This window comes from Styela clava, chromosome 5 (genome assembly GCF_964204865.1).
Source record: "Styela clava chromosome 5, kaStyClav1.hap1.2, whole genome shotgun sequence".
In the NCBI taxonomy this organism is placed as follows: Eukaryota; Metazoa; Chordata; class Ascidiacea; order Stolidobranchia; family Styelidae; genus Styela; species Styela clava.
In genome coordinates, this window is record NC_135254.1 from 7,328,197 (window position 1) to 7,386,135 (window position 57,939).

General features: G+C 36.6%; 3 protein-coding genes across 3 annotated transcripts; 2 read left to right on the forward strand and 1 right to left on the reverse strand.

The window, feature by feature from the left end:
* Positions 1-1,113: 1,113 nt before the first annotated feature.
* Positions 1,114-3,628, reverse strand: LOC120344411 (leucine-rich repeat-containing protein 71-like). Its single transcript, XM_039413636.2, has 2 exons — positions 3,395-3,628; positions 1,114-2,562 (listed from the first exon to the last, which is right to left on the reverse strand). The coding sequence occupies exons 1-2, from the start codon at positions 3,594-3,596 to the stop codon at positions 1,202-1,204; spliced, it is 1,563 nt and encodes a 520-aa protein (XP_039269570.2). The 5' UTR covers positions 3,597-3,628; the 3' UTR covers positions 1,114-1,201.
* Positions 3,629-13,189: 9,561 nt separating this feature from the next.
* On the forward strand, positions 13,190-23,113 carry LOC120344404 (uncharacterized). Its single transcript, XM_039413614.2, has 10 exons — positions 13,190-13,314; positions 14,857-15,012; positions 15,958-16,095; positions 16,466-16,592; positions 17,732-18,589; positions 19,279-19,373; positions 19,753-19,995; positions 21,057-21,210; positions 21,514-21,806; positions 22,280-23,113. Exons 1-10 carry the CDS (start codon positions 13,245-13,247, stop codon positions 22,447-22,449), a joined length of 2,304 nt encoding a protein of 767 aa, XP_039269548.2. The 5' UTR covers positions 13,190-13,244; the 3' UTR covers positions 22,450-23,113.
* A 1,418-nt stretch (positions 23,114-24,531) lies between these two features.
* LOC120344400 (uncharacterized) lies at positions 24,532-57,449 on the forward strand. Its single transcript, XM_039413607.2, has 20 exons — positions 24,532-24,763; positions 25,398-25,520; positions 28,074-28,221; positions 29,167-29,288; positions 33,437-33,540; positions 36,196-36,364; positions 37,458-37,777; positions 38,261-38,376; positions 39,356-39,471; positions 40,230-40,367; positions 41,098-41,234; positions 41,979-43,283; positions 43,901-44,198; positions 45,062-45,194; positions 46,873-48,737; positions 50,080-50,220; positions 50,729-50,972; positions 51,213-51,317; positions 51,844-51,923; positions 52,422-57,449. The coding sequence occupies exons 1-20, from the start codon at positions 24,671-24,673 to the stop codon at positions 55,149-55,151; spliced, it is 8,487 nt and encodes a 2,828-aa protein (XP_039269541.2). The 5' UTR covers positions 24,532-24,670; the 3' UTR covers positions 55,152-57,449.
* The last annotated feature ends 490 nt before the right edge of the window (positions 57,450-57,939 follow it).

Consider the following 57,939-nt stretch of genomic DNA (forward strand, 5'->3'; position numbering starts at 1 on the left):
TCAAAATAGTATCATTGAAGAATGTAACAAAAAATTTATGTAATAGGCCCAATTAAAGGCGCTACCGCCGCTACTCTCAGTAGACTGCGTTTAGTAAATCAACATGGAACAACCAACAAACAACTCAATAATATTGCTACCACTACCTGGGTACTAGTATAATAATCATTTTATGAACGTTTTACAAGTCAGTTACTCTTTCTACATCCACATTTTTTGAGAAACCAAATATTTTTTACTGACAATTATACTCTGAACAAGATCATAGGTAATCTCCTAGCTAGAAACTTTCAAATTTATCCCGCTTGAAATTTGCATTCCTCAGATACAGATGCTTTGCATTCCTCAGATCAGGGCATCAGTTTGTAGGAATTTAGGTCGATGCACAACAATGGAGCAGTAACTAAAAATTTATGACCACGTTGTTCCGCCAGATCAAACAAATCCGCAAATATAGATATTACCCATCCATGTGTTCATTTCACCCGGCTAATTTTTGGGGGAAAATGACAGTAGGTTGTAGGTCGCGTTCAATGTGCTTATTTTGACAAGGAAGTCAGGCTTCCATTACGAGATATGGAGATTATAATATAGAGTTGCCCGTATTCCCCGGCCCTACTATATATATATTTTCTATTCGGTTCCTATAATGCTCGTTCTCGCAACGTATTTTTACTTCGAGTGACAACAATCCAGCCCATCCATGATCGGTGGTGTGGCGCATCTTGCTAATCGTTGGGAATACGCTCGCCATCGCACCTCTGATCATCTTGCATGTGTCCGAATCCCATGCGGGAATAGTTATGTGCGAGAAGATTGCTGGACTCCTCGTCTCCACAGGGTGGTCACCTGGTCGTTTTGGGCTTCTTCCATCCTCAAGTACATATCTACAAATCACTGGCTAACAAGTCTTATATCATGGACTGGTACCTTACCGTAACCAGACGAGAGGCTGTGGTTTGTCATATGATTAAGCCGTTTTATCGACTTTCCTCTCCCCCGTGGTAGATATGTAAATCCAGTTCTATTTGGTTCCTGTACTGCTCGCTCTCGCATAAGTTTATTACCTCAAAAGACAACAATCCAGCCATGATACCACCGTCACACTATATGTCCAATTTCATCATTGATTTAATGAGAGAATATATAATTTTTTACCAAAAACGAGACACTACAAAATATAAATCATAAAAAACTAAACCTATCCAGCCACCGATTGTAACTCCTCTTCAGGAGATTTAGTTTCTGATTTGATGGGGTCTCGTTCCAACATATATTGGAAGATTTCTAAGTATGTAACAGTGTCATGTGGGACTCTATTCTTTTGCAGAGAAAGCTTCAAAAGACCCGGTGCAGACGAAGATAAATTTCCACGCTCTTTTTGCTTTGTTTGATGCTTTATGACGTCAAGAAGGGACTTCATACCGTGCTCTCCTATTTGGTTTCGTGATAAATTGAGACAGACGAGTGTAAAACACCCAGGAGCGTAAACTTTCCCATGTTTGTGTGATATTCTGAGGTCCAGGAGTGGGTGAACATGTTCCAGCATATCAGGTGAATCGACATCTAACATGTTTCCACGTTTGCTATCTTTTCCTCCAGATTTTCTGCCTTTCGATTTTGGAGTTTCTACAATTGACATTTTTGATGGTAGCTTTGATGGATCTTTTTTGCCTTTCCCCTCATCTTTTTTTGCTGTTTTGTCACCCCCCTTTCCAGCATCTTTTTTCTTCGATGACCCCCTACTTCCTCGAGTTTTATCAACCTGAGAGCCGCTACGATTGCTCCCAGGACGATCCTTTGAGTCACCACGTCTTGAACCAGGAGCTGAGCCACCTCTGCCGAATATTCCTCGTTCGGACATCATTTTACGTCTATGGACAACTTCTTCATGAGTTAGCGTAAACCACTGGAGAGAGGCAGAAATCGCTTGCGCACCTGAATCCGAAATTCTATTTGACGCAAGAGATAGAGATGTTAAAACTCGATTCATGCGTAATCCCACAGCTATGCCTTTGGCGCCCTCATCGGAAATGTGGTTGAACGATAAATTTAGTGTCAAGAGTTCAGGACTTGGTAAATTCAGCGATCCAAGAGCTTTTCCAATCTTTTCCGCACCTTTGTCAGTTATTTCGTTGTTTCTTAGGGACAGATGTTGAATAGGAATGTCTTTGGTAATAAGCTCGCTAAACGGTTCCGAATCTGGAATAGCATTTCCTTCAATTGCGATGGTTTTAACATTAGAAAGCGCGGGAAGAAAATTCGTCAATATTTTGAAAGTATGGTCAGTGAGTCCAGAATGCCAAAGATTTAAAGTTGTCAGTTTATCTAACAAACACAATTTTAAAACAGTTATTAATTTCTCTTCAATTTTCCATCCTCGAACATACATCTGTTGGGGGTGGTTTATTTGCAATTGCTTGGTTTCTTCGACCTCAAATTCACATTGAATGCTCGGTTTAAAGAAGACGTTTCTTTCTACGGCTGTGTATGTGGAAGGTGGCGGCTCTTCTTCATTATCGGCTTCTTCCTCTTCTTGAGGAGATGTTTTTGCATCCTCACCTGTGGAAATAATGTACAAGATGGCATTACCCAATATTGAATTTTTTTTAAATGTTTAATGCTATCATTTTTGCTGTAAATTCCTTATTTCTGTTAATGAATAAAATTACTTGAGTAAAATCAAAAAATATTACTGTAAATATTAATTGATTCATTCAGATCAGGGGTGTTCAACAGGCGACCCATGGGCGACCCCGGCCCGACAAGCCATTTATTATGGCCTTTGTCAACACTAAGATTTTCCCTATCAAGCATAAAATCCTAATCCGTCAGTTCATGTCAAGGTGCTCACATTGGTAAAAATTCATAATTATTTTTGCTCTCGTAGCTCAGTTGAATTTCTTATATCATTTTCCCGATGCCTTTATTACTGGAAGACTGAGCTGACGCTCCGCATAACCCCGAATGACTAGCTACTTGTGGAATAATTGTTACCCTCATATACAGTATGGTGCAACATTAACCAGGGAAGCACTGGAGCATGACTTGGCAGAATATATTCATTTTTGCCCAGATAGTTCCAATGCTGGAAATCATTTTTTTTTTACTGTTTAAGATAAGATCAAGTACGAGTGTAGCCTATATATAGAGTGTATAGTTAAGAGATGGCTCGTCAGGAACCATTAATAATTCCATATAATTTTAATAGCACTTCGTGTGTGAGTGGTTGACCAGAGCTTCTTTTACTACTGAGTGAGTGCGTGTGATTGTCTCAGGCAACTTAACATAATAAAAAGATCTAACACCTTTAAACTACAATTTAACATGTTAAACAACACACAATAAACAGTTTTGTAGGCAAATGACACAAAAATTGCAAACAATGAATTACCTGGTGGCGAGGGTGGCCTTGGCCTAGCTCTGATAACAGGAGCCATATCTTTCTCTTGGCAAGTTCTCTGCCACAGTTCGGCAAAATCATCAGGAAAATTTCCAGTGCAGTTGTACGGCTCTGGAGTTGATGAGTCTTCTGCTCTGGAATTTGCTGACGCAGGTCCGCCACCTTTGATAGATTTTTCTGTTTTCTTTCCCATTTTGTTTTTTATAAATTTATATAGTTATGTGTTATTCTGCGATAGATAAAAGTATATATATGAGATATATAAAAAAGTAAGACCAGGCTTTGCCTACCTATCCTGGGTAGAGTGACGAAATTCAGTGTAATCAATTAGCAAATAGCGCAGTATCCAACCATAGTGTATGTACTTTGCTCAGAGAACCGTCACATGCAATCTCTCAGCATAAAAGAGATTTCGAGGCAACGTTTTGTTCAGCAACTAAAATTCCTTAAACTATTACTTATGTGGCTGCATTACACATTAATGAGCATTGAATGATTTGACTTGAACCAGTCAACAACAAAAATATAGCACCAAGTTACAGGTGATTAAACTTAATTCAATAGGATAGGATTCACATATTGATTCTGGAGGAGAGAAAAGTATATAAGACAGTGTGTGGCATGTGGCAAACCATGGCATCTCGTCCGATTACCTGTCCATGTTTGGTATGAGTTAATCAGACAGGTTTGGTTTGGTATTTGTTTCCATGAACTGCATTGGATGATGGAGGCAGCTGTAACAGACAAGCGTTTACATGAACCACTTCATTAAGACAAAATTACTATGATTAGTCATGCATCAATAATTCATATGGGTGGCGGAGTCCGTCATGTGTTTAAGCTATACCCAATTCTTGATAGTTCGATACTGAATGTCAGAAAATGGAAGTTTTAAAATCTGTAAATGGAGTTGTTTTTGGTACTAAGTTAACTTTACGTCAAAACTTATGGATCAATATACCAGTTACACCGTACTAATATAAGTTTGACTTAGATATGGGATCTGTTCGTCTGAAGTTAACACTATGCTTACTACAGTATAAATATACAGTAAAATCTCACACTTTTAGCAAAAATTACGACTGTATTTTATACATATGCTAAATTTGAACTTTAAACCGAAAATAGTACCAATAACGTAATTTATTCCTTGGACTGAATGCAGTCAAACAAAATTCAGATTCTTCGCTTAACCTCCTCCTTTCGCAGTAGCGTGACCATAGCAACCGTCACGAGTTGAAGCTTCTGGCTAGAGCTATTTTTAATCAGAACGAGGGAGCTTTTTGAGGTGTAAAGGTTAACAAACTCAAATGGAATGATTCAAGTTACCTAATTCTTAGTCAAAATGACTTGCACTCGCTCTGGACTCATATTTCTTGTAGTGTGATTCATAAATCCACTGATCGGCGTCTTCCACCTTCGTTTCCATGAATAAATCCATCTGAAACCATACCTGACATGAAATGAACCGAACGTAAGCCATATGAAGCCGTCGCCTTTTCTTTCGCCCGGGAACATGGAATACCGGTACCTAATTAAACTTTAGCAAGATTATTGTTTCAAATGCTTAATAGTGTTAGATTCAGATTCGAAATTGGAGATTTTAGACTTACTGTATAATAGACTGAAGTCGGAAAAGAAATTTTCAGCCGAAACTAAAACAGAGATACCGGTAGTCGGTTTTCGGAATAGCTCGGAGCTTATTGAACTTTTCCCTACTCAACTCCACAGTCATGTTTCGACTTTCGTGTAACATGTATTTCTTTGATGAAACTGAATTCTAGAGCTCTCTACAAAAACTTCAATTCTTCTGTCTTCTTAGGTTGTGACCTGTGAGCACTTTTACCGTATGTTATTATGACTTTCAGCATTTGTGCTAAGGCAATTACCATTTTTCGGACACCAAATTAATGCATCTGAGTAACCAGCACATAATATAGCTTGCTACCGCTCTGCGCTAAATTATTTTGGGCTCAAATGTTTTTGTACCTGTAATCATTGTTGTGATAATACCTGCACTACAATTTAATTGAAAGTGGACAAAGGGTTGGTGATTTGCAGGTTTGAGTCCGTGCATATAATTTTGACCAGAGGTTGTTAGTGCTATTACTGGTCGATTTCACATTTTTTCCCGCAAAAGTACTGCAAGCGATTCATTTTGTTGAACCAATATTATCTTTCCAAAATCAACTGAAAAAATACGCCTTCTCGGGCAATTGGCGATAGTTTGCTTCTAGATTTTATAATAAAAATTTTCGTTTATTGAATATAATTATTAGTTAGGACCAAGTCCCAGAAAAGAAGCAAAACATACAATGAAGAAAACAACCAGATTCTATGTCTTGGCATGATATAATATGGAGTGATAGCCTATGTATAATATATATACATGGAGTCATAGGAATTTTTAAAATTGCAAAGGGAATTTATCGATATTATATATTGTTTTGGCCACCACAGATATATTAAATGAAGTAAAAATACTTGAACAATTATTGATTAAAAAACAACAAACTTGGTTAAGACATACTGAGAACTGACATAACAAGATTGAGATGCTAAAGGGACTTATGGTCATCCTGTATATTATTTTTGAAGTGTTATTTTGAGCAAGTGTTTACCATGAACAGAGACTGATTAGTGTTATCTACTCTTTATAAATCGGACATCTTCAAAGAAATATTCTTAGATTGTATGCATGTTGTTCTCAAGCTACAAGCGCCAGACGGCGCCATAAACTAGTATCGCCATAATAAAGTTATATTATAAGTATTTGTTTATATGCGACAGGCGACTGAGAGGGGGTGACGCAATCAATTGTACGATAAATATTTTCTACGTATGCGTTTCGTCCAGCTTACAAATTTATTTTGTCAGGCTTGGGTAGATAAGTAAAGTAGTACTCAACCGGAGATATTTTTTATCAAAATCGTAATATATAAGCCGGCTATTCCATTGACTGGCTATATGTGTTAATAATTGTGTAACACGACTGACTGCGACAATTTTTGAGGAGAGGGGATGTGGAGCTAATTTAAAATAAAAAATTTTGTTAGATTCGATCTTGTCCACCTTATTTTGGATATTTACATTTCTTTACGTTCAATCCACGTATTTTCAACATGTTTTTTGAATGAAACATACTTTCGCTTCACTATCTGTTATTTGTAGCCTATTGTTAGCTAGTTATTTTTGAGGTGGGGCGCGAGACTTGACAAATTCCAAAAGGGGGCATGGGTTAAAAAGTTTGAGAACCACTGCGCTAATCCTAATTCGAAACGTTAGACAAATTGAAGTTCATGTTGCATCGCTTTTGATATAGATTTAACTTTTAAACATTGAAAAAAATATTTTTTACGTATATGTTACAAATTTCGCGTCCATGCATTTTGATAAGTCATGTAAGAAAATGATAACTTTTTGGCTATTAGTTTAAATAATATACCTCTATAAAATCGTTTTTGAATAGCAAATAAAATATCCTGGATTTTTGTAATATGATGTTAGGACTCAAAAGTTATTACCAATTCAAAGTATATTGTTCGACACAACTTAGTAATATCATGTAAAGCTTATATTTGTATGAGTAAACAAACAGCCTTTAAAAACTCGAAGCAGTAGGTTTTACAACATTTTTCTCAGTAATCCCAGTAACATAATTCAAGGGCTCTTTTTACCATTTTTTGCTCACCTATCCTCATTCATTTTTGATCTTAGATGACAGATAATTGTTTGTATATCATTACAAATGAACCAACGCCTTGAATTCATCTGAATTATGCTCTTTGTACTTTGCCCGATTCTCCAGATAATGCGTTTCTTCCTACTTTGTTCATTTGAAGGATTATCTTTCATACTTTAATAGCGTGTTAGTTTGTTTTTATTGTTTATTCATTATGGATTAGGATGGAGTACTTCATAAGTCGAATATTACATATCGGAAAAGTTTATGAAATTTAGGTACTCACGTAGTATGTGTACCAGGTTAGAGTTTTATTCCGATTTTCCTTATTTTAGTTCTATTACGAGTTCGGGGACAGTCTGTGTTAGCCAAGTGAATATACCCCCTGCCCATAGGTTTCAGTTCCTTTACACAACAACATAAAGTAGGCGAACAAAATTAGTTACCTCCGCATTAGTACACACACATCGGGAGCGCCATTTATTGTACGTTGAGCCAACCTGATATTCTCAGAGGTCGCTCGTTTCCCCAACGAGTGCTTGTATATAACAGAGATTGATTGGCGATAATCATTAATTAATCACAAGAAATGTTCTTTGATTGTTTACATGTCTTTTTCGTGTTGATCCACCAGAAGGCGCCATAGATCTTATCGCCATAAACAAGTCCTAATTATTTGTAACAGCGGGTAACTTGCTTATTAAACTTCACGAATTGTCCAGCACTCTGGATCTTAAGGCACGTGTAGAGTGATATCTCTACTTTGCGGTTACGTCTAGCTTGCAAACGTTACACAAATTGAGTACATGTTACATCGCTTTTGACATAGCTTTACTTGGCAATAGCTTTTAACACTATATTTTACGTATATGTCACAAATTTCGCGTTTATGCATTTTGATGAGTCATGATTAAAGATGATTATTTTCACGGATATGAATATCACTACTAAACTAGACTACATCCACTAAAGTCGTTCTTAAATAAAAAATATAAATACCCTGGGTTCTTGTAATACAATCTTGTAACGAAAAACTATCAATACACGAGAGTTAGTCCCCATGTAATACCTGAAAACTGTTAAATTTGAGTGTACTTTATATGCTTCAATTTCACTTTTGATAATTATTGTTAATCAACAAAACAAATGCGGGGCTCCCGAAGTATGCGAACCAAGATTGCGTACATCGGAATGTAATATGTGTACTAGGTTAGGGTTAGGCCATAATTTTAGCTATAAATACTACGGGAGGCTCTTGGCTAGTCTTCGAACTGATAATAGGACTAAAATAAGGAAAATTGGAAAAAAATTATCGCCTAACCCTAAGCTGTTACCCATGTTACGTTCCGATGTCCGCCATCTTGGTTCGCATACTTCGGGAGCACCGCAAATGCATTATTTACGGTAAACATAGTGCAACATCTCGCACGAAACAACCAGTATATATGTAACCTTTCAATTAATTGTAGCCTGAATTCTTCAAAAAAAAACAAAAAAAACAAACAGAAATAACTTAATCCAAAGAAGAATGAGAACACGCAGTTCATTAACCAATATCCATCAGGCATATATGATGTCAATGATTTCCGAAATAAGATAATTTAACAAAAAAAAATTGGGAACTGCTGTCTTTAGTTCAGTATCGTATGTCGACTAGAAAATCTCTTTCGAACGCTTTCTCAGGGGTGTTGCAATACTTTTTGCTCAGTAATCATCATTTACTTTTATTCAAAGATGACAGATAATTCTATTTGATTCAAGAGTCTTGCTGCACACTAACACAAATGTATTTCTGTAACGTTTCACAATCGCTAACCATTATTTATGTGCATGCTATCGCGTTTCGTATCGTAGTTGAATAATGCTTGTCGGAAGAAGTCTGACGAAACGTTACAGAAATTCATTTGTATTAGTGTGTAGCAAGACTCTTGAATCAAATAATATAGTCATTTTTATTTTATTCAGAACATCCATGCGTTACACCCATACGGAACCACTTCCACAAAGGCATAGCGCAACTTAAGGTAGTTGGTCTTGCGTTTCCCAACGTTATGGTAGATGTTTGTTTGTATATTATTAAATGAACCAACGCCTTGAATTTATCTGGATTATGCTCTTTGTACTTTGCGCAATTTTCCAGATAATGCGTTTCTTCCTTCTTTGTTCATTTGAAGGACTATCTTTCATACTCGAGAATAGCGTTTTCGTCTCTTTATGTTATTTATTTATTTATTGTGGAGTAAGGTGGAAAGTACTTCATAAGAAGTAATCCAGAAGTATGTGTACCAATATGGAGGTAACTAATGTTTGCTTACTTTACATCAAGTTGTGTAAAGGAGGGAAAGCCTATGGGCAAGGGTGTACAAACAGTCCCCGTACTCATAATAGAACTAAAATAAAGACAATCAGAATAAAATTATGGCCCAACCCTAACCTGGTACTCATACTACAGGAATACCAAAATGTTGATAAAATTTATTGTACGTTGAGCCAACCTGTTATTCCCAGAAGTCGCTCGTTCCATCAACAAGTGCTTGCATGTGACAGAACTTGATCAATAATCATCAATTAATCAACCCCGGTCAGAAGAAACGTTACAGAAATACATTTGTGTTAGTGTGCAGCAAGACTCTTGGATTTAATAGTATAGTCATCTTTATTCTTGCCAGAGCGTCCTTGCGTTACTTGCATCCACTTCCAAAAAGGCAAGAAAAAGCAGTTAGTCTTGCCTAACCCCAACTGATAGTTATGACAGATAATTGTTTGTATATTAATACAAATGAACCAACGCCTTGAATTCGTCTGGATTATGCTCTTTGTACTTTGCGCAATTTTCCAGATAATGCGTTTCTTCCTACTTTGTTCATACGAAGGATTATCTTTCATAATCGAGAATGGCGTCGTTTGTTTATTTATTTCAATAACAAAATTGAATTAAGATGGAGAGCAATTCATTCTACCCGTCCGATACTTACTACGGTACTTCTGAAGTATGCGTACCAAGATGGCAGACACCGGAACGTAGTAGGTGTACCAGGTTAGGCCATAATTTAAGGTACAAATACTACGGGAGTCACCTGGCTAATCCACGAACTCGTAATAGAACTAAAATAAGTAAAATTTGAATATACTTATGACCTAACCCTAACATACTTCGAGAGTATACAGATTTTGACTTGCAAAGCATCATTCAAATGCAAAGTTCATTGTACACGTATTTTGGGCGTTTCCGATTCACGCCTTCGTATGTTGCACTTGTAAATTTAACTTACGCACGTAACTGTCAAGAACACACGTAGTTCATTACCGTGCATCAAAGTAATTAAATTTAAATTTATTGTACTAATGATAAAAAAGGCGGTGTCAAAATGATTCAACTGTCTGAAGGATCATGATATATTCTTTTTGACAGAGATTGGGAAATCCACTTTACACTTCCGATTAGTAGCACCACCCACTTATCTGAAATTTCAAAAAAGTGGCAAATTTTTTTTTATTGCACTGTTGAAAAAGAAAGAAGACAAATGTCCGTCTGAGTGATCGTCTGTAGCAGAAAGACGAAAAATCGATTATGGACCTGCGTGATATCAGTTATAGGGTTTCCACGAAGTCTTTAAAAATTTTAAAATTGCAAAGGAAATTTATCGATACTATATATTGTTTTGGCCCTCACAGATGTATTAAATTCGTTTTCTTCGGACATTCGAAACTTCGGGTAAACTATGTCAATGGTTCCCAACCTTTCGTTGAGGGCAACGAAAAAAAAATAATATTTTGTTTCTATGGATTTTATACATTGTTCTCATGAAGTGGTGTCCACATGAAGATTTAAAAATTGGCAAATTCGTGTTATTTCTTTTTACTAATTACTAACTACTGATTTTGGTCAGACGAAACGGTACAGAAATATATTTATGCTAGCGGGCAGCAAGACTGTTGAATAACTTAGGATAGTTATCTTTACTCTTGCTACAGCATCCTTGTTTTATATGAATACGGTTCCATCGGCGCACAAGTTTAGGTGAAGGATAAGTAGTTAGTCTCGCAGAAACTAAATCAATAATCGTACGTTTTCCTATGAATAATTCTCGCTTGGTGAGATATGAATAAATATAACGCAGTACAAGGCCATATCTTTGTTTATATTTATTTGTTAAAGTCGCAATTACCTTATTAATTTGTTGATACTGTCGCTTGTTCCGCTAAATTAGTCGCGTGCCAGAGACCTGAGACTGCCCGAGGGAATTTTGAAGCAGCGAAGAGAGAGAAAAATTAGTTCTCACGCCCAGGTGAAGGAGCCTCTTCGTCTGACAGAGCTGTTTTCTTGAAATTACTATTAAAAAATTGGTAAGGTATACTGTTATATTACCGTTATTTAATTTTTACGTAACAGTCATTTGCCATATATGAAAAGCATGGTATATAATAAACAGCTAGTCTTTGTAACATACTTCATGCAGAATAAAATACTTCAAGAACTAATTAAATTCAATGACTCTCAAATGCGATCGATTTTACTAGTTTTTTAACAGCATAATAAAACAACTTGGCTGTCAGGATAACTGGTAAGACGGAGAAGGAAAACTGAATTAGTCAAATTAATCCAATCAAAATTTGTTGCGGTATTTGAGGGCGTGGTCCATGCAATTAACAAACAATTGTATCAGATAAACTCCCCAATGCTTCTTAATGCGGATCGGATGACACCTGGGAATCATTCAGTGAGAGATATCACAGGTGAAGGATAATTATACAATATGAGCGGAAGTATAATATTCAATTGCAGTAATGATAGCATTAGATTTTAGAAAAATTAAATTTTAACTGGTGGGATTGATTATGACTTCAGATAGGCACTATCTGTAAATTTCCGAAAGCCGCTAAAAGGGCGCTTCAGAGGTGTGTGTACCAATATGAAGATATAATTTTGTTCGCCTACTTTACATCAAGTTGTGTAATATGACTGAAAGCTATGGGCAGGAGGTATCTTCACTTGGATGACATAGACAGTCTCCGAACTCGTAATAGAACTAAAATAATGAAATCGGAATGAAATTATGGTCTACCCTGGTACCCATACTACGAGAGTATCGGTAAAAGATCTTTTTCTGCAGTTAGATTCTTTAGTTTTGATTCTTTTTACTATAAAGTTACCTGGTTATAATAGTTGAAATCAAATTGTGTTTCCCAAGAAGATCTCTCATTGAAGAGTATGGGTTTATATTGTTATTTTTTTTTTGCGAAAATGTCGTTGCTCAAAAATGTCGAATTATCGTTTTGAGAGTCAGGTAGACGGCCTTGCCAAAACTATAATGACTAAGTGAATAAAAAAAAGTATTCGGTTTGGTTTTTGAAATGCGTATTAATTAATCAATACGCATATTAGTCTAAGAATTTTTATTATGAGAAGTCTCAAAAGTGAAAAAAAAATCAGAAAAAGGCATATGATATGATGCGCCGTTCCGTGAGGCATTCCGGTAAACGCCGCCAAACGTAGACAGAAATTAAAAATTAGAGCCGACGGGCACTATGCAACCAATCAGACACGACAAAGCAAGGTTGCACCGTGCGCGTCAGCTGCTAAGTGCACTGCGGCGATGCCGAAGCACGATTTTGGTAAATTCTTGGTTAAATAACCCTAAATCTAACCTACCATTTGTGGTAAGTAAATATATGATTCTATATGCTCAATTAATATGAAATCGACAGGATCAATAAGTTTCGAAATTTCCTACCACAATTTTGGTTTTAATTATGACGTCATCAATATACGTCACAATAGTCTTAAAAATAATTCCGAAATAGAGAGAAATCTCAACTGCCTGACGTAAATTTAATCCTTGTGAAAAACACGATGCAGAATAGTAGCAAATGAATTTAATAGAAGGTATTTGCACAGTGCTGTCTTTTATAAAAGATGGAATTATATCATTATAATAGGTCATCATTATAACCAAGTCCATGCTTCCATACAGGACAGGAACTGGTAACAGGACAAAAGACCGTGGTTTGCTATTTGATTAAGCCGTCATATCGACTTTCTTCTACCCCAGGAGAAATATTTAAATCTTATCCTATAAAATATCTTTATTTTTGATTTGCAGATTTTTAATAAAAGTCCACGAAATACTGGGCTGCTATATAGTATAGAAACTGACGATGTTTTGTCTATGGACTCTGTCGCTTGTTCTACTCTCTACAATAAATTGCACTTCCGCTGCAATCGAAGGTAAGACATTTTTAAACAATTTTTTTAAACAGCTTTCAATATTCTGGTAGAGCAGGGGTTCTCAAATAATGGCGCGCTCAAAATTTCTAAGAAGAAACAAACTGAAAATAAAAATATTTGTTAGAATTGATCTTGATTTTGAAGATATTTACATTTTTTTATTCTGGATTTTTACGTTTCATCCACGTATTTGCAACGTGTTTTTTTTAATAAAACATACTTTTACCTATTTGTAGCTTATCGTTAGCTAGCTATTTTTGACGCAGGGCACCAGACTCGAAAAATTCTAGAAATAGGGCACGAGAACCACCGCGATTGAGATTGATCTACAGAGTTACACGGCCTATCAACGTAAAATGGCACCCATGGCCAAGTTTGAAAATGCGCCCCCTTGGTCGTTGGTTGAGAATTTTTGTTGACAGCCTTTGTTGAAATGAGATATTTGTACGTTATTGTTCAAATAGAACAATACAGCTATCAATTATTTCCAATTTTATTTCGTTGAAACGTTTTACAACCTAAACTTTTCGCCGATTTTTTCGCCCTTATTCAAACAGCGAAAATGACACGAACCATAGCCGTTACACCTTAGTTACACCACTGCAGTTCCGCCTGGCGAGTACGGCGTCTACAATTCAAACAATCGGTTAAAGACAACAATGTTCACTCTACCATTTTCTTGCCTGTTAATTTACAGGATGAGTGGTGGCATTGCTGTCATTGCCGACACTGTTGAAAACGTTGACGTGTACATTTAGAGCCGTAATCAATTGTACAAAGCTTCCGCCAACGCTCAAATTAAGAAAATTTGTGATGGACTTATGTGATGGAACCGACTGACAAAAAAATTGAATCCCACCACTGCATAAAGGCATTACCTACAAAGCAAGAATCCGCTTGTTGTACCGGAATCACAAACCATAAAAGATAACTCGGATCTTTTGTACAAAGCTTCCGCCACTAATACAAAAATGTGAGATTTGAGAAAAACATCCCCGCCATGTTTTTAAATAACAAATCAGTAATACTCCAGTCAGGTTTGGGAATGATATAAATTTCCAACGCAATCCGAATCTCCAATTAACTCGATAATCACTTATTACCTATCGATGTTAAGATCGGTATTTATCGATCTTAAGATCGGTAAGTATTGTCTGTATGTCTGTTTGTATGTCTATTAGATGAACGCGATATCTCAAGAAGACGAGGTTGAATCTGCTCCAAATTTTGCATGTACATTCATCATATCTCAGACCTATTGATTTTGGATGAATTATGTCGTATAATTAGCGAGTTATCAATTAATTAGTGATGGGACACGTGGTGTCACTATAGAGTCATGAATCGAAACCGCAGTTTCGATCGATAAGTCTTCGTTCTCCGACCGATATTCTCGTTTTCTTATTTTTAGCGTTTGGCGGTCGACGGGGGCTTTGTACGAAAGATCCTATAAATCAATTTGAAAATATTTAAATCCGAATTTCAAATCTGATTAAAATTTTCGAAATTAATAATTTGAAAATATTCCATCTTTTCGTATAGATTGCAAATGCTGGATTTCAATTCTCAAGCGAACACCTTGCAAAACAGTCGATTGGTTTTCCAGTAAAGAGGATTGTGAGTCTGTAGGTTGTTGCCATGACGATGTGACGTCACTTTTTGCGCTTGGATGGAAAGGAAGGTGTTACGAAAAATCAGGTGAGAAAAGTAAAACGATGAGGGTCAAAATTACTGGCTAGTTTGTGTGAGAATTCGGTACTCCCGAAGTATGTGAACCAAGATGGCGGACACTGGAACGTAGGCCTATAGTATATGTACCAGGTTAGGGTTAGGCCATCATTTTATACCAATTTTCTCTATTTTAGTTCCATTACGAGTTTGAGGACTGTCTGTGTTAGTAAAGTGAATATACTCCCTGCCCATAGGCTTCCGACCTTTTACACAACTTGATGTAAAGTAGGCGAACAAAATTAGGGTGCTGCTGAAGTATGCGCACCAAGGTGTCGCATAAGCTGAACCCTAACCTGGTACACAACCTGAGTTCAGGTTTTTGCGCCATCTTGGTGCGCATTCTTCAGGAGGTTCAAAATTAGTTACTTCCATATTGATACACACACTTCTGGAGCGCCGCAATATTCGTAGCTTGAAACCATTTTAAGATCCTTGAAAACCCATCTTTTCTCAGCTGTTACGGTCTAAGACAGACATGCGCAAAGTAAGGCCCGCGGGCCAAATTCGGCCCGTTGGTTAATTCAATATGGCCCGTCTGATGCTGCCACAACCAAACTAAAACCAAGTTTTGATGTTTTAGTTAAAAAATAGTTCAAGGAATTTGTAAAGATTGCGATTGAATTTAGTTTGGGCGCGAGGCTTATTGTTTTCCACTGTTTCTTTTGTAACACTGTAAACATTGTTCATAAATGTAGTTTTTTACGTCATACTTACATGGCCCGCCAGTCTGAAAGGGCAAAATTTTTGGCCCCTGATCCAAAAACCGTGCCTACCCCCGGTCTAAGACAATGAGAAATTTGTTGTGCACTGTTGGCGTCCCATGAAAATGCTATAGTCGCTAAGATTCATATGATTGACTAATATGTGGCAAATAAACTCTCTTGACGTCTAAAACTTCTAATCATTTTGCAGGGAAATGTCCGAAAAAGGAATGCCAGGTTTCGCCTGCTGAAAGAAAGCAAGTTGGTTATCGCGCAATTGGGAAACGAAGATGCAAACGACTAGGGGGCTGTTTTGATGAAAGCAGACAAGATCCGCAGTGTTATGAAAGTAAGTAAATTTTTGATGTTTAATCAAAATAAGTAAATCTATAATAATAATATACTTGACTTGATTTGCAGTTAAGTTTGCGCAAAATAAAATTCAAAATAGTTGTAGCAGCGATATAATACCAATAAATTCAATTAAGTAAAATGGCGCCAATAACAAAGCTTAGAAATGCGCACACGGGATCGTTGACCGACAATTTTTACCGACTGTTGTTGGATTTAGATAATTGTACGTTATCATTTGAGTAAAAATATGTGTTTCAATTATTTATAATTTGAAATTAATTTATTGAAACATTTTACAACTAAAACCCAGCCAAGGTTGCCACATCCTAGATACTTCACTTTAAAATGTTCTTTGTGTATTCCAGAACGTTTACCCGAAGAAATGAAGTTTAGAACTACAACTGAATTGAGTTTAAGAACAACTGTTCTACCCTCGGTAGGATATCGAACAACGGATATGGAAGGCTTAGCCCTCGAAGAACCTATCGTCAAGTAAGTTTATTAGCTTCTGAGCAAATACCCAAGTTGAAATTTACAAAAATGAGCTGTTGTTGGCATGTTTAAATATATAGGGTGTCCATAAAGTCTTAACATTTTTAAATTGAAATTGCAAAGGTAATTTGTCGATACCATATATTGTTTGGGCCCTCACAGATGTATTGAACGAATAAGAATATATGAACAATTACTGAATAAAAAACAACCAACCTGGTTAATATATACTGAGAACTGACCTCCCTGTGGACACCCTGTATACTCACATTTTGATGTCAATTGACCTATGGAATGTTGCTATTGGGCCCGAAACACGTTGAAAACTTGGTCGATCGATCGAGTGAATGAAAACATGTAAATGTTGACTTATAAAGATCATTACTTTTGTTTGATCTCAAAGTTCACATGCACTTCATTTGGCCGGTTGATTGACTCTAAATTTTGCTCATTTTGAAAGTTTGCGCCACCTGCGAGTATTCACTGGGTGGCATACGTTCATGTTTCCTAACTTTGTCGCCATATACAGTGATGAACTGGAAAAATCGTAACAACCGGAACGCACCTAATTCGCAAAAATGTAATATATTCACAACACGACGCGGACGTTTACAGAACTGCAAAGAAATTATATGAAATGTGTTTGTGTAAAATTATAAGAGTATCCATAGCAATTGAATACAAATCTTATTATTAGAAAGGTATGGAATTTTCATGGGGTCAAAGGTCGGGGAAACATCTATTACACGTTACTGCTGTACTAATAATTAATCGTGTAATCTGACGTATAAAGACTTAATATGATGTAACAAAACATAAATTAATAACTAAGTTTACCAGAGAAACTAGACTTTTTGTACCACAATTTTATTTCAACAACAGGAACGCAAATGCAGTAAAATGTCGAACAACCGGAACGCCGTTCCGGCTGCATACCACCACTGGGCATACACCTTACAACTGCTCTATTATTCGTTTATTTTAAATAAAGGCCTGTCTATTAATACCTAACTGGGTATCGAATGACTTTTTTTTTTTTTTAGATCGAGATCTTCTCTAATTCTCTAATCTTCTAATACCACTGAATAGTAGTAATGAATGACTACAATTTTCTTAATAAATCAATCTCTTCATTTTAGAATTGGCGAATTCATAAAAGCACAAATGTTAGTTGAAGAGAGTTCTATCAATCCAGCAACTATGGTACAAAAGGAAAAAACCGACTCCGCGAAAAGATCGCAAAAAATGAAAACCAACCCAACAAAATCGTCGACACCTGCTATAACGAGATCTACAACGACACCAACCAATTCTCCAACGCTAAAGACTACATTGCTAACGACGTCAACCGAATCGACTACTGTAAATGATAAATCAGAAAAGTTAACCACGACGAATTCTTCGCCATTTATATCATATGAAACGACTCGAATCGTTACCACTAAGGAGCCGTCAAAAGTCAACACAACAGTAGTCTCACAAACATTTTCAACGCACTCTTCGAAATTGTCTGACACGTCGGCTTTCATATCTACAAACGCAATAAATCAAAGTACGATTCCAGAACCCGCAACGAACTTGACAGCTGTGTCATCCACCTCTTCAACTAATGCTATTTATACTAGTTCTTTTGCAACAAAAAATTTGACCACTACTACTTCGTCATCCGTGCCGACTACGCCATCGATAACGTCATCTATGACGTTATCTCTGTCTATCATATCATCGACTAATTCAATTTCCACTCGACCTGTTTCAACACAAAACAACGCATCCAGTACACCGTTAACATCAACTTCAACGTCATCAACATCGACTACGTCACCGATTACGTCATCGTTTGTTTCTACCTCAAACCCAACTTCCGTGAAACCAACTCATGCGCCGGGGTACTACGGTCCTAACGGAATCTACGAAATGGGCGGATTCACTCTTCTTGCTCAATGTCCCAGCGAAGACCAAGAAAAAAGGGATTGCACCAGAAGATCAGTGACAAAGTAAGTTGGTATTCCCGAATCGGTACTCCTGAAGTATGCGCACAAAGATATCGCACAACCTGAACACTGACCTTGTACACTACCTGAGTTCAGGTTGTGCGCCATCTTGGTACGCATACTTCAGGAGGTCCCCCGAATCTCTGAGGGTATTTCGGTAAATTCGATGTCGAAAACTCTATAAAAAAAAACGAAACAGGGTATGGACAAAAAGAAATCGAGCGGAATTGTTTACAAATCAACCAGTTTTAAAGCTACGGCGATGTCAGAGTAAATTTAAAAATAAATAAAATTAACAGCTCGTTAGGAGAACTTCCATATGAAAGTTTAAAGTAATTAATCCCGCTTCCGAAATGAAGAGCAATTTTTTTTCATACGGCAACAATTTTCCATGTAATGCTTAATAAATATAACATAAATCACTGTTTTTTGAATGTTTCTCGTTGATTCGTAAGCCAGTCTAGTTCTGATATACATAGGTTATATCTTCACCCATTTTTTGAAGTATGCGCACCAAGATGTCGCATAACCTGAACCCTAACCTGGTACACAACCTGAGTTCAGGTTGTGCGCCATCCTGGTGTGCATACTTCAGGAGGTTCAAAAAATCTTATGCCTTGTGATCTCTCAAGACCTTTTTAATTTACCTATCAATTTATATTAGGAATATAACTTGACCTTCACTTTTTCAGAGCATCTTGTTATAAACAATTCTGTTGTTGGAAGGAGCCGAACATCTGCCATCTACCCACTGTTAAAACATTGCATTGGAAGAAGTCTAATAAAAGTAAGCAAAATCAGTAACGGGATTTATTTGTAAAGTTATTCCCAAAGCAAGTTCATGATAACTCATTCCAGCACGTATAAACTCGTATTCGTAAAACCAAATAGGTTTAGAAATCGTTATGACATCGTGTAAAGCCTGTGGAAGTCATTTGTGTATTTTTGTCTGAAAGCGACGACACACTAAGAAAAACATACTAAAATATCTAAATTAACTAAACTGGGGCTGAAAGTCCTTTTAAAATAGCCGAGTAATATGATATAAACATTTGGCTTTAAATCGGTATTTTGTGTACTTGCTATATGAGGTTTGAAAATCGTTTTTAAATTATTCTGCTTGCAGTTTTCAATTTTGTAACAGAGTACTTGATACTCTCTTATAGGTTTTGGCTGGACTTCTTGGGGATCGTGGTCACGATGTCCTGACGCCTCGTCTTGTACATTAGCTACCCAGACAAGGTCAAGAAGATGTCAAAGCAATATAAATTGCGTCGGTAAGAACGAGGAAACGCGTAATTGTGCTGTAACATGTCAAGCATCCTGGAGCGAGTGGGGAGAGTGGACAACATGTTCCGATTCTTGCGGCCCCGGAGTGACTGAAAGAGCAAGGCTATGTCTTAGAATGGGTGAGTACTATTATCTCGTTGGTACTCACGTAGTATGTGTACCAGGTTAGGGTTGGGCCATAGTTTTATTCCGATTTTCCTTATTTTAGCTCTATTACGAGTTCGGGGACTGTCTGTGTTAGCCAAGTGAATATACCCCCTGCACATAGCCTTCAGTCCCTTACACAACTTGATGTAAAATAGCTGAACAAAATTAGTTACCGCCATATTAATATACATACTTCTGGAGCGCAATTTTGTTTGACCTGTTTTATAGCTCACTCGTACGTCGTTTAGAATCAAAGTGTCTGGTCAGAACAGTTTTAATCTTATCCCGAGGTGAAATAGCTGCAATTTTGTATCTCATCGTTCCCACCACAAAGTGGGTGGAGTGACGATAAGTCGTCATGAACGAGAATTGGTCTCATATTTCTTTCCTGCGTTTTTTTCTCTTTAAAATACCTATATGTAAAAGAAAATGCAATATCATAATATATATAGTGTGTTTGGGGAATTGGTTTTGAACCATTTGGAGAAACCCTTGTACTATCTAGTTTAATTGTCTTTCATTGACTCAAGTTTAATGATAGATTTGTTTAATAATGATTTGCCAACCAATGAATTTGAATATATTTGAACAATAACATAGCCAGTGGTTCCCAAATTAGATTGGCCGGGGCCAAAATTAGACGCGGAAGAATATCCGTGGCTGGGAGAGGGAAATGCTCGCAAGTGTCCGGTCCCGTTACGTATAATTAGGATACCGGTTTGATTGAATTGTCACAAAAAAAACGTGTTTAAACTGTGATATTCGCGTAACAATTGGCGGTTTAGAACGCAAAATAAGAAAAACATGAAACTTAGTGTTAAACTATTTCAAAGTTCGGAGGGCCATATTAAATCGTTAACCGGGCCGTAGTTTGCCCGCGGGCCGCGATTCGGGAACCACTGATATAGACGAATTGGAATGAAAAATTTTCAAAACCCTTGGAGTGTTCAGGCAGAACCTCGGAAGAAAACCACTGGAGCCATATTTTGTCGCCAATCTGACATTTATCACTTATCCAACTCTTTTATTTCAGGCATCATAGCTTCAACTTCTAGTTGTCTTGGTGGTTATAAAGGTTCCAGTGAAAGCAAACCATGCAATACAGATCTCTGTTCTCAGTGGTCTTCGTGGTCGTCTGGACTCTGCCCTGCGGAGTGTGGATCAAGTGGGATTGGCGTTCAAGAAAGGTATTATGTCATTATTTTCTCCCGGATTCAGGGTGTACGAGAACCAGTTTTTGGAATTCCGTGACACCCGCGAACCCTTTATTTTTTGATTTAGCTAGGCATGGTTTTCTGAAACGAGGGAACCTGTTTTTAGCGACACTGTAAGTTTTTTTTTACCGATAATTAGATAGTTTTCGATCATACGTGTTATACAATATAACTACGTGCACTTGCGTGAGTGTGTGTTACTTTAAGTTGTGAATTCTGCATGACTTTATGGCTTTGCAAATATTCAAATGTGCAATAAATCTTTTTTGTTTTTAGGACTTGTAACGAAAAAGGGAAAAGTACCGGCGAAAAACAGTGTTCAATAAAAGTGAAAATTTGTAAAGGATTACCCTGCACAAACATAAAACAACAGACAGCAGAATGGAGTACGTGGAGCAAATGGAGCTCTTGTTCTAACAGTTGCGGGATTGGAACTAGAAAAAGAAAGAGAGCGTGTAGTACAATGGACGGTTTGATCGCTACACAGAATGTCAGAGTATTTCCAGGACAAATGACACCATGTATTGGTGGTAACTCTGCAACCATGGAAGAGCAAACATGCAATGAAGGTAAGAGACATTATTGCCGAAATTTTGGTTTTTAAAAACTCTAGTTTTCATATTTTTATGACGATGCAAAATGATATTTTTTCATAAACACCGCATTACGTTCACACACAAAATATGAGCAGTGTGGTATGCGACATCGATCATCGGGCAAAAAGTATAAAATGACTAAAATGTAGTTGCCAAGCTTAGAAATGAACGTAAAATGATGGAAATCTACATAATAATTGTCGAAGTTTCGTTTTAAAAAACTTTGGCTTCCGTTTTCTGGCAACGCAGTGCGGTTTCCTCTAGAAAAGTATCACTCAAAATTATTACAAAGTATGGCCCGGGACCAGTGTGATATCATTTGTCATCGGATCAGTATAAAAATATTTCCTCTTTTAAAGTATCGTAGGAAGACTTCCCCCAAACATATGCCAAGATTACGAATAAACGTAAAAAGATGGAAATCTAATATCTCTAACTTTTTTCAGATCTCTGCTTATCGTGGTCAAAATGGTCAGCTCCGAAGCCTTGTAGCGCTTTGTGTGGCGGAGGAACAAAAGACATAATAAGAACTTGCACAAAACCGGGTTTTAGAAGTATTCCCCCGAGTTGCTCAAGGACGAGAGTGAGATGTAGAGGCCATCAATGTCCAAAATAATGTTTTTTATCTGTGAATTTCCTTATTTTTTGTGCAATTCAGCACTGTTTGTTTTGCATGTGCCATATTACGAACTATAAACTATGGTCCTACCGACCGAATACGTCGGATTCATATTTATATATTATTATGAAAACACGATTATATTGGAGTATACTGCTTCTCGAACTTTCATGATCCGTGCCCCCTCCAATTGCCCCGTGACGCCATTGCTGCAATGTACAGTGTGTAATTCAAGAACGCTCAAGAAAAATGGATCACCGAACGGTTATGACGTCATAATGAAAATTATAATTTTAAGTTTACCAAGCGAAAGGCCTATATCATATCGTAACACTCGGGCCAAGGCAAGTTTGGAAAGCCCTCAATTACAGTTACTACTCAAGTTATAATGCGGTGGCCTCCTGAAACCATTCACTAACTCAATATATAATTGATTGAAGCTTATGTTGATGTATTTATTCAATACAATCATTTTTTGGTGCTTCTGAAGTATGCGCACCAAGATGTCGCATAACCTGAACCCTAATCTGCTACACAACCTGAGCTCAGGTTGTGCGTCATCCTGGTGCGCATACTTCGGGAGGTCCCCTTTTTTTATTATACATTACTATTTATGATTTCTGCTATTATTTATTTCAAAATACAAGACTTGAAACGAAAAGCTGTGGAATGCTTTAAGGGTTGGGATGCCAGAAGGAGAGTTTCGAATATTTCCCTATATTTTGTAGCCTGTATTTTTTTTCAGCTGATGATTAACAAGCTTGCCTGAATCAAACGTAAAGTCAAATGTTTTTTGTACGATTCTCATTTTACATCGAGTTTAGTGGGTTAGGTCAATGCCTCACAATCCACAAACTTTGACAGTGGATGAACCCGGAAAATCACTCTACGCTGGCGCGGTGTCCAACAATGTTTGGAAGTGTTTGAAGCTTCGAATATTGATATATCGTCTTTTTTAGAGGTGAAAATTATGCGGCGGCTTGATGTGTCGGAATTATTATGTGGTGCTCCTGAAGTATGCGCACCAACATGTCGCATAATCTGAATCCCAATTTGGTACACAACCTGAGTTCAGGTTGTGCGCCATTTTGGTGCGCATACTTCAGGAGGTCCTATTATGTACCTATAACGGCTGGCTAGAGGCTAGTTAAAGCTTTTTCCACCAGCAAAATAGTACTAATTTTGTGACCGACTAAGAATGACTCATTTTCATCGGGTTTTTGCTCCTCGATATTAAATATGAGAACGAACAAACACAGCACGTAAAAATATTCCCAAACAGAGTTTTACTGCCTGTCTGACGAAGTCTGATTTTGGTCAGACAAAACGGTCAAAACGTTACAGAAATACAGTTGTGTAAGTGTGCAGCATGACTCTTGAATTGCATAGTTTTACCAGTGGGGTTTTTATTTACGTGACCTGTGACCAAATATTTTCAAATGTCCCTTAATCTGTCATAGATAGATCCCAGTGTGCAGATTTTACAAAATCAGTTGACCAGTGAAATGTCGTTTTGCACATCATGCATGTCATGCGTGTATGGTTACCGTAGCGACTATGATTTCATTTATTATTTAGACTAAACAATAACAATGTTTAAATGCAAATATTGATCACTATAACCAATGCCTTTTTTGATGAGTTGGTATTAATTTTTATTTATCGCTTGAGAGAAAACTGTATTTAAATGAATGAATTAAACCAGCCAAGTCTTTCAATGACAGCATGAGACATGTGCGGCGCGCGAACTCGTTGCATATTTCATTCGGATATTTCATTTATTATTTTGCAACAGGCAGTGAATTTTTTGGGTGGTGTTCGTGCTGTTTAAATAGAAATCTCTTCCCAGACCCCAGTAGATTCTTTTTTCTAATTTAAAAAATATATTAATAATAGCAGCCTAGCTATTCGATTTGATTTACAAAAAACACAAATCATTCATGAAACACTAGGGCTAGGCTATCTCTGCATGTCCTGATCCCAAGAAGTTATTTGACGTACCACTGTACCAGGCAGCCTGGAAAAAGAAAGCAGACAGTTTTACTGTAAAAACTTAATTTTGTTTTTTTGTTTAGAATTTTACCATGCTTGAAACTTCTATCGTTTTTATGGTTGTATACCATTGCTGTTATAGCATAAATAACTGCGATTAATTGATAATGTGGAATATTGGTTCCAATATTTCTTGATATACTTGTTTTCGTGACAAAATTTGAGAATGTCTCTGAAATCAATCGTTCAAGAAGCGGAACAAGCATTAGCAAATGGATTTTTCAAAGAAGCAGAACATCTATACACAAGAGCTATTGAGGTACTGGAATATTGTGTTTCCTAATTTGTAAGTATAGGCTAGTGCAGGGGTTCCCAAGTTTTTTTCAGGACGACCCCAAGGACAACTTTCAAGTGTCCAGTGCGACCCCAGGTCAATATATATATTTTTCATGAAACTTTAGAGCTTTTTTCACTGGACTGTTGAGTTTGATCATGTGGTGATATCAAGTAAAATAGACTAAAACCAAACAGTGATGTCACAATAAGCACGTACCGTACATTTTCTATAGCATAAGCATAGGGCGATGCCTATGGGCCTGTTTTACAGTAAGCCATGGTACAAACTGCTAAATTTAACATGGCTTGTCAAATCTTAGATTATTTGTACATCCATCCTCTACCATACCTCAGCGACCCCACCAACCCCATGACCTGTTTGCGACCCTACCTACTTATCACTCCGACCCAATTTGGGGTCGCGAACCCTGGTTTCGGAACCCCTGGGCTAGTGCTTTGATATAGCATTTTTTAGCAGTTAGAGACAATGAATTTCCTGTTATCTCTTCTAACAATTAAACTCTGTATTTTTTTTATGTGCTAAAGCTGACTGTCATGCTGCAAAGTAATTTTAAGGGTTTTGACTACCTTAATTTAAATAGTTTTATTTATCTTAGGTTGATCCCTCCAATCCAAATTTATACGAAAGTCGAGCATTATGCAGAATTCAGTTACATCAGTATGACGATGCTTTGCAAGATGCTGAAATGGCATTGGATCTAAATCCTGATTTTGTGATGGTAGGTTTTGTTTATTCCTCAATTTCATCACCAAGAGAGAAAAAAAGCTCTTGTGCCGGCGCTCCAGTAGTATGCTTACCAATATGGAGGTAACTAATTTTGTTCGCCTATTTCACATTGAGTTGTATAAGGGACTAAAACGCATGGGCAGGGCATAAATTCACTTGGCTAACACACACAGTCCCGGAACTTGTAGTAGAACTAAAATAAGGAAATTCTGAATAAAATTATGGCCTAACTCTAACCTGGTACACATACTACGTGAGTATCCTTGTGCCTACTATCACACATTTCCTTCAATTGATGTCTGCATGCTTCACTATGATAACATTAATAATAAAGCTTAATTCCTATTCCGTTGGATTCACATAAAAAATTTGTGTTGTGTCATAGTTTTAAAATGTATATGGAATTACGGATTAGAAATATTTTTTTGGATGTATTCGGGATAGTCCAGTATACATGTCCACTCAAATAATGTGAATCTGACACAATTTTTGCACTATGAATATGGATTTTTCCGCATGTCAAAACTGAATACTTACACTGAATTCAAACTTTATTAGGTTGGGATTTTTTTAAATTTTGTGCATTTTCGGATCCAAATTTTACTGTCATATCAAGGCGCAGTTCTTACCACTTCATCGCAGCTCCTGTCACGAACGAACAGTTGGCAGCTCTTGCCGTGGTTATGGTACTACTTTAACGGTATATTCACAAAGTTATGTACCAGATTTTAGTTTATCATGAGGAATTATATCCACTTAAACCTGAAACCTAAACCAAAATCCATCCCAACTGTATCCATAAAAAACTGTTCCAACTTAACCAATATTTATCACCATCAGGGGCAGCTCTGCTATTACAGCCGACATGCGGTGGTTATGGCGGCAAAATTTTTCCGCCTTTGGTCTTCAATTTGCTGTGGCAACGGCAGCTCGCAATTGATTTGTGGGAGCTAAAAAGTCAGTCGCCATGGGTTTGACCATAGAGGCCATGGTTTGGAAATTCCGCCATGGTTTTGCGGCAGATTCACACGCCACAAAATACTTGAAACTGCATTTGGTCATATCGGTAATCAGCCATGCGGCATCACCCCATTGACACCTTCAAATTAAGTCTATATGCCCTCCAATAATAGTCACCAAATTTCAGTTTGCTCATTCAAAGACTTGTTCTGATTAATTATCGCTGGTCATTTACGGCTTCCTCCACCCTCAAGTCCATGCTCCCGAAAACAAACAACTGGTTAACTAATCCCATACCCGACCTGGACTGGTAACGGACAAGAGGCCGTGGTTCGCCATATGACTAAGCCCTAAGCGATTCATACCCTATTCCCATCCCTTCACATCAGAACCTGGGACATGAACGTGCCATAAACTGCCTGTTGTACATATCATCGTGGTGCCGTGGTGTATTGTACAAGAGTTTTATTTGTATATTTCATGTCTGTTGTCCTACTATAACGCAGCAGTCCTAAACTGCAGTTAAACTTGTTGGGGTTCATGTCACACATCTGTGTCTTAGGCCAGTAAGGTCTTGAACATGTGTCCCGTCTCTTTTATACCGTTCAACTATAGTGCAGTCGTGCAGATACTGTTACATTTTTGAGGCAAATAAACATACATACATACATCTTATTGGCTTTCTACTCCCCCAGTATAAATATGTAAATTCACTTCTATCCGCTCTTTTCTATATACTGATGTATTAAGAGATACTATATATACATGTTCCACGTAACCATCTGAAAACTAGTCTGCTCATAGCATGTACCAAACAACAAAGCCACTGGGCTAATCTAAATGAAAACAAAATATTCTGGAATGATACAAAGCTTGCTTTAGTGATAGCAGATACACATCAACATACCTATTGTTAATTTTTATGAAAATATTTTCACAAGACATCGTGAAATGTTTATTTATTTTATATTCCTCTTCTCTGACATTTTTAAATGTCTGGATAAACTCATTTATAATGTTGGTTCCTTTGGTAACATTCAGTTGCTCGACAGTTTTGAATAGTATTTATGTCCCCTTTCTAAGAGTTCATTATTAAAGTAAAAGCCTGAGCTCTCATTAAATGTCATAGTATGATTTTGAGAAGTGCAAGTTATTAGATATACCAGATAAATTTATCTATGGATTGATACATATTTATATGAGTGTGATTGATTATATATATATTAGTGTTTGTTTGCAGCTATCACTATTCCTTATCAGGAGAAATTTAATTATAAAGTAATTTATGACTATCAGAAGAGGTTCGCGAGACTAACTCCCAATCCTTTCTCAATGCTTTCTCAAATTGTTGTAAACTGCTTGTCTGAGGAAAACTGATTTCGGTCAGACGAAACGTTACAGAATATATTTGTGTTAGTGTGCAGCATGACTCTTGAATTGCATATTAATTTATGACTATCAACAATTTTCAATATTTGCACCAGAGTGGTGTGTTATAATGTCAGAATTATAGAGAATCTTGTCTATGCAATCTTTCCTTGTCTACATAGACACATTCACTCATTGTATTTTCATTTCATCACAGGGTTATTTCAGACAAGGCGTTTCTCTCCAATGCCTGGGTGATTTTTCACAATCCATTGTCTCATTCTCTGAAGGATTAGTTCGAGATCAGAAGAATCCACAATTGCTCAATGCAATCATTGAAGTTTCGTTGAATTCCCCCATAAGAAGTGAGTATTTATGTGGATAGATTTTTAATATTTACGTCAGGGGAGAGGGGAAGCCCCTAATTAAGATGTCTTAATCATCTTCCATGATGGCTATGGGATAGTTAATCTGGTTTCCGTTTCAAATAATTGGACTAGTTCTTATTTTTGTCTGTGTTATTGCAGTACCAATTTCTGAAATATATCTGGTTATTATTATTGTTCCGCAACTAATGAATTGATCAATTCGAATTTTTCAGTGCTCTATTATAGATGGAAGACACTAGAAGGCTATTGCTTTTGTTTTCTCTTTTTTCACATTTTTTTATTTAGAGTCTTGTGAACCCAATATTTCACCCAAAAATTTTGCTAATTTATTGATAGCAAAAGATATCAGGAAAATACGTTAGATGTCAGGGTCAACTCCCATAACCGCCACCTCGTTCAGAGTAATATAAATTGATTGTCCTTCGCCATACCAGAAAAATTGTGTTCTTCCTCTTCTTTCTTTTGACTGTGCTTGTATTTTATTATTTTATTTTTGCTGTAACCCTTTTTTTAGATGATACAATGTTTTCTCTCTACTTTTTATTAGCTACTGTTAGATTTAATAGCGGGTGTCACATCTTGTTAACCAGTATTGGTTTATCACATCTCCTTTCATCCATATAGGCCATATTTGAATTTCTTTACCATATTGTTCGCATAAAGTGTATTTTCTGTGAAAAAAAAAATACTATACTGATTACCCAAAAGAGTGACTCCTCGTGTATGAGCTTGCCCGTAACCTTTGTGGTAGTGAAAGTGTGTGAATCCTCATAAAAAAATCTACCGGTAAATGTTTTTCCGAAATATTCCTTCAAATATCAGATTGGTTTTCTGGAATTTCAACTTGCATTCTAGCTATGTTCATCACCGTAATCTCAATATTGATTATATTTAATGATTTATTTATTTATTACATTTCAGCCTCACTTGAACCAGTCATGTCTCAACTACGTAAGATGCGTCTCGATACCAATCCATTTATAATAACTTCAGTGATTGGTCAAGAACTATTAGCTCACAGCCATACAGAAGATGCTGTACAAGTGAGTATTGTTTGTAATTTATACATATTTTGTTCCTTAATAAGTATGTGACCTACTAAGCTGACTAATCTGTACCAGTATTATTCAAATTCTATGTCACAGAGAAAAAATATTTAAGTAAAAAAGAAAACATGATCACCTTGGGGTAAACGAAAAATGTATTGAGTTTGAAAAGGGAGATAGGAGGTCTACCATACTGGCCTATAACCAGGGGCGCAGCCAGGGGGGAGGTTACATGGGTCGTAACCCCCCCCCCCCTTTGGAATATTTTTTTTTTTTTAATAGTGTTACGTTTACTTGCAATAATTTTATTCTTTGCGTTATCACTTTCGCCCAGCGTCCTAATTTATTATTTATGTTTACGATTCGTTATCGCTGTTACGCGGCAGTGGATCTAGTTGCCAGCGGGGGGTCACGGAAGTGACAATCTACACTAAACATTTTTAAATACAATTGTACTACCTTTCACTTGACACAAATAGCAACGGACGTATCACACTATTGCCGTCAAAACTATTCCACAAGCGCGCTCTCGCCTCGCCACATTCAACGCATCCATACTTTTAATTACATACGTTATCGTTGGTTATCGGCTTATCGCTAATTACGAATTTCAGTTATATAGTGCATCTTTAACAAGCGATGGCACCAGGATCATAAGCAAATAACAAAATGAATTATTGGAAATGTATGGTTCATTAACAAAGGATTGCCAAATGTGGCAGCATCGAAAAAAGGTGTCATAAAATAATATTCAATCTTCGAAAACAAAGCATTGCAAAATAATGTTCAATCTTCGAGTAAAAAGTATCGTAATATAATGTTCAATCTTATGGAAATTTTTTTTTAAAGAATAATGTTCAATCTTCGAGATTTTTGGGTAGCAAACTCGTCCAAGACTCGTTTGGAATCGTCTGTCTGCGAAAAGCAGTTACATGCGTTGTCTTCCAGATCTTTCCAATAAACTGGTAACAATATGTTATTAAATTATAATTAAATTATTATAGTTAAATTATCGCTGAAAGTGAAGAAGCGCTATGCGCAAAATGCAGCTATCACGGGCGCGGGATTTCAAATTCGCGACGATTTCACTTTCAGTAATATAGGTCTCGATGCATTGCAATAAAAATTAGAATTTATTAACAGTTAATTGCAACAAGCAAGAGTTTTACATTGAAAGACGTTCCCAATCAGTACGATACATGAGCTTGTTTTTAAATGATTGTAATCGTTTTATGAAGTTATAAATACGGGAACATCAAATATATTTATTTTGGAAATGGATTGATATTTCGTGACGCACTCAAAAATAGTTTATGAACCATTGGCATTTGGCAAATATCATTAATTTATGCTATTTCCTAATGTTTCATGATTGCTAATATTTCATTCTATTCTTATTTTACATTTTTTGCGGTATTTCAATTAAAATCATGACGATGGCATTTTATTTAACTGTTGACAATGGGGTAATAATCGGCGATTACTAAAAGGTTGAAATGGGACATGCCAAAACAAAATAAACGAATTGACGCCTGTCAAAGGGGGCAGGGTCTGGCGACAAATAGCCACATGTGTCGGTGTTTCTCTATCATCGGCATTTTCGGCATCACTTTGAAACTCTAAAACGCAAGGACACCCCGCGGAGTGAAGACTTTCTTTCGCATAGGGAAATATTTGACTTACGATTGCTGAATAAGCGAAAAAAACAAATGCTTATTTTCTTGCTTGAAACAACGATAAACCAATTTAACCCTGTTGCCAAAAGTAATAGCATGCATTATTAACAAACTGGTAATAATATGTTGATAAATCGCCGCTAAAAGTAGAGAAGCGTTATGTGCAAATATCACAGGAATTTGAATTTGCGACGAATTCACTTTCAGTAATATAGTTAACGACGCATTGAAATGAAAAGTTGATTGATTTTTTTTGACCAAAGAGAATGGTCGGCGATTGCTGAAAGTAGGACATGCAAAGAAAGGCTAATGAGACACAGCGACGCACATGTTGTTTTGCCATCGTCGGAACATCTTTTTAAAGACCTATAAACGCGTTTTTATTTCACCGTAACCCCCCCCTTGAAAAAATCCTGGCTGCGCCCCTGCCTATAACAGAAGGTGTGATTCCATCCCATCAAACAAAGTATCCTATGTTTACTCCAGCAAACTTTAAATTTGATCAATACAGAAATGTAAATATTTACCACATTCCTGGTCTTGTGTATCTGGAATATTTTGAAAGTTCCTACAAACTGAAAACCATAGCAGTCATGACATTAGTATAAATTTTACCAGGTAGAACATGAAATTTATACAAAAATGCTACAAAGGTAGAGAAAGTCAATAAAACTGTTTAAACATATAAAAAATCACAGACTCTCTTCGGGTTAAAATTCCAGCCTAGAGCCGCAGACAAAAAAATATTGAATAGTTAACGTTATCTGTTATGCCCCATTTATTCAACAACAACTAAAATTGTAATTTTTCCAAAAATATTTTTATTCGAGTTGTTTTGAACTTTGTTCTAATCTTAAAGGTCAGTTTCTTTTGTACTATTACCTTTGTTCCTCTATGGCAGGGCTACTCAACTGGCGGACCGCGGTCCGAATCCGGACCTTTCGGGTATTCGATTCGGACAGCGCCTAATTCTTTATTTTGGATCATTAGCCCCACTTTTGAAACTTCCTTTTAGGGTAGGATAGGATAGGATTTACATATTTATCCTGGGGGAGAGGAAAGCCGATAAGACGGCTTATCCATATGGCGAACCACGGCCTCTCGTCCGGTTACCATTCCAAGTCGGGTATGGGATTAGTTATATTGTTTGTTTCCGGAAGCATGGACTTGGTGGTGGAGGAAGCCGTAACCGACCAGCGGTTACGTGAACCACCCAACGACGGCGATTATAAAATCACTTTTATAGATTTGATATATTAAAAGAACTATAACGTCATAATAAACAATCTTGATTAGCTAATAATCATTAGTCGACCGAGGAAGTGTGTGTTTAAGGATGCCGAAATATATTTTCTGGAAAGACCGGACTCAAATAATTTTGAAGTTTTGTATGTGGATCTTCGATAAAAATAGTTGAGTAGCCCTGCACCATGGCAGCGTTTCGCAAAATTTTCCGCAAGCTTTCCAGAGTGTTCTGCGAAAAAGCGATAGAAATTTCAACTGAATTGGTCTTTATTTCGGCGCCTCTGGGTCATAGTTTTTTCTCCCAACTGGCAGCGTGCTATCTAAACAGGGGGGTAGTTACCTCATAATTGCTTGGTGAGAAGAAGAAGTTTGAGAGACACTGCTCCATGGAATAAATAGAACACTTGTAATATATTTCTATTTTATATTATTTCCTCTTCATGACCACGATTCACAGTATTTCTAATACCCACAGCTCTTCTCAAGAACTGTCACTCAGAATCAGCTTAATGTATTTTCTCAGTACCTGATCAGATTGAATTAAATTGGATAGGTATTGATTTTAAAAACTTAATAAAGATAATTGAGATTTCAATACTTACCGGCACCACGTTGATTTGATTCGTTTTTACACATCGGTCGTGTTTTTTATTAGCAGAACTTAGATTGATTCATTGAATATTTACATCGTTGTGAGTTGTGACACATTCTAAATCTCAGAGGTTTATCAAGTGTTTTTCTTTTCAAATTAACAGTTGGTGTTATGTGAGGCTAACTAACTACTTGTATGCCTTTTGCGCAAACAGATTCTTATGGGTATAACGCAAGGATGCTGTAGCAAAATAAAGATGGAGCTGCACACTAACTAAACATATGCAACAAGATTAAAGTAGAATGTCTTCTGTTTGTTTCCGACTCGAGAAACATAAATAAGATAATAATGTTTTATTTGTTTATCAGTGTTCATTTTTTTTGTTTTCTATATCTATTCTATATTAGTGATAATTATGCCATATTACATATATATTAATTTTCATTAAAGCCTTATAAAAGGGACACATTGTCACGTTGAAAATTGGGTTTGCAATAGTAACAATGATCAATGGGATATCAATATTTGTAATATAGGTTTAAAAGATTTTTCTACCGAGGAGTGGAATCTTGATATTCGTCCATTATCGCACAAACTTTTGACTTTGTAAAATTATTAATTATGTTTACCAGGTGCTTGAGAATGCGGTTTCTATAGGAACCAGAAGTCTCAAATTGAAAGGATCTGTTTTCTCTGCTCTTAGCAGCGCTCTATGGTCGCTTGGAGACACAGAAAAGTAAGTTGATTAGTTTATGGCCAATTTATGTTTCACCACATCTGTTCTTTGGTTATTTATTTCTGTCTTGGCTGTGAACTATTAAACTTGTATCAAAGTTAGACTCTTATCACAGGTGTCGCTGCTCGATAACCAACTTTGGTTTTTTGCGTCACCTTTCACCATGAAATGTCATTTTCAACTTTTTTTAAGTTTATGTTCACTGTGAGTGCATTTTCATTTTGGTGAAAAATAAACTACTGACTAACTGACTCACTGAACGAATGAGTGTCCGGAAAATCTGCAGCAGGAAATTTTGAAATAGGGTTAAAGTTGGGGCATGCTCTTAAATAACGAATCTTTTTTAAATAAAAAGATACTTCAAAAACTTAACTGTTGTTATCACAAATAGCCTACTTGTTTTACTGCAAAATGCGACGATTTTTCCCACGGCGAATTTTCCTAGAACCCAACAAATGGCCTTTCAATCGTGGGGCAGTGAAGTTCTTCCAACTATATCAATTAATGGTAGTGAATTATTTACAATGCAGGAGTGTTATAAGACTAGTTTAATTGAATTTTTATTTTTCAATAAATATTCCGATATTTGATCCATTTCGGACATCCCTTACTGAAAAAAACATATGAGAAATAGTGTAAATTCAAGGTTTCATAATCTAAAAATATGCTCATATTGTAAAAAATAAATTGTGCGCTATGTTCGACCAAAGTCGATAATAGTTTGTCGAAGTGCCTGCCGACAGCAAAGGTTCTGAAAACGCCTATTCCCACATCATAAGCCATGACGTGTTTTAATTTCAAATAACATTTATTTTCGAATTTTCTGTTGTTATTTAACAGGAAACCATGCTTTCATTAATGTCTTAATCAGTGTATTAAATAGCAAAGAAAGTCAGTCGTCCACTTCTACCTACCGTTAGGCCAATACTATCAACCCCTTTATGATTACACAAACACGCTTATTATTCAATTGTGACTGAACAAAAGCTTCTTGTGAAATCACAAAATATTTGAAGAATTCTATTATTGTGTCATACATGTTTCTCCCATGGAGTGTCATGTTTCATAAAGAGGTGTGTGCAGAGAGTTAGATCTTCTATGGGTTATCTATGGCCAATTTTATATATTTTGATCTCTCGTTTTAAACTGCCTTTGTGTTTTCTTGCTTTGTATGAATGGCCCTTTGTGTTTAGGAAATATATTAATAAAGTACGGGTTATTTATGACAAAATTCATGGGGCACATGTTTCGGTCATCATGTGGAGTCTGGCTGTCTGGGAAGCGTGATTTCTTGCTATTTATTGAATATGGAATCAATTTTCATTTGTACGTTTGATGAGAATTATCATTATTGGACATAAATTGCATACTTTTTTACCTAAATTTTTCGAGTTCATGATGTTCTTGTTGATACTTAAAATTATCTTATGACGCTTGAAAATAGCCATAGTCCATTCATTCCAGAAATATGTTTCACAATCACGCAAACAAAATTCCAATTGCATTATTGAACGAATCACATATAATTTATGTAATGATCTGTTTGTGGGAATAGTTACATCCCTCATTTCTTGACAATTTTGAAAATCTCAGTTCTAAGATGTGAGGGCAAGTCTCAAGCATTTTACTAATTACACTACTAATTAATATGTAATTAAACATGTTAAAATCGATCTGCTGTCTTTCACAAGATAGAGTGACCGTACTTTTGCCTTTGTGTATCTGTGCAAATATGATCAAGGAAATGAAATTGTATAACGAACATAATGGTATAAATTCAAAATGAATAGGTCTAATGCTCCCAAAATAAGGAGACAGATATGTACCGAATTCAATACCCGAAAAGTACGGTTAAGATTGCAATCCTTCTATTAAATAACTCTGGCTGATAATGACTATACCATTGGTTCTTAAGCTTTTTAAGTTGCGCCCCTTTTTTAGAATTTGTCAAGTCTGGCTCCCCACCTCAAAAATATCTCACTCACGCTACAAATAACAGATAGTAAGTCGAAAGTATGTTTTATTCGAAAATAATGTTGAAAATGCATGGATGGAATCATAATCACTAAACAATAATAAAAATGTAAAATCCAATATAAGGCGGGCAAGATTTAATCCAGGGGTTCCCAAACCAGGGGTCGCGACCCCAAATTGGGTCGGGATGATAAATAGGTAGGGTCGCAAACAGGTCATGGGGTCAGTGGGGTCGCTGAGGTATGGTAGAGGATGGATGTCAAAACATCTAAGATTTGAAAAACCATGTTAAATTTAGCAGTTTGTACCATGGCTTACTGTAAAACAGGCCAATAGGCATCGCTCTATGCTTATGCTATAGAAAATGTAGGTGATTATTGTAACATCACTGTACGGTTTTAACTTATTTTACTCAATACCACCACATGACCAAACCTAAAAGTCCAGTGAAAGAAGCTCTACTAAAGTTTCATGAAAAATATATATATTGACCTGGGGTCGCACTGGACACTTGAAAGTTGTCGTTGGGGTCGTCCTGAAAAAAACTTGCGAACCCCTGATTTAATCTAACAAATAGCTACACGCCCCCTCAAACAATTATCAACGCCCCCCTTGTGAGCACCCCACCGTTTGAAAACCACTGGAATATAGAAATGAAATTTTTCGTTTGACTATTTTCAGAGCAATCCACTACATGAATGAAGATCTGACGGTGTCTAGAATGTTGTCAGATAGCGTGGGTGAATGCCGAGCTCATGGGAACCTTGGAGCTGCTTTCTATTCTCAAGGAAATTTCGATGTTGCGAAAGAAAATCACAACAGACAGCTTGCTCTTGCCCAAACGATACAGGTAATACCAGATGCTTATATTATTGGATCTCCGCTTTGGGAGACTCTTATGATCAGTTTTTCTCTCTGTCTGGATCTGTCCGTCTGTTTAGATGTGTCGTCCAAACGACTGGATGAAATTTCCACCTAGTAATGTGTGTTTCATAGAAAGTCCAGATTGAAGTTTCGCTCCAATTGCAACCACATAAAAAACATGCTTATATTATCATGTGTATGTGTCAGTCAGTAGTTTATTTTTATCGGAAATACAAAAGTGTACAAACAGTGAGGTAAAATAAAAATACTGTATTTCAGCGTGAAAGGAGATGCAATAAACCAGTAACGGTTTTCTAGCAGCGTCACCTATGAGGGAGTCTAGCATTGAATTATATAATAATATAAAAACTTTGAACAATAATCACTAACAGAAGCCCGTCTTTTTCAGCGTGAAAGGAGATGCAATGAACCAGTAATGGTTTTCTAGCAGCGTCACTTATGAGGGAGTCTAATATTGAATTATATAATAATAAAAAAAACTTTGAACAATATTTACTAACAGAAGCCCGTCTATTAAATACGTTTAAGCGACCTGGTGTTTCCCCGTTCGTTTGTGGTAATGGGAGAGAACGACTCTATGCTCGATTGGCGGGGTAACTATGGTAACCGCAGTAAATGGAATAAAAAATGGAATGGGGCTGATGTGTGTCTTTTGAATGTGACAAATTCTTGTCTTGTCTTAATCTGTCTTGTTCAATCCTCTTATTCGCTCATGAAAGAAATTATTGTCCTAAGTCCGTAAACCACGAGTCAAGTCCAGTCTTGAATGGAATTTATGACTCAATGAATTAAGTTGTGGTCAGTTGACAATGAGTTATTTTATTCATCAAATCATTGTTTTGCATCTTTGTTCCAAATTTTCCAATCAGATTTCACACAGTGCATATCTGCTGAATGGAACGATCTTCCCCACACATAAATAAATTCACTCAGAAAATATACAATTTGTAAAAAGTGTGTGGTTGATTTTTGAGCGGTTTCTCCTGGTTATGCATTATACTTGGTATTCGCTATGTTTTATATAAACGCAATCATATCAATCCGTCTCTTTTTTTCAGGATGATAGAGCAATGGCATCCGCGTTCAGTTCACTCGGACATGTTCACACTGCTTTAGGTGACCACCAATTGGCAGTAGAGAGTCACAAACAAAGTGCGGCTATTCTACGCAACTTGAAGGACATCACTGGGTGGTGTCGACAGCTTGGGCTCATCGCCACTGCTTATTTAACCTTGGGTGACCTTGATAGTGCCCTCCAGTGGCAATTGGAATGTTTGAGAGTGACAACAGATGAATTTGATTCAGATTCACAAGATGGAGCAAGAGAGGAGGCAAAAGCCAGGGTGGATCTTGCAACTGTATATCATAAAATGCAGAAGTATGTTTAAATTACCGTAGTGTAATTAACTTAACTTTTCGTATTTTTCAATAATCTGTTGGTCGTTCATGGCTTCCTCCACCATAAAGTCCATGCTTTGGAAAACCCAATAACTGACTAACTAATTCCATACCCGACTTTGACTGGTAACCAGATGAGAGGCTGTGGTCCGTTTTATGATTAAGCCTTGTTTTCGACTTTCCTCTCCTCGAGAGAATATGTGAATTCTATCCTAAAAACAATACTCTGTTTAAAGTAGCCTTTGGAGGATTTAAAAATATGACTCTGTCTCAAACCTCAATGAAAACATGCCAAACTCTTATTTGACATCTGACCCTTTATTCCTACTTGTAACTTTTGATGGGGTATATGTTAGTACAAAATGTTACAGAACTAGAAAAAAATAACTAGATAAACTTTTCTAATTAAAATCCCCATTTTAACAATGAAGTTAAATTTTTCAATGAATCCATATTTTTATAGATATCCTGAAGAGATTTCTTGTCTTCAAAAATCCATTGAAATAAGTCGAAGTATCGGTGATAAAGAATCTGAATCACAAACACTTTCATCTCTTGGTTATATTGCAAGACATACAGGTGAACGTTATGTTATATATTACTTTCTTCCAAATTCTAAAGAATTTGATTGTGCTGAACAGCATTGTTTGATACATAAGGTTTACTGTCCTGATAGGCTTTTCCTATTTATCTCATGAGAAGGGTAATTAATAAGTATGAGGAGTTTCTTATATAAAGTCTTGGAAATTTCTAAAATTACAAAGGGGAATTCATCGATACCATATATTGTTTTAGCCCTTACAATTGTATTAAATGAAGTAAAAATACTTGAACAATTATTGATTAAAAATTACAAACCTGGTTTTTGGTTAAGATATATTGAGAACTGACTTTTTACCAAAATTGAAATTGTAAAGAGACTTTATTGACAACCTGTACATCTAGTGCACTATTCTGGTATATTTAAATCGAATCCAGAATCCTATTCTGTTTTTATTGTTATTCAAATATGAGAATTCTCCCAACACATTGCTGGGCTAGAATTGTAAATGTATTACTGTATCTGTATTTACCGTAATTAGAAATGCCTTGAGAATTTGATTTATTTGATATCAAACAGGCATTTTCAGGACAATGTAATTTAAAAATTGCAACAATAATTGTTCTGCCTTGAACTGTTTATTAAAATTTATGTGATCTGATCCCGTAATACTAATATAAGGTAAATTGGGACACGCATTCCTCTAATAGTAAACTGATGAGATACAAAATATACTGTTACTCATGCTTTTTCCTGGAAGTTGTATCCAAGCAGCAGTAATGTGAACTCTAAATTGCCACCTTTTACACATATTTATTACAGACTTTTGATTTGAGTCTCACACAGTACGTTCACACAGTTTCCCCACAGTGAGATATGCTATGCCAAGTTTTGCAGAATTTGGCCCTCATTTTGCTACCAAGAAATAACACTTAATTATAATTTCTATTAATTAATATAATTATTAATATGATTTTTGTTCTTAATTTTTCCTATAAATCTCTTTCTATATTTTAGGTGATATGCAGAAAGCTCAATTATCCTATGAAAGGCTGTTAGAACTGGCTTTATCCGGTAATAACCAGTCTATGGAAGCAAAGGCTTGTGCCAATCTGGGAGTCATACACCATCAGGTAGCACTTCTTTATCAAACAAGCTGTAGCAAAATTCTAAATCTATACTTGGAAAATAGTTTCTTCGTTTTTATATAGGCATGCACAATTTCAGTTTTTTTTACCTGTAGCCTTGAGCTGTGGAGTCGTACAAAATTATATCCAAGTACGAACTCCAGATAGTTTAGAAAAGGGTTGGCTCCTATATTCAGGTTTGAACAAAACTAGACTCCAGTTCTCTAATTGAATCTGGACTACAAAAACTTTGGCACATCGTGCTGAGCACTAAAAATACGCTCGCCACATGCTTCTAGATTGGTGACCGTACATTTGAACCCACGTACATTTGAACCCATGCGTATATCCACGGGTTCAATCTATATGCGGGTGCTAAAACCCATGGGTTAGGGTTAGTATGGGTTTAACTATCCGTGAAACAAAAAAAATTCCATAGGTGCAATAGCATACAGGTGCAATTGTCATGGGTTCAAATGTACGTGGGTTCAAATGTAATGGAACCTTCTAGATTACCTTGCTCGGGTTCGCAGGTTCGAATCCCATGCAAGAATAGTTATGAGCAAGAGGATTGCTGGACTCCTCGCCACCACAGGGTGTTTCACGTAATTACAGGTTGGTTACAGCTTCCTCCACCATCAAGTCCTGCTTGGAAAAAAAAAACTGGCTAATCCCATATCCACATTGACTGTTGAGAATGCAGTTCATGCAACAGATTATTAAAATCTTGACTATATATGAGTTAACATTGAATATTATTCCAGATTGGGGATTACGAAATGGCTCTGAAACTTCAAGCTCGCAATCTTGAGTTAAGTCTTGAATTTCGTGACCTTTCGTCACAGGGTCGTGCACATGGAAATATAGGAAATGCATACAGTGCTATGGGAATGTATGAACAGGTAATTTTTAGGAATATAATTCGGATTTTTTTTAACCTGTTTGCATTCATTGAGATTCATGGTGTTTTCGCATGCAATAACTAATAGTTTGTCCCTGGCATAATCATGTCGCCATCGTGTTTTTTAATGGAAAGCGATTTAACAAAAATTGGCTATTTTGAGAGGCTTTGCTGTGAGTCCAATATTGCTTGTTCCGGCAATTTTCAGGGTGACCATTATGACCGATATCACACGGAACATATTCCAGAGAAAACATAGCTTTTGTATAAAGTGTTCTGAGAACTTTTGGGTACAATCATACACAAACAGTAGTTTAATTCCAATGCTTCCCAATTTGGGTTACAGATAGAGCTCTGCATGCAAACGATAAAATTAAAAAAAAATGTCATTAGGGTCTATATATCAAGACACTTTAGACCTCTAATTTTGGCCGCAACTGTTAATTGTCGCAAGATATACTTGGTGTTTGTTTTGTTCTCATCATATGGCGTGTGAAAAAAACTATGTGCTTAACTATGAGCGCTGTAGTAAAAACAAGTGAGATAAAAAGAATATATTATGTTTGCTGAAGAGCACACTACGTCACCTTTCAGAGCATTTTAACACTTTGTATAAGTATTTTTTAGCAAACGAGTTCACAAGCTGTTACCTCGTCTAATCTGTACTGCAGTGCAGATCTTATTTTCCTTTTTCATAATTGTTGTATCCAACCTTATTTCCTCATCAACAGGCAATCCAACATCATCTCAAAGAATTAGAAATCTCCAGTTCATCGAAAGATAAATCATCAGAATGTACAACACATGGGAATCTTGCTGTCGCATACCAAGCATTGAATAATGATGAAAAAGCATTTTATCATTACAGGTATATTTAGTAATATAGCATTCAGTAATTGGTACTCTTGTAGTGTGTGTACCAGGTTAGGGTTAAGGCATAATTTTATTCCGATTTTTCTCATTTTAGTTCCATTTCAAGTTCGGGGACTGTCTGTGTTAAAAAAGTGAATATACACCCTGCTCATAGGTTTCAGTCTCTTTACACAACTTGATGTAATGTAGGCAAACAAAATTAGTTACCTCCATATTGGTACACATACTTTTGGGGTGCCCAGTATTTAGTTTTCATTATTTTGAGGGGCCTGGCACTGATAAGTAATAAATATGATATAATACCAATGTGATGTAATAATACCAATAATACTAATGGGTACCAAGCTTTCTATCACTACAGGTATGTTCTGTGTGTTTATTGTTTTAATATAAAGTTTTAAAGCCATTCAGCATACTTTCATTGGAGTCAAAGCTGGAATCGTATTTTTAAATCAAAATTTTGAATTCTCGGTAGAAGGGTTCAATAATGAGGTTAATTAACCAAGCAACCCTAAAGAGGGCTGTTAAAGAAGGCTTAAAGAAAGGTATGCTGAAGTCTTTGTAATTAAAATTTTTGGCGCTCCAGAAGCGCCAAAGCCGAGAGCGCCGAGAAATCAATATGTTTGTTGTTATAATTTATTAGATTCTCCCCACATTAATGTTGGATGTTTTAAGTCTACTTGTCCAAATCTCATTTTGAGCAAGCATCGCACAAAAACTTAAACTTTTCTTTTCACAGTTGTCAGGCCAAACTCTCAACTGATATTGGAGACATCACAAATGAAAGTCGAGCTTACATGAATCTTGCCAACTTCCACAGCTCGAGGAAAGAATACAGATCAGCAATTGATATTTACAACAAATACCTTTTTATAACAGAAAATAACGGACTTGATAAACCAGCCGGAGTTGCAAAGGCGTTTTACAATGTCGGTTTTGCATATTTTTCATTGCGAGATTATGCCAATGCCATCAACTCATACGAAAAAAGTCTCAAGATCTCGCTGGATATTGAAGATATGATAAGTGCTGCAAGAGCATACTGCAATTTAGGCCTCGCTTGGAAATCTTACGGGGATACTACAAAAGCCCTCGAGTGTCAGAACTCGTTTTTAGCGCTCTCTAATCAACTGCAAAGTGCGAGGGGTGTCTTCAAAGCTCTTGGAAATCTGGGAGATATTTTCGTCAGCTCCAAACAGCCTGTAGAAGCCTTAAAATATTATCAGCAGCAATATGAGCTTGCGCAACAAGGAGATGATACGCTCCTGCGAGCGCAGGCTTGTGCTGCTTTAGGTTCTGCGTACCGTGCCATGGGAGATTTCCAAAAAGCACTCGAGTTACATTCTGAGGAATTACAAATTTATCAACAATCAAAGGATGCGAAAAGTGAATTTCGAGCTCACGGACACTTGGGGACAGTATTAACCTCACTTGGAGAGTTCTCTGGCGCTTCCAAGTGTTACGAAAATCAGTGTTTTGTTGCAAAACAAATGAACGATTTGAATTTACAATCAACTGCGCTTGGGAACATTGGCATCACATCGATAAATATGCAAGATTATGAAAAAGCAATAGACTTTTTCGAGCGCCAACTTTTAGTCGTTAAAAAGATGGAAAGCCCGAATTCTGAAAAAGGCAGAGTCTTGTGTAACATTGCGGACTGTTACGAAGCTTTGGGGAACTATAATGAGGCAATCACACTCTTCGAAGAATCACTAGAGTGTGCTGTGGAGTTAAAACAATCAGCCCTGTTTGAACGAGTCTATCGTGGACTATGTAGTGCCCATAAACTTACTAACAATCCGCAAGAGGCGTTTAAATATTGTCAACTTCGAATTAAATCTTGCCAAGATCTCGGCAATGTGGAATTACTGGCAGAATCTTATGGCGAGATGGGATATATTTTCACAATTCTGGCTGATTTCGAAAACGCACTTTCTTGCTTGAAACTTCAAATGAAATACTCAGAAAAATTTGCTCATATTCGAGGCGACGCTGCATGTGGACTAGGAAGTGTTTACTTGATGTTAAAGCAATATAAAAAGTAAGTTTTTGATTGAATAAGATTTAAATTTATCTTCTGGGAGAGCTAACAGGATGTCTAAGTCATATCTATTTAATCTTTGTTCCTCTTATAGTTTTGAGTTATTTTCCTGATAGTCCATGTCTCATTAAAGCCTGTGAAAAGAATATTCAGCATTTCGAAATATAGAGCCTGATTCTTTTGGATGTTTTGTTACCCTATGAGTTGGCTTGGGGTTCTAGCATTGGGCTCGTGTGGGTCTATGTAATATAGAATAGAATGTGTCCTTGGTGAGAGTAATGTTTGAAAATCGGCTTATCTGCCGAACCACAACATCTTGTCTGGCTAGCAGTTCATGTCGGGTATGGGATTAGATAGCTGGCCCCTGAGAGCCCAAACGGGCAAGCATATCCCTAAATCCATACATTAACTTCGATATGATCTTGATATTTTATGCAGAGGGACGAAAGCCAATAAGACAAGGTATCTCGTTCGGTTACCAGTCCGGTTTGTGCCAGTCTTATCCAGTTTTTTGTTTCAAATGCATGGACTTGATATATTGGATGACTCTCAACTTAGAATGATCAACTTTCAATTCTCAGCCTTACTTTGAAATACTGTATCAATCTCTCTTTCAGGTCTCTTGTATTTCATCAACTTGACCTTCAAATCGCCCTTGATGCCAACAGCGTTCCATGCCAAGGTCGAGCACATGGTAATCTCGGTGCAGTATATGAAGCAGTACATGACCACCTGATGGCAATAAAGCACCAAGAACAACACCTCTTCATTGCTGATAGCTTAAACGACCCGCTGGCGAAGTTAACCGCGCTGCGAGGGATCGCACGAAACGTGTTAAGACTTGGCTCAAATCACCAAAGAGCTACGTTACTCCTACAACAGGCATTACTGCTTGCCAGAGAATTAGGAATGAAGGTGTGTTGATTTTTACACAAAAATTTGCTCATATTAATTTGCATCTTCCACCTGAAGTTGTGAAAGGCTATTTTTTTTCATATAATCCTTATTCACATTGTCTGCTCTGAAGAAAGACTGATATTCCTGTCCTTTGTATCCTGCCTTATAATATCATATCACATAAGAAGGTGCTCCCGTAGTATGTGTACCAAGTTAGAGTTCGGCCATAACTTTATTCCGATTTTCCTTATTTTTGTTTTAATACGAGTTTGGGGACTGTCTGTGTTAGCCAAGTGAATATACCCCTTGCCCATAGGTTTCAGTACCATTACATAACTTGATGTAAAGTAGGCAAACAAAATTGGAATCATGGAAAAAGGAGACATTTCATATCAATATATTATTTACACTGCATCCCATGCCTTTTGCTCTGAACAAGGCTCTGTGGAAGCAGCCACAGTTATATAAGGAGCTGCTATAGTTAGTTTCCAGTTTTGCTAATTTATTACATTCTGGGTGAAGTGCCAGACATAAGATATTGATAATCGTCAATGCCATCGTAGTTAAGTCTAGCACTTTAACCCTGACATGGGCAAACTGTGGCCCACAGGCCAAATCTGGCCTATCTGATGCTGCCACAACCAATGGCACACGTCTTATTGTTTTTCACTTTTGCTTCTGTAACACTGTAAATATTGTTCATACAATGTAACTTTTTACGTTACACTCACATGGCCCGCCAGGTCTAGGTAGGCAACATTTTTGACCACGAGTTCAAAAACCTTGCTCACCCCTGCTTTAACCCTTAATTCCACACTTCCAACACAAATACTCATTTCTCTTATATTTTATATTCTGTATATTCTATCAATTTTTACCAGGAAGATGAAGGTCGCGTCATACTTGATTTAGCATTGGCAGAGTATGTTTGTGGAGATTTGAGCAATTGCCAGATTCATCTTGAGGAAGCAATGAATATATTGATGAAGGAATTCTGGAACTCTGGAGTTTTAGGTAAATAGGATGATAGATTTAGATTTGAATCGGGTATCATCTGAAATGTCGCATTATAATTAAAGCAATGATAATCGGAATATTGGTAGCCAGTCCGAAACCAGGGTATTCCGAGCCTTGAGGATTCGAAATTTGAAAAATATAAGGTAATAATAAAGCATTCTACTCAACAATTCAATTTGCGAGTCATAACTTCCGCAACTGACCTTTTAACAGAAGATTCGAGAAAGGGGTCAAACGTCACAGGTCAGTTAACAAAAGGCCGCTGATATGTGCAGAGCTTCTATTTTTCAAAGGACCAGAATCTTTCTGGTGTAGCATTGTCTGCTCAATTTTTTAAACTCTGGGAATGAAGTGCACTTGCAATGCTAACACAGTTATTTTTTCCACTAGGCCAGTGGTTCTTAAACTGGGGGGCGCGAGATGCTCACAGGGGGGCGCAAGAGGTCACAAAATTTACATGTAACAGCTCCTGAAAAGGTCTCCGCGTTTGTTAAAAATACCGGCTTTTTCGTGTTATAAATTTTTCTGTCTTGTAATAACTACAATAATTCAAAATATCTCTCTATTTTAATTCATTTGTTTTCAAGGTAACTCGCGGTTGCGGCGACTCACGACAAAATAAACTCATGACCTATCTAAAATACCAAATAAAGTGTGATCAACTGCCCGATTATATTTAGTTTTATATATATTGCACTCGTTGTCGTCATTAGAAAGATCTGGTATAATATCCCAGAAAGTTTATTTAATTAAAATACATGTAAAGTATATTAGTAGATGAAAAATACATATTCATCGAAACGAAACCCCCGTGGTACGGCTTCTGAGTCGGTCCTTGAGATTACGCCAGTCGTTAAAAGAGCCGACTTTTTCAACAGATATGTAATGGTTTTTCTGTTGAATAAAATAATCAATCCATGGTCGATATACTTATTTAAAACAGTTGCTTTATTCATTTAATTGTGATAAATTAAATCTGCGATTGCGTCAATAAAATAAAAGCACCAGTACTCCAAAATAACACGATAATCCGCAACCATAATGATGTCAATTACATATTGTTTTGATTTGTATTCTTGCCAATTTCACCAATATGAGCTGTCCCTGCAATTCTTACTCCGCTCTATCGCAATGCCGCCACTCGATTAATTTCAAGATATCACCAGTACAGATATTCCTAAGTCTGCGATCCCACGAAGTAAAATTTATATCAAGTCTGTAGTTTTAAAACACTACTGGTGAGATTTGCAATGTCTAAGAAAGTGTTTTTAATCTGTCGCGGTTCACCCCAAAACAAAACTCATGGCATTTCCCGTTTTATTTTTAGTATTTTATAATGCCAATTTTACAATAAAGAAATTTTCAGTTACGGATTCCTTTCTTTATTCTATCTTTAGCATGTCGTCGCTGATGATTATAATAAAAACTAACTCGTTTTTCTCAGAGGTGCCATGGTTTCATTCGAGAACAAAAAATTAATTTTAATCGTCTTCTTAATATATAACAACCTGCCCATGACAAAAGCATTTTTTCAAAGCAAAAAGAGGGGGGGGCGAAGTTAGTAAAATTTTTCAAAGGGCGTGGGCTCAAAAAGTTTAAAAACCACTGCACTAGGCCATCATGTCCAAATACGACCCCATCTTAAAGTTCTAAGAAACAAACTTTTTTTTTCCAGGAAATACAGTCAACATTTCCATCCATCCAAACCAATGCATTGATATTTTTGAAGAATTGATCACCTGCCAATCTGCTATGACATGCATGTTCATCAAGACGAACCAACACTCGATGGCGTTAGAGTCTGCGGAAAAATTGCACAAATTTCCTGAAATTGTCGCTCAAAAAAGACAAGGAAAACAGGAAATCATTCAACCAGAAAATCTGACAGAAAAACTTGTACAGTATTCTGCAAAAGAAGATTCTGTTATTTTGTATTACGCTATCAACGCGGGAAATATTTTAACTTGGGTTGTTACACCACAAGAGGGCCTCTGTGGGTTCATGCAACAGCCAATCTTTTTTCATCATCATAAAGTTAACGAAAGTGACGAAAATTCCATGAGTCGTTCTTCGAATTTGCTTAGTCATCTTATATCAGAGCTTAGAGATTCTCTTGGCTTAGAATCACCTTCTGTAGAGCCTGAGGATCCCTCTAGTGGAGAAAATGGAGTTCATAGACCATCAAATAATGTAAATGAAGAAGATAGTTCTAAAAAAGATTTTGAGTTGGGGAACAGCAAGGATGAAACATTTAAAATGTATCACAGACTGATTTCATCACAAGCTTCAATGCATTATACCGAAAACTTGAGTTCTCTAAATCTACTTGGTCAGGAAAAATCTTTCCTGTCTAAGAAACCCCCTATTTTTGCACTTCATGAACTTTTAATCGGCGGTATGCAACAGAAAATTCAAAAATACGCTTCCCAAGAACCAATCAAGAACCTTATTCTGGTTTTAGAAGGAGAATTGGTCTCTGTACCTTTTGCCTTGTTGAAAAAACGCTCCACTGAGTCATATTTATCTCAACAATTCAATTTACGTGTCGTGACTTCCGCGGCTGATCTTTTAGCAGAAGATTTCAGAAAGGGGTCAATCGTCACAGGTCAGTTAACAAGGGCCGTTGTTATTGGCAACCCAATTATCAATGACATCGTGGACGCTACGCAATCACAAGCCTCTGAGGATGAAGCAACCATGGTTGGTTCGCTTCTGAAGATCGAGCCACTAACTGGGAAATATGCAATAAAAGAAAGAGTTTTAGATAACCTGCGGAGCTCTGAACTTTTTCATCTAGCTTGTAGCTTTTCTATGGCGCCACCTTATGGAATATATTTAAGTTCGGTTGATGAAAAAGTAACAAAAGCTGAGAATGTGCCGAGTGACGTCAGTAATGCCGATAGCGGTATTGGTAGAGAAACTGTTGGAATTGGGCAAGAGGATGTATTTGACCTTGAGAAACCACAAATGACCTTGACTTCTGAGGAAATTGCACAAAGGTCATTGACACTCGGTGATTTCATCAAATTTGATCTTTCTCATGTGAAATTAGCAGTTTTTGGATCAGCTCATTTACAAGATTCAGAAATCATTACGGAGAACGGAAGCTCATTTTCTGCAGACTCCAAACTTATACGAATCTTGACAATGGTTCGAAGTTTATTATGTTCTGGAATACAAACTCTTTTGCTCCCTCTATGGCCAGTTCCAGAAACTGTTTGTAAAATCCTAACACAATCGTTTTACAGTCGTTTAATGTCTGGATTGCCAGCGTCTGTTGCGCTCACCCAATCTCTGGACCTTATACGAATGAATAAACAATTCGAACATCCTTCTTATTGGGCAGGATTTGTTTTGATTGGACGAGATGTGACCCTTGACCCCAACAATTTACCACTCTTCTACTCTCTTGGTTTCCTAATAAAATCTGATCCTGGTCGCTTCCACGATGCACTCAAACTTGTTTTACATCTGATCGATAAATCTCTGGAGAGAATGGATTCTGGATCGAATACTTCAGTACCAATGTATGCAGCACAGGTACTATACTATTTTCAGATTTTATGAGAAATTGTTTATTTATAAAGAGTGATTTTTTGCCCTCTATTCAAAAGCATAGAAATTGTCTTTTATAATATTGTTAACTGAAAATTCCTAAATATGTGTTTCGACAAGTGAGTGTTTTGATGGTTTAAGTAAGTATTGAAAACTTGTATATTAGGATTTTATTTTTACTGAAAAGGTGAGCGTCCCTTCAAAAAATTACTGTCAGATTTGATCATTGGAAGTCCTCTGCCTTCACGGCATTTATGGATTTTGACAATACCTGCTGTTTGAATATATTAAGGGTATCTTCTTCATTCATATTAGATCAGTGATATGTATCTCATAATTGAATAATTTTTTAAGAAGAAACTGTTTATTTATGAAATTTCTGGAGAGATATATTATCATTAAGTTGCTCAAGACAAGCAGAGAATAAAACATTTTGAGTCACGATAACACATACGTATCCCCATTCGTGCCTCAGTCTAACAGTCGCTTTTGGAGTTCCTGAATGTTCAGAAAGTGAATATTTTTAGACAAATATTGTTTAGCAGCAGTACTCAGTTGAATTATAAGTTTTATCAAATTCAATTTGTCACAATGTATTTTACTCGTGCTATTTTTCCCTACAAACATATTCCTTTAACTTACTGTGAGATGGCACTTATGATTTTGTCTTATCCGTACCTTACCATGCTTTGACTGCAAATGCTTATCTATCATATATATATATAAAAGCCAGATTTTTTTTCACGTTCATGAAGGTACTATTGATAGACTTATTTTTTCACTGTTTTGCCTCTTTCCATTGATTCCATCGGTCTTGTTTAGGATATTTTCACATATTTTCCATACACAACTCTGAATAAGCAGTCATAGCCATGGGAAGGGAGTTATTCATTTGGGAAAACTGTATTCTTCTGGTTAAGTATTCTGAGCCCATTTCCTTAATGTGGGTGGGACTGGAATATAGATTTTGCTTGCAATTAAATTCCTCTAGGCCTGATGGGCAAACTACGCTCGTGGCCAAATCCGACCCGTTGGGTAATTCAATCTGGCTCGCCTGATTCTTCTACAACCAAACTAAAACCAAATGTTGATATTTTAGCTAAAAATACTTAGGTCAAGGAATTTGTTAAGATTGCGATTAAATTTAGTTTCGTCACGAGGCTGATTGTTTTCTACTTTTGTAACTGTAAATATTGTTTATAAAATGTAAGTTTTGCGTCACACTGACATGGCCCGCCTGTCTAAATGGGCAATATTTCTGGCGTCTAAAAAACTTGCCCACTCCTGCTCTAACTCTTACCTACACTTGGTTCATTTTTATCCTCAGGCCAGCATCAGTAAGAAAGTCCACAATGTTACCGGGTGGAGAGAACTTTTCTCAGCTGTTGGTTTTGAGTTGACACAATGTACTAGTGGAATACCTGAAGCCGTCTTCTTTCCAAAGGCTGATATAAAACAAGATGTGTTGGTGAGTATTATCTGGATTTATCTTGTTTAAACCGGAATTTACTGAGTCTTAGTGCATTGCAATAAATCTATATACCGATAATTTGAGTGTTAAGTTTATAGTTTATATCTTGATGTTTCAGAGGTTACCCGTAATGTTGCTCGGAGATAGGAATATCCTTCATTTCTGAATTAGTGTGCATGACCGTGTCTTGAGCACTAACAAAATTGCAATTCTAAGAAAATTATTAAATAAACAAAAAAGACAGTTCAAAATAGAGAATATTCTAATCTCAGACAGCGGCCTCTTGTGGTTTATAAAAGACTTGGATTAGCCCTGCCCTTAGATGTATCCCTACATTTGGGTACAAAACTGTCCAGTTGGAGAAGAAACTATTCATGTATCAGAAAGCAGGTTCTCAGACCATTTGTGGTTATTGCTTCAATCGTAATAAACCATAATATATTATTTCACTCTCTCTGAGATGAAAACACAGCGATTTGGAAACACCAATCTTTTTTATTTCCAGAACATCAAATCAGAATTGATTTCTTATCTTCAACTGTCTGTACCAGTAATAACCGGATTAAACCGGTTATTTCTTTCACCTTCTGTTGGTTATATACTGAAAGATTCCATTTCCAATTGCTTGGATGAATACACAGAAAAAAGAAATGACAGCAATGGTTATGAAAATGCTCCTCAAATGACGTTAATCATTAAACAAAATACTTGGCGAATGGAAGGTTGCTCTGAAGTACTGTCTGGTCTTGGTAAGTCCACTGGTGTCTCATTTTTTGGTACTCCCGAAGTAAGTTTAAATAAAACAATATTGTAATAAAAATTGCCTACCGACCCCTGACCTCCTTGTTAAGCGCTTCACCGTGTGTAATTAATTATATGTGAACAATAAATTTAATTTTCCTTCTATCTGATACAAAATATCTCCCTCTCCTTGAATTGAAATTGTCAACCTAAATGAATTATGTTTCTACTTTTTTATTTATTTTTAGGCTTCAACATTTCACAGATCGGTGAAGAAAATGTTATGCTTCATTGCTCAACTGATTACCATGGCAATATTGAAACAACTTCAAAACTTTTGAAAGCCTTCTTTGGTGAGTGGAGTATTCAGCGATTTGAAAAACTGGATGGAATTACATTTTTACATCACAATTTTACTACTTTAATTCTATAATTAATGTTGTCCACACATTTCTTCAGAAAAGAAATGTCCAACATTAATGAATTGAAATTCATGTAATTTTGACCGTAATCAACCAAATGTTCTAAAATTAGGTACTCACGTAGTATGTGTACCAGGTCAGCGTTAGAACATAATTTTATCCAGATTTTCCTTATTTTAGTTCTATTACGAGTTTGGGAATGTCTGTGTTAGCAAAGTGAATATACCCCCTGCCCATAGGTTTCAGTCCGTTAACACTACTTGATGTTAAGTAGGCAAACAAAATTAGTATAAAATTAGAAAAAAACATATATTGGTACACACATTTCTGGAGCTTAAAAAATTGTTATGTGTTGGAGTGTGAAATAGCATCTTTCCACTTCTCTCTATATGTAATATAATAATTATTCGGTGCACTATTAAGTTGCCAATAATTTTGTATGCCAATGCCATCACAGGAAATGCAACGAATGAAAATTCCCCTGAAAATGAAATTCAACAGAATACAAATGAAAATAGAAGAGTTGTGAGTAGTCAGGTGAATGTTATTTTTGTATATTTTCATATCAATGTTACAGGGCAGTTTAAAGAATAGTGAACAATGTTTAACCCTTAAAAATTCAAGGTACATAGTCTGACAAGTGTTCATGGATCTGTTCTGAACCTTTTTGATGAGATATTTGTTACCTCCATTATGCATTACCTCCAAACCGGTGGTTCTCAACCTTTTTTAATGTCAGAGCCCAATTTCAAAACTCTTCGCCGCCGTACTGTAGGTTCACATAATGTGGTTGATGACGGCTTCCTCCACCATCAAATCCATGCATCTGAAAACAACGTATCTGGCTAACTAATCCAAAACCGACCTGGACTGGTAACCGGACGAGCGGCCATGGTTTGCCATATGATTAAGCCGTCTTATCAGCTTTCCTCTCCCCCAGGATAAAAATGTACATCCTAGGAACAAAATGCCAATGCATTGACATGTTGGTCTTCAAGTAACCTCCACTGTAATAGCTATTCTTGTTATTTTTAGGCTTCGAAAAAGATACCGTTATCACACATCATCACTAGAGGTCTCCCACCAAGCAGTCGCAGATCAATTGCTCTCGATTTTGAAGCTTCGTTCAAGTCTCAAAGCAGTCTTGATTCATCATCACATCTTGAACTTCCTGATCACATGACAAAGCCAACAGAGCATGAAGCAAAATCAGTTTTACAAAGGGAAACCAACCAATTACAGAATGATGTTTCAAATTTGAATTCAGAAATGCCTAAAAATTTCACTAACCTGCCCTCCAGTGAGAGAATTTTTGCGCCAAAGCCCATCTTACCACATCACATTCCCGTAAAACTTAAAAACCAGAGTCGAGGCAACATAGATAGCCCAGACCCTCTAGCAAAAAGCCCTAGTCATCAAAACCAAACAATTCATAGTGACATCACAATTGCTATTAATTTAGCAGAAGACAGAACAATCAACAATGCTCAATCATCTTCCCACTCTATTCAAAGGTCAAAAAGATTCCAATTTCATAATTCTGGTTCACCAAAATTAGCCAGACCATCTTTGGAAATTAAGGTCCCCAGAAGTCCTCAGAAAAGTCCGATGTTTTATAGAAACACTGACAGTACGACATCACAAGGATTTGTAACCCAAGATTTTGATCTAAGAACATCGCAGAAATCAAATATCGCTGATAACTCGACAGAATCGAGAAGGAATGATATGACGGTCGAGGAAATAGTGGCAAATCATGAAAGCAATCCAAGCACCAGTACAAATCAAGATATCTACCATTTATCGACGAATTCTACAGAAAATGAAAGAAATTTGGCTCATTTTGTGCCAATACTGCCCCCTGATGACACAAATGTAACATTTTCCGCTCCAACAAGTATTGTTCATCCTAAAGCTAAACGAGTTTTTCCAGTCAAGTCACTTGAGGGATCAAGGTTCAAAGGTGAAAGTTCGAATCAGCATTCATACGTACCAGCACCAAGCGTAGCTCGTGGGTTACCAGTTCGATCAAACCCTTTTGAATATTCACATATTGTGGATAAATTAACGAGATTATCTACAAGTGACCTTAGTGAGTCTGGACAGGATAGTCAAGGTCATTTCAAGGACATTGGAAATAGGGATCCGAATAATAATGAAAAACTCAATCTTCCAGTTTCTACTGATACCCAAAATACATTGAAATCCTTTCCAACTGGCACAATTGAATCTAGCATTAAGGTGTCTACCGCTGCAGTGCTTCATGAGGGACGGTCAACTTATAACAAAGTTGTAAATTATGTTCACTCCGAACTCCGCAAAACTCCCCAAGAACTAGTACAGACTTCACCACACGAAGGAGCTAAAGCTACACAGATGGGCAAGCCGATTCAAACATTGGACAGACTTAAAGAGACGTCTCACATGTACAGCAAGTCTCTAGACAGTTCTGTAAGTCCTCACAAACAGCAAGAGGTTTTTCATAAGTATAGCTTATCACAAGATGGTCCATTACCACCTCCCTACAAGCACCCAGAATTTGTAACCAGTCCACGAAGGCAAATTGGAGAAAATATTCATTCACGAACCAGTTCGTATGCGAGCCATAGCAGTGTCGGTTCGAATAAATCATCTCAACAAAAAGATCAAGAAAACAATTTAAAATTTGAGAAAGAGAAATTGAAAACACCTATAAAAAGAGTGTCAAGCAACCAATCTTTTACTGGTTCTTGGGGTTCACATGTGAGTTACCAGTTAGAAACTGGTAATCATGGTAAGACATGGTACATTCATGAAAATGTCTCACCGCAACAAGATGGTAGTAAATCATCACCTAAAGAGAGTATTGAGAACCATTTTGCTTCTGGTCTTCCTGTGAGACCGATACCAATATCTGGTAACTATACTTTGGGTCAAACTAACCATAGGACTGTCTCTAATCAAAACCAACCAAGGGTAGATTTGTTTCAATATACAAGAAGATCTAAATCAACACAGCAAAACCATGGTTCGGTTTATGAAGACAAAAAAAGCATTGAACATAGTCAACAACCACAACAAAACACCAGATACCAAGAGCAAACTTCAACATCCCACATGCAAACTACCATCATTCCTCCACAGTTATTCATGGGACAGCATGGTGTTGCAGGTAGATTGGTTCAAACCAGTGACATGATACCTACAATGAATGTCCCTTTGCAGCAAAATATCCATAGTCAACTTTCAAGTCAACAAGTATTGGACCAGAATTACCACGGGGCTTACCAAGTCAACCAATCTCCTGGTCACCAACTTTACCATCGTATGAAAGATAGAAACCATGAAGACCAATCAAGACCATTTGTCAACCAGAAGCCATTTCAGTTGAACCAGTCACCAACACAGTCGTACCATTCCGACCAGAGCTTCAACCAATTTGCACAAGAATACCAATCTGAGACTACCCAAATTCAACAAGACGAAAGAAGAGCCATGCCCATAAAGACCATTAATTCTGGTAAGGCCATGCAAAGAAATTCTCCATTATCCAGTTACATAACAGAAACCCATCAAAACCATTCACAACAGCTTGGCACCCATATCCTGGGACCAAACCAGCAACAATTTTCATCTCAGAATATACCTCAATATGGAAATACGTACTATAAGCCAGTAAAACCACCCAAACCAAGCTCTTTGGTACAGACCAATACAAGGTCACAAGAAAATATAGGAAATAGCTCTCAGGACCAGCAAGGTGATAATCACATAGCATTTGTGTGAATTGGGACTTTTAAGCTAAATTCATCATTTAATAAAAATACACAAGGTAACCCAAAAAACATAACCCAGGTTATTTGGAACATATTCTAGAGAGATTTTGTGTGAGGCGTCCTAGATTAATGTAATTTATGAGTACAATCATACAGAATCAAGTTCAAGTGTTGAATAAATTTTCATAGAAGAAATTTATGCGCTCCAGAAGTGTGTGTACCAATATGGAGGTAACTAATTTTGTTCGCCTACTTTACATCAAGTTGTGTGAAGGCATGAATACTTATGGGCAGGGGGTATGTTCACTTGGCTAACACAGACAGTCCCTGAACTCGTAATAGAACTAAAACAAGGAAAATAAGAATAAAATTATCGCATAACCCTAACCTGGTACACATACTACGGGAGTACCGAAATTCATGGGTTTACTTTTCTGAGTTACCTTGTACATCGGTCTTATATGTTTTGATCCTTGGTATTTGCATTGATGAATAGTTCGATTTCAATCTTCCATGGTTTTTGTGTTTGGCTTGATAGCTTTGTAGATTGACTTTTATGAAGATTCATGGATTGGCGAAACTGTTTATAACCTTTCTATTTTCATTTAAAATTCTTCAGTGATTCATGGTTTTTGTGTTAGGCATGATAGCTTGGTGATATTGACTTTTGAAAGGTCTCTGGGTTAGTTAAACTATTTATAACCGGTCTTTTCTTTCGCTAGCAGCATTGTACTGTAAATGCTTGTCTATAGTCGAACAATAAGAGGTTTTAAAGCGTACCAGAACATATCATTCCACTGCATTTTTGTGTTATATTTGTTCTTCAATCTATAAGTTTTATTTTCTTTACGTACTTATTTTTTAAACACTGTCATTGATATACTTTTATAATTGTTCATTCTTTTGCATTGTTCACTAGCCTTCACTTGGTACACAACTCATTAAGTGCCCTTTTAAACTGGACATATCCAAATATTTTGGAATCTTAATCTCCAAATTTTACAAATTCACTGCACAAGTCAAATTCAAAATAACCTACATACCATATTTTGGTGAACAGTCATTTAATGATAGAATTTGATTTTGCTTCAAAAAATTGAAATGCTGTGAGAATATTTTAGGTACACCATAATTACATTTCTCTAAATCAGTGGTTTCCAACCTTTATAGCTTTTGGCACATATGGCTCCCTTGCTTATCATCCCAGTTGTATTTATAGTTTTGATTGATTGGTAGAGTTCAAATCCCCTTATGTTCAAAAATTCATGCTCAAAAAAGTGAAAACACCCTTATCCAGCGATGAAACCCTCTGGCCCCAGTTACAAACTACTGGCCTAAATCTTTTATTTCAAAAAATGCATTGAATCACCTTAACTTGCCATGTTCATATATTCTTGTACAGTTATATCTATACAAAACGTTTTTAACTTTTCATATCTTAACACACTGTTCCTGCTATATTTTTATACCTCCATTATTTTATTAGCAGTCACCCTTTTCTTCCAAATGTTATATAAAGACTCTTATATATTATGTGAGCTGACTTATGTCCAACTATTTATTTATCTGTCTTGTACTAAGTTTTATTCCCGCTGTTTTTCGACTGGTAAAGCTGTCATCTCAACATACTTTGTGAAATTTAGCAAAAACTTAAAACAAATCTTATAAGTGTCTTGCCGAATAGTTTTAGTTCTGTATATTAATTATATTGATGAATAAATAGATGTATAAAATCCTATATATATTGTGTGCAGTAATACTATTCATATTTATAATATATATCCACTGTTTATATGCCTCATTTTCACTGTATTTTCAATTCATTTTCACTGATACAATATTGGTACAGAATAATTCATTGGTACTTTATCAAGTTGTTCGGCTCTCATGGCTAGAATTCGTTAGGTGCGCACAACCATCTGTAATTGACATTAGATGATGAACTTCCCTTTTTCCTTATGGTATTATGAAATCAAACATTGTTATTAATAAATTCCTACCCAAAATACTGGAAGATCCTTGATGCCATTTTCACAATTCAAATTATTTTTCAATTCAACCTTGAAGATATGCCGCTCATCAGTATTGTAAATCTTCCTGTGCATTGATGAAACCTCCACCATTGGAGACCTGTAATACTGTTTCGAGTTACGAGGTGTCAGAGAGACTGGTCTAGTTTGACGAGTGGCCATTTTCCAATCTGGCAAGAAATACAAATAAAATTCAGGTATAATAAACACATTTCATGTACATACTGTTTTTTTTGGTACTTGGGAATGTGTTATAAATATGTGTTGCACTGAATGAAGTCACCGACTAATGAGTACAGCGGGATGGGTGAGGACAGAAAATGGTCACTGAACAATCATTAATTCATTACAGATGCTCAAATAAATACTAAGATTCTGTAGAAAGTGGTAGGATGGATGCCTATGATTTTATATGTTCCGGTACCGGTATACCCGGTACCTAATAAGAAATGGTGATCCCACTTTGGCCCAAAACCGGTAATTAGGGCCACGAAAGCATATTTTGACGGTGGTTTTGCTTAGGATATACGGTATGCTACCTTCAGTGAATATAGCAAGACTTAGCAACTAGCCTAGATTGAAAGGGTGCCGAATTCGATAAACCATATATTTACGGATAAACCCATTATACTTTTGGTTGGAGGCCAACGACTTTGCTTTGAGCAACCTTGTAAATAAAACTGTAAAATGATACCGTACATCAAGTCTCACTGTTCGCCTGTATAATTGCGAATGTTTACATGTCCCGAGTTATACACTTTCAGAGTA

Bases quoted from the DNA above. Each gene is read 5' to 3' on its own strand.
- LOC120344411 (XM_039413636.2), bottom strand. From the start codon at position 3,596: ATGGGAAAGAAAACAGAAAAATCTATCAAAGGTGGCGGACCTGCGTCA. The intron at 2,563-3,394 runs GTAATTCATTGT...TTATTTCCACAG, and splicing joins AAGGCCACCCTCGCCACCAG to GTGAGGATGCAAAAACATCT.
- LOC120344404 (XM_039413614.2), top strand. From the start codon at position 13,245: ATGTTTTGTCTATGGACTCTGTCGCTTGTTCTACTCTCTACAATAAAT. The intron at 15,013-15,957 runs GTGAGAAAAGTA...ATCATTTTGCAG, and splicing joins AAGGTGTTACGAAAAATCAG to GGAAATGTCCGAAAAAGGAA. The intron at 16,096-16,465 runs GTAAGTAAATTT...TGTGTATTCCAG, and splicing joins AGATCCGCAGTGTTATGAAA to AACGTTTACCCGAAGAAATG.
- LOC120344400 (XM_039413607.2), top strand. From the start codon at position 24,671: ATGTCTCTGAAATCAATCGTTCAAGAAGCGGAACAAGCATTAGCAAAT. The intron at 38,377-39,355 runs GTGAACGTTATG...TCTATATTTTAG, and splicing joins TTATATTGCAAGACATACAG to GTGATATGCAGAAAGCTCAA. The intron at 51,924-52,421 runs GTGAATGTTATT...TGTTATTTTTAG, and splicing joins GAAGAGTTGTGAGTAGTCAG to GCTTCGAAAAAGATACCGTT.